We start from the raw sequence: 71,931 nt of genomic DNA on the forward strand, positions 1-71,931 counted from the left end.
GTCATGCGGCAGATTCGCGTCTTGCTCTATAATTCGGTCGCGAAACGACGATGCCGCGCGGGTAGATGATGGCCGACGTAGATCAGTTGGCTTGTTGTCGCTTAGCTGCACAAAACGCCAGGGGGGAAGAACTGGCGGGGGCGGCTGTAGAATGGAGTGCGATGAAGCATATGCCCTGAGTGCACACGTGGTGTGTGTAAGGCTTGACTTTAGGCGGCGAGCATCGCGTCGTTGCTGCACCAGCTCACCTAGTGTATTCAGCTGCGCATGTTCTTGGAGCGCCACGATCGGGGTAATGCGGGGAAGGCAAGTGATGACCCTCATTGCCTCTCGATTAACAGCTTCTAGACGATCCCATTGAGCCCTCGTCAAATGCTGGAATTGGGCTTGGTAAACGAGGCGCGGTTGCACAACCGCCCGCACCAACTATCGTGCAGCATGAGAGCGGGCTCCGCCTGTTTTAGGAACAATGCGTCTAATCAGACCCAACGCCTGAATTGCTTGCTTTTTAGCCAGAGAAATCCAAGCAGTACCGGTTCCTGACTCGTGTATTGTCAAGCCCAATATTTTTACGGTCGAACTTTCTTGAATTGGAGTTCCGGATAGATGGAGACGAATTGGTGTTGCAGCCATGCCTTCTATTCATACCTCGTTAATGGTGGAGAGGAGTTGAGGCAGTACAGCGGAACTTAAGTTCTTGTAAACCTCGTACGGAATGGTGTCCGGACCGGGCGCAGTCTTCCGACGGGCCTCGTCTATTGCTGCAAGCAACTCGGGCATTGAAAATGGGCTTGCAAGTCCCTCGGCGTCGGCTGTAGATGGGAGCTTATAGACATAAGCTGGAATGGCAGCCAAGGGGGCTCCTATGACCCTTGGAGGCAACACATCACACTTGGGAAAAACTTCCGCGCTGCCTCTCTGGCGAAATCATCCGGAGCTAAGATACCTGCGAAGCATGCTGTGGCCGCTGCGTCAGGACGACGGGAACCCTGTTCCATTGCACGAAACGTTCGCCAGAGAGCAGCATTCGATGACTTTGTCGAGAACTGCTAACACCACGCATGCCACTGCCGTCGCGAGAGATCGCGTTCATATCTGCGAGCCTTGGCAGTAAGGTAATTCATCCTTGTCCGTGCTTGCGCAGAAGTCGGGTCTCGGGACGCCGCCATCTCCGCTTGTCGGCGAGCAGCACAGAGGTTAAGCAGACCAACATCCGGCGCCGGGCGATTCACGTCCGTCCAGGTGACAGCAATAGCCTTATTCAGCGTTGTTTGTAAGCAGTCCACAAGTAGTGTAGATGATTTCAGAGAGAGGTCTTCGACGGCGGTGCGAAACTTGTCCCAATTGACCACAGAACACCTACGGCGTAATCGGCGGGCCCTTGATGGATGGAGACCGATGATGGTAGGATGGTAGTCACTACCCCAGCAGTCTGGCTCCAGGTGCCACGATGGAGTCCCGGGTTCTGACCACCACGTAAGATCCGGAGCATATGTTGGACTGTGAGCATGGCGCACAGTCCGCGTTGCTGAATCTTTTTTTGGTTGAGAAAAAGAAACAGCGCATCCGCGAATGCGTCCCGACAAGCCTACCACGGGGGCTTGAAGTGGAGTACCCCCAGTCCGAATGAGGGGCGTTAAAGTCACCACCGACTAAAACAGGCCACCCTGGGTGCTGTCGTCGTAGAGTTAGTAACCACCCCTGATTAATGCGGGAGGGAGCTCCACCGGCGGGTCTTACATAGTATGACAAGACCACAACAGTTGCCTTGGGAAGCTTCACAGCCACTGCGACTACCTCTTGATGTGAGGTGCACCAGTTTTCTAGAGAGAGGCGAACTTGAGGAAAACGCGCATCAACGTACACCGCCGCCTGTCCCGGAGGGGCAACAGTGTGCACACGACGGTCGTTCATTGAAGGAGACATGTATCCATTAAAGCCCGGAATGGATGGCAAGGCATTGGTCTCCTGCAGTAGCAGGGCCCACACCTGGAGCTTGTTCATGCGAAGACGGGATTTGAGCTCTCCCAGCTTTGTGGAGTGGCCTCTGCAGTTCCATTGGAGCACACTTGAACTACGTGTACTCGCCATTTTCGATTAGGCTTCCAAGCGTTGTAATAGAACTGATGTCAGGTTAGATAACTGGTTTACCATAAAGCTGAGGAGGGATGTTGTTGAGTTATCCTGCAGTGCTGCAGAAGACCTCGTAGAGTCAGCGAAAAACGCATGAGGGCTGGACGTAGTCGAAGGCGCTGCAGCATTGATTGGGGCAGAGTGGGATTCCGCTGGTTGTCTACGGCGAGCAATCAGTTCACGGCGTTGCCGTAGCTTACAGACCTCGGCTAAAAGGCGTGCAATTTGGTCGTCAACTGATGCCATGTCCTCACGCAGAGGTTCCAGTATGCTGTGCTTTTGTGTAGTTTGAAGGCGACGGCGATCCTTGCGCACTTTATCGCTGTACGACGGTTTGGCAGGGGCTGCAGGTGGATTGGGCTCAGAAAGCTCCGGCCAGTCGTCTTCATCCTACTGAAGAGCCGCAAACGTGTTGGATGTCTGTATCGGGGCTCTGTTTTCATTCGGAGGCACTTGCTCACGGATCCCACGCCGAACCTTCTCAGTTGCTTTCTGTATTGTTGGGCAAGTTTGAGAGGTGATCTCGTGGTCGTCAGTCTTGCAAAGTCCGCACCTGTAAGGCGGTGTGCCTTGTGGCCGAGCCTCATCTTTCGTTGCAAAAGGGCATGATCGGCGCATGTGGCCAGGTCTGAAACAGCTGTAGCAATAGACAGCACTCGGTTTGTAAGGGTGAGGCCGCAGAATACAGCCATAGTAGTAAGGTCGTTCTGGCAGAGTTGGTGGGCCCTGTAGTGTGACGATGCACGAGCGCCCCTTTCCCATATACAGCGCTTGGATGACACGGTGGGTTGGACAGCACAACTCAGGCTGGAGGGTCGTCTGGTCTTCGGCAACGTCGACGTTGTAAACAACACAGCGCTGTAGGTCTGAACCTCATACTACGTACACCTGGACCAGCACCGAGACCTCGCTTGTAATCGATATGCACTTGTGCGTTTGCAGACGCTCGACAGCAGCCAAAGTCGGGAGCCACACAGCGATGGTATTAGATTTAGTTCTAGACGTGAAGCCACGAAAACCTTTGGTCAAAAGACACTCGTCCAGGTTTGCCTGAAGAATTCTGTTCGGAATGTCGGTCAGGCTTTTGGCTGCCAGAACTTTAATGGCCACTTTATACGATACCGATCCCGATGTCGGCACAGTAACCTGGTTGGCATACGCTGGGCAGGAACGCTTGCCTTGTGAGCTGCAGTTGGCAGAAGACTAATCCTGCGCGGTATCCCCTGATGGGCGCTTTTGAGAACTGCGGGAAGCCGGTGGCACGGATGGAGGGGCTGAAGACAGGTCCATTGGAGAGCTCTCCTCCTCACGCTGCACGGTTGAAGCCCCATTCAGCAGTGGAGGCTGGGCAGCCATTGCCGAGTTCCGCCCAGAGGGCAGGTCGCTCACGGGCTGAGGGGCATTTGAAGAAGGAGGGATGTGCGCTGCCGCTGATGGACCGGGAGCAGGGACCGACGCCGGCGAAGCCACCTTTGCCAGTGCGTCACCGGTGGCACTAGGCCTAGCGCTGGAGCCCAGTCCAGCTGCCGGGATGACTGAAGGACATTTGCTTACTGCCACCCAGTCAGACGGCGCATGAGCCTCGGGAGCTTCTTCAGATGCTGCGAAGTCAGTTCTCTTGATATAAGGAACGTATTTATGCGGATGGCGAGATTTTTCACTGGAGCGATGTGCAGCCACCTTAGCAGGGACACTTCGTCTTCTTCACGTCCATCGAAATGGGAAGCAACGTGAAGCAAACTCTGGGGCAAGGGACGACATTTAGTTCGGTTACTGGAATGCCCGCCCAGACTTGAACAGCGCTGTAGGCCTGACCGAATTCGGAGTTGCTAGCAAGGCTAATATGCTTTCTTGACAGCGAGATGAGCGGAATAGCAGCATGAAGGAATTGCCGTGCATTCTACGCGTCTGTTGAGCATTCCATCGAGACACCTTCGAAAGGTGCAGCCGTGAGGTCCACACATGAAGCGTTACCCTGAGCCGTCCACGCAGTACAGCAAGCCGGAAGCGAGTGAGAGCCGAATCCGGAAGAATGGCCCATTTTTTCTTGTATTCAGTTGAGGTCATTAACCTGCGACTGATCGAAAATATTTATTTTCCTATGCTAAAGTCTGCAACAATAAGCGAAGGCCAACATGCTTTTTTTATGCTACTTCTTCGACTTTCAAGGCAATTCGCTTTTTTTTTGCTTGTATACGAACTTTGTTGAGACACGGTGATTTCAGTACTACTTGCCCACCACGCCTTCTCTGGCATGTGAGCGCGAGCAGAAGACGAGGAAGCCAGCAGCGCTCGCGTTCCACGCGCAGTAGCGCCCTGCTGGCCGCGAGCTAGGACGGTCGCTCAGGCCTTCGGCGACCGTGGCCGCCGCTTCCCCAGAGCCTTTCGCTGACAGCCTGCGGCTCCTTCCGGTCCCTGCCATGCCTCACCAGCGGCAGTGCGGCGATCAATGACTTCGAGACCTTAGGCTTCGTAGCCGCCCGCGCCTGTCCAGGCAGAGTCCTGTTGCTGGCCCGCCCGTGTGCCGACAGCACCAGCCGCGGTATCCCACCTGACTGCGCCATGGAGAGCGACCGGCCTGGGAACGACAGGGAAGACTCCAAGACGACGCCGAACGCAACGGAGGACGACACCGGTGAGCCGAAGGCAAAGCGAGGCCGGAAGGGGGCAGCAGGGCCCGCAGGGGAGGATGGCTCACCGACTCAACAACGTAGCACGCCCAGCGCGGGAGCTGAAGTGGAACGTACGGCTCCCCACCCGGTGGAAGTCGGCGTTCAGTCTGCGCCGACCCTGGAGAAGACAGGCGCCGCTGACCAGAGCCGTGCGCCAAAAAGGGCTGCCGACGTCCTAGGCAGTGCAGATCCCGGCCATCCAGCCTCTCCGAAGAAGGCCATGACAGCTCGCCGCATAACGGGCCCTTCCAGTACAGCTTCTCCATCGGCCATCACCGACAGGAGTGCGCGGAGAAGTGGAAGGCGCCGCCGAGCACGGAGCAGGTCTCTGGGCGCTGCTGGTGGAAGCGAATGCAAGAGATGCAGCCGTCGGCCGCGCCGCAGCGGGGCCAAAAAGCGTCGCTCAGAGTCACATGGGCGATCGGGTACGTCGTCAGGCCCTGTTGCCACCGGCAAGAAGCGGCGGCGGTCCGGCTTGACGTCCTCAAGGCGCACCGGCGGACGGAAGCGCGGCGGAAGACGCCACCACTGCTCCAAGACCCGGTCATCTGGGTGCAGCGCCCAAAAAGGCCGCGAAAAGGCCCGGCGAAAAAGGTCCGGCGGGAGGAAGCGCGGAAAGCGCTAGGCTGTGTGGGGTCTAGGATCTAGCTGGTGGAGGAAAAACTAAATTGGTTCATTAAATCGCAGAAATCCCAATAAATTGCTATTCTCCGCCGTACTACTTGTCTTGTTTCATTTCATTCTCATCACTGAGTTTTTTTGGTTGACATCAAAATTTGGTCATTTCCATCAATAGCTTCAAAAAACACGCCTTCCACCGACAAATCTTCCGAGTAATAAGATGCTCTTTTAACCGATACAAATGCGCGAGTGATAAACAACGCTTCTTAACTATGGCAATTCCTTTCTTGCATATGCTTAAGCGACTTTCTTTTTTTTCGCAGTGACAGATGCACGGGAAACAGCGAGTTTCGCGGCGTTTCGCAAATGGGCGTAACACAAATCCAATGTCATCCATAAGAAAGTTGCGCTCACCACAGCACAGTTGGGACGGCATGCGGCGTTATAAGAGACATTCAAAGCAGGCAGAGGGGTTAAATGCTTCTTTTTTCGCACAGGCCCTTCTTCGTAAATGTCGCCACGGGAGGAGTGTGAGGACCACGCAGCCCTAATGATAATTATTGGATTTCATTGATGCGTGGAGCGCTTGAGTAAAGACCGCCAAGCCTAAGATGTTTTGGGCCGCTCGAGATAAGATTTAAAAAAAAAACGTTTCTGCCAGCATTTTACCCCAGAAAAACTGAGCAGAAGGCCAGGGTAATGCTTGTACCTACTGTAAAACAGCCATTGCCCTCCTTTCAAGGATGGGGCATCGGACGACAGTAGCATATAATTATAGGAACTGTCGCTGATTTTTTTAATGTGGTGCTTATTGCCTCAAGGCATAAAAAGTAGAGAAGGGTGAGGGATTTCTTCCTAAACACGTCGAAGCAAATCTTTAGACAACTGTACGAAACGACAAGCGACTTTTCTTATGCCTATAAAATATAACTTTGAATAAATAATGCACAAAATGTACAATTTATGGCAACACCCACTCTGAAAATCGTGCATAGTTCCGTAATCGTTGTTTTCTTTGTGTTTTCTCCTTCAGAGCCTTCAATAAAGACTGTAACCGCAGAGTACCATATCTCTGTCAATATAGCGCGTTAAAAGAAGAAGAAGCACAATTCGCGCACGAAGAAAAGGAAGAAGGCAAGTGAAAAGCAAGGCTCTCTCTCTCTCTCTCTCTCTCTATATATATATATATATATATATATATATATATATATATATATATATATATATATATATATATATATATATATATATATATATATAAGAGGCAAAGCAATACCTTGAACGTATCGCTCAGCGGCTGACTTTATGTCGCTCAGCAGAGAACGTAACCTTTACACACACTCACCCCCAGCTCGGACTATGCTGAGGTCGACGTGTCGGAGCTGCTGACAATTGTTGCCTCAATGCCATCTGCTTCCCCAGCAGCTGATGGGGTTACTATTGGCATGTTGAAGATCTTAGCGCAGAACTTCACAATTTACGTACTGGATATTGTAAACGCGTCATTGGAAAAAGCGTGGATTCCTCACAGTTGGAAGATTGAGAAAATAATTTTGCTTTTGAAAAATTCACATAATTAGACAATATATGGCCAATCGCTTTAACCTCAAATTTAGTGAAGTTGATAGAAAGAGCAGTACACTGTCGCCTCACGAATCATGTTCATGACGTTAACGGCCTCAACTCCGCACAGACTGGCTTTCACCGTGGTTGTTCCATATATGGCCCGCGCATGTGCATCTAGAGAGTCGAATCTTAGTGCGCAATAGGAAAGTTTCGGCCTTGACGACACTTGATATTACTAATGCCTATGACAGCGTGGAGCATACGGTTCTTCTTAAAAACTTGCTCAGCCAAATCCATCGCACTATATTTATGCCTGGATTTGTGAATTTTCAAAAGACAGATTTTTCTTATGTGCAGGCGGGTCTTTCAGCTCTAATACCTATGTTCAGTCAAGAGGTGTACCGCAAGGATCCCTTCTGTTACCGCTGCTTTTTAACATATTTGTTCACGACATCTCCATTCATCCTCACATTACAGTTTTTGTATACGGAGATGATATAGCCTTTTTTTCGCCTCAGCGAAGCATATTCATGCGTTGTACGAGTAGTTGCAGGCATACCTGAATGCTATTGAAGTCTGGTTGGACCAAATCAATTTATCACTGAATGTCAGTAAATGTGGCGTGCTGGTATTTCCTCCCGACACTCTTTTATAGATCTTGCTTGTCTACCGCTCCACCCCAATTCCGCAGGAGGAGTCGGTTAAATATCTAGGTGTTGCTTATGACCAAAGTTTTGACAGGCGCCAGAACATTAAGAATAATTTTATTAAATGATAACGTGCTCTGGGCCGTTTGACACGATTAGGCAATAAAAACTTTGGCATGTGTCGCGACACGTTACTGTTTCTCTATAAGGCTTATGAGAGAACGATTCTGGAGTTTGATGGCGTCCTGATCTCTGGTACCACAGACTACAAGCTTCATCTCTTAGCCTTACTGGAACGGCGTGGCTTTCAAAAATCGGCTTCAAACGCTGCCTGGAAGCCCGTATCCCCGACCTCTATTCCCGCTCCCAACTTCTCACGGTGCGTACTTTCCTCTGGTCCTTTGACACGGCCCCCGGTGTTAATATTCCCATCTTTATATCTCAATCACACCAATTTTTCACAAATCATTGGCCATGGTATCAGCTTCTGCAAGTTAGGTTCACGCAGAACCTGTTAGCTCCGCTGCAGGTTGACCTGATCTTGCAACGAGTTGCTGATACGCAGGCTGACCCCGTCTTCTATTACAACCGTAATTTCGCGTCACATGCGAAACATATGCCCGCAGATATCCTAAATGGTCTTCTTCCTGAACACCTACAGAAGTTTCCTCATCATACTGTTTCCTCCACTGATGCCTCCGGCAGCTGTGAGAAGGCGGCGATTCGAATATATTGGCAAGTTCTGTCTTGGAGCTATCCCGTTCGTATCCCTGATTATACTCCTATATTCTTCGCAGAGCTTTTGGCTATTGGTTTGGCTCTTCTCAAAACAGTGAGTCATGTCGCACGGGTTCTAACCCTTGCAGACTACCTTTCAGTTTCAGTGTCTCTCCAAACTTCCCAAAAATCTCTATTGAGTCGTTCCCTCAAGTTTTTTGTTCCGCGCACAGCGAGTGAGGTCCGTTTTGTCTGTGTACCTGGTCACTCGGGCGTCTATTTTAGCGAGGTGGGTGATTTATTGGCAAGGTCAGTTTAAGTGCCCCTGTAATTTATCCGGTTCCTCACCTCATTCTATTGGAAACTTCACGTTTCCAGCGCTCTGGGCAAGTTTGTGGACGACTGTATGCCTGAGTTACAATGCTATCAGGGAAGCTCTTCAGCAGGACTAGGAACACCGAGATTCGATGTACCCCTATACACATTATTGCGCAACAATCTGTGTAAGCGTGATATTTTACATCGAAAGCTTTTGTAGCTTAGTTAAAGAGCTAAACATAGAGGGTACAACGGAGGATTCGATGTCACAGTTATGCGTAACGCGCGTTACATGTGGGAAGGAAGAAGCCTGGCGGCGGTAACAGAGTAGAGTTCTAGTCTTGTCTTATCTGCAGTCTAAAACTTTCGTTCGTTTTAAGAAATGGAAAAGCACATACCTGTCTCACTTTGTAGGTGGGCACTACGGCCACCTCACAGCGCGATTGAAGTGTCCACTGACCCAGTGAGTCGGTTTTTCCGAGTTTTTTTTGTCAAAACCAACGGAGACTTAGGACTGCGAATAAGACAACACTCGGAACTAGACTGTCTCGTTTGCTTCTTCCAAGCGGGCCCAGCAGTCATTGAAGAGTGCCGAGAACGCGATCGAACCGAAGACCGCAAGTGAAAGAAGGATGAGTACGCACGTGAGCCCAAATACGCCGAAAATTGCCTGTGGGACGGAGAAGCAGATAGTCGCCTGTCAAACGTCGAAACGAGCCTGCCACTCAAGGCCTCTTGGCCGCTGATGTCAATCACCTTTCACTAACTAATGCGCTAAGCCGGTAAGCTTAAGTCGACTAATTTTTGTCTTTTGATCTATTATCAGAATGTTACACAGATATATAATTTATATTAATGATTGTTCAAAATGATGTCCAGAGAATGTTTAATGAGGCTATGGGAGATGAAATGGCAGTGTTGTAACTATAGAGTATTGAGAAAAGGGACACTAGAGTTTGGACGAACCGCGCAGAATGCAAGGATTTGGCAAGTAGCCGTGCCATCTCGAAAACAAAGGGAAAAAATTAATTATTTTCTTGACTGGATATCCTGCAAAAAAGAAATGATGCATTGTATTCAGTGTAGTTCATCCGCATTCCACGGTGTCTCATCAGTAATGACGTAGAGCATCAACAAAAATTTCGGCGTCTTTTTGACCACACAGTCATGACAGACTCAATGGACGGGCTTTCGAGCCTGCCTCGGGTTGGTTTCTCACCTCTCCTCTGTACAAAAGGCCTTGAAATAATTTGTTCGTGTGCTTGTTTCAAGACAATTTATTGTTTTATTCGTAAGGATCACCACCTACCACTTGACTTCTCCCGTCTTTTTGCAGAGGCGGTCACTTCCAAAACTTTGTTCTTCGAGTTATGTTGCATTGTCGGTTTCCGTAGTCGCGGATATGAAAGAGCAGAATGGTGTGATACATGACACTTTATATTTATAAGGTCTCCCTCGCAATATATAAAAGAGCATACTCTCGCTACTCCATCAGCGGCACTCAAACGCTGCGCGCTTTGCATATCTGCACATTGGTTGTATTGCAATGGATAGAAAAAAAAACAGACTCCAAAGCATTCTGTTTCGACTTCGAAGAGCCGTATGAGAAAGGCTTCTGCACCAAGACGAACACTGTGAAGTGCATTTGCCAGTGTCCTGTACAATGCTTTACATTTATATACGGCCCCAGTGTAGGATTAGTGTGCAGTGTTGACAAGTGGAAAAACTTTGTAAGGCCCCATTCCGGTCGGCTTCTGGTAGCTGGTCTTGGTCCTACTCGAGGCCAAAGCCTTCGGCATTGGAGATCGCGATGGTGAGCTTCTCCCGAAGGATATCCTTGTTTTTGTACTTGGGCAGCACCAGCTGATTAAAGCAGGTATGAGACACGGGTAACCTGCGCACGAATACAGGCGGCACTGTTAGCGTGTGGTGAGTTTGGTTAAGCGCTGTTAGGCAGGAATCAAAACGCATAGAAAAAAACAGTGACGTTTGTATGATTCTTTGTGTGTGATTATTTTGTTCAACATGTTCGTTCCGATGGGTCCGCAGATCAGGTTTCTACATCGCGGTTAGTGTTTCCGCACTTTGTAGCTTGAAGAGGAGACAGGACCTCGAAAAGCAAAAAATAATTCAAAGTGGCTCAAAGTTCTACTTCAGGAAAATTGAGCGACTGACTGCTTTAAATTAATAATGCCGGTATTAATAATGAACTATGTGCATTACTAATACACCAAGCGAGGACACCAAAACACCGAATACGCCAAAACACCAAGCGAGAATGAACAAAAAAAGGAGAGAGAGGAGCAGAAGAGAAGATGGTTAGTTTAGTTTCTTTATGGGGGTTTAACGTCCCAAAGCTATGAGGGACGCCGTAGTGGAGGGCTCCGGAAATTTCGATCACCTGGGGTTCTTTAACGTGCACTGACATCGCACAGTACACGGGCCTCTAGAATTTCGCCTTCATCGAAATTCGACCGCCGCGGCCGGAATCGAACCCACGTCTTTCGAGTGAGCAGCAGAGCGTTATAACCACTTAGCCACTGCGGCGGCCGAGAAGAGAAGTCGATATTGCCGCCTCGTAATATATACTATGTGTAAGTAGTCCTAGTATAATTGGTGACGTATAAATTGCATCTTAAAAAAAAGGTGAAACAGAACTTGATGGAAAGACGAAATACGCCTTTTTTAATGTATTCCTTCTAATCTTTATGAAAGTTAAAAATGCGGACGCTTCACGAAAATTCTTGATCCAAACACTATGACAAGAAACCTCGGAGAGCAGTCCTTAGCTGGGCGCACGAAGTGCTCATTATGCCCTTGACTACAGCGCTACAGACCTAAATAAAGGACGTGTGTTTGTCTTTGTAGCCAAAATTAATCAAAATTAATTAGGCCGGGGGGAAATATAATGACATGTGTGTCCTGCTTACACAGCTGCCAGAAGTCCTCTCTGAAAATAGCCACAACTGCAAAAAATCGTGAAATTGAAAAGGTGTGGATGTTGCTTCTGCACTTATGGTAAGAAAAAATTCTGCTCTCTGCTGCTTGTTTACATCGATCATTCTTACCCAAGGTGCCACAATGCAACATAGCAGATGCTCCGACTTCACTGCTATACTCTTAATGATTCGGGGTTATCGTGTTATAATTGCTTAGGGGGCAGTGAACAAAAAATTACTCATAAAATTGTTTTCATATTCGTTGATTAAATGTGAAGCATATATTGGCAGGTACTGGCGCGGAAAGAATACTGTAAGCTTCTTAATTTTCTAAGTTCGCCTAGAAATCGCCTAAAAAAAGAAAACGGTCCAGACGTCGTTCATGTATTCAATATGTATTTTATGTATTTGATGCAAGTTAACGTGCTTAAGCGGAATTCAAAAACACTCAAAATCATTTATTTCCCAATAAAGGCATCTGTTCTGCACAGTTTCTTTGCAGCCTTCGAGTGGGCAATGCGGTTAAGCGAGCAGTGACGCGTCAGTGAGCTTAAGCAGGTTTGATGTTAGCCCAATATTGCGTACCTTGCTATTTGGCCTTGCTCCAGTGCCTGTTGCGCAAGAGCCGCATACCAGAACGAAACTGTCTCTCGCGAAAGAGGGGAGTATCAGAGGTGTGCCACTTATGCCACGCGATATTTTTTTTTGCCAGCGAAATATTCGTAAATCGAAAATTAAGTCTCATAGAACTCGTCCTTGGCGCACCCTGGAGGCGAACTCATTGCGGCTCTCATATAAGCGACTTCATGAAAACTTACAGGCTGAAAGACGCGGGGAGAGAGGGGGTCACCAGTTTGCGCTGGGCATAAGAGGTCTAATCAAGGACTGGGAATCCAGAGATGGAATAACGGAAGGACATGGTACATTGCGTTTAGGACTTGTGTATGCTCTCTTCGCACGTCAAAGTGCACTTTATTTCAAAGAAAATTAGAGAACGACTCTACGGGCAGGGCAAGTACCTCGAATAGTTAATCGCGAGTTTGCGATAAGCTGCTCAGAGGCTGTATATTATGAATGTGATCTAGTACGAATAATAACTTCTAAATATGAAATGCTGAAGCTTTCCGTGGCGACGACGCACATTTTTTTTTTCATAAAATCGCTACCTGTGTCTGAAAGACGGGAAAAATTTTTTTACAGTGGAAGATAGATCAGTGGGACATGGATTTTTCGCAGCTTGATACGCATGACAAGAAATGTCGTATGATCATAGTAGCGACTACATATTAATGCAGTGATCCAACCCTTCTTTCACGAAATGCAGTTTTTCTTGTGGACAGACCTAAAATTAACAACATGAAATAACACTTCATCATGCGATGAGTTCGCTTACATGTCTGTGTTGCTGTTTTGAGCCGATATCTTGAACGCCATTTCCCCCATGCCGCCGACGGGCACTCGATCGCTGCCCGTTGCAAAGCGGAGGAACTGCTTCTGCACGTCGGGGTTGAAAGACTTGAGTATGTCCCAGAAGTCCCTGAGCACAGGAAACAATCCACCGAAATAAGTTCACGCAAAAAAAACATTTAAAAACGGCCATTGAGGTCCTTATTAGAGCATTCGTCGTGCCTTGATAGGATACTGAGTACATGCGCGAACAGTTTAGCAAGTGTTTTTGAGGAAAAGCTTAAAGAGTTTTTTTCGATTTTAAGTATTTGTATTAAATAGCTACTTCACTCTTTACGTTTCGTTCACCCGAATGTTCGTTTCATCTGAAGTCTGCAGCGTACTGTCTGTTTACTGTGTAAATGCGTTTCTCGAGACACATTTTTCGCTTCTAAGAGGCACAAGGGGCTTTCGTTTCCATCAGCAAAGTGCAGCTGCTATGGACCACTGAAACCTCATTGAGCCAGGGAGCAAAAATTTTCGAATGTTGTGAAGCACTGATTGCTCGAAACTACCACGTGAGTGATCATAAACGCAGGAACATTTCTGGTCAAAAAAACTTGAACGGAAGAGCAACACTATCGCTCATTTCCTACACATTGTCTGGTATATCGTGGTACCTATTGCTTCTGACAACTTCAACGAAAAGGCACTGAGTGCTTGTAGTAAACTCAGGTTGATTTGTAATCAAAGAGCACACGTTTATTTGTTAGAGTGTATAGTATTAACAATAGCAATGTGTGTGCTTCATGAAAACAACTTGTTTTAAAAGCCTCCATTTCTTTTAGATGCACTATACGAAGCCCCTTTGCATGCATATTTGCTCATTTATCTTTTTGGTATTTTCCACTCAAATATTGTAATTTTTCTTCTTTCTCTTTATTTTTTATCTTGTTTTCCTTCATAAGCAAAAAAAAAGTAAGCGCTTCAGCTGAGTGTCGGATCAAGGGAGGTCCTTGTGTCATCATAGCAAGAATGTTAAAGCAGAGTCATGGTTCTTTTGCTTATCGCTGTCTCGCTACTTACGCACCGCCTGCTGCTTATAATAGGGAAACTTTAAAACATCCACTAGCGGCGCAATGAGCGTCGTGTCAGCTGTAGAGTTCGTGCATTACATCGCTCTGAGTGGCCACATGTCTGTTAAGGTCTGCACTAACGCGCTTCAAGTCGGCGACGTTCGTACACTCGTTCTCCGACCTTGTCGCTGACCTCAGAGCGCCAGCCGTCGCTGTATAAGGTGTCTAACCCAGCATATGATACCACGCCTTTCTGGAATAAACAGGTTCATGATGACCTTCGCTGTTGTGCCACATTGCGCGCTTAGCCTGGGCGCAGGGGCCTGTATAAATATGAAGGCTTATACCGCACCAATCTACATCTGCAGCAACCATCGCTTTGAAGCGCATAGGCTCCTTGGGTGGCAAATCGCCACAGCTTGACTCAAATGCGTATGTAGTTCATTCTAAGAGGGTGGCCAACTCAAACCGGTAGGTACAATACGCGCCATCCAGTATTGCGCGTAGCATTCACAGGGTAAATTGCTGGGCTAGTTGGTTCATAATGCGCAATGGTAGAGCCAGCGAAATGGACGCAGCATTCACAGGGTTCGCTTGTCTTACGTGTTTGACAGCGGCGGGTAGAGAAGGAGAGCTGCTTGTTACGGCTTCTGAATCGCTCCAAATTAAAAGCGAACTCAAACGACAGGAAAAATGTAAGACCAAGGTCATAAGAGGTTAGGCTTTCGTGTCTACTTTCACATTTTTTTTGCTCACGCAATCAGCAATAGTTTACTTGCCTGATAATTGGTTCGTCTTCTTCAAAGCTGTCGTACACTGTGACTTTTCGCAGTTCATCCAGGTCCAGTTTCGGACACCCGCAGACGAGCATTTCAACTTCTTCAGGGCGAAGCATCTGCCGGTCGAGAAAATAAAGCCACGCATCATGCATCATCATCTAAGTGGACCAAAATTTCATTTTTCGTTTCGCTTTTATGTCACTTACAATGAGCGCATTAGAAGCACAAACGCTGTGGAATCCTAGATAGAAGGCTTTAAAAGGCTGAGCGATGGCTTTGTTGAGAACCAGATCCACGTACAGGTCTACGTATTCTGCGCAAGAGGCAAAAAAAAACTGAGTGTTGTTTTCAAACAAGTTCTTTATCAACGTTCGAAGGCGCGTATATATACCAAATCATTTAGTTGTATGTCAGCTCGTTTACGTTTCTCAGTATACAACCCTCTAGCCGATTTTTGAGTTGTTTTCCATTCAACACATTATGGTGTTGTTTGCGTCTAGTGAATAGAGAGAGAGAGAGAAACAGAAGAACGGAAAGGCAGGGAGGTTAACCAGGCAATGCCCAGTAGGCTACCCTGCACATGGGGAGGGGAACACAGAGAAAAAAAGGGTAGAAAGAGCGGCAACTAAATGAATTTTGCACTGTCCATCGACCACTATGACAAGGGGACAAAGTGCGCACACTTAAAGCTTAAAGTTTGTAGCCGGGAACTCAACCCCAAGTCTTTTTAATGTTTTTGATATGGATATTATATAGTGAACGCAGCTGGGCTAGTTTGAGACAAATACCAGGGCTAGGAGACTGAGGACGGTCACAAACTCGTCTGCTTGTCCTCAGTCCTGGTATCATTGCGCTGATATCATGCCTCAGTTCGTTATGGAGCGCAGCTGTGACTTAAACAGGTCTCGACTGCACAGGACAAACATTTCACACAAAAAGGATACCTCATCGCATGGCATTCATTGCCTCCAATAATATCACGCGTGATCTTTTATGAGACACTTTTCTGCGCAATGTTCTGCTCACCTGCTCTGTTTTCGCTTGTAACTGGAATGTCCTCACCGCCGTACTTGAGTGTGTGAGTTTTTACTTCTCCGAACTCTTCGACAGATACCTTTTTTGAGCAAAAAATAAAAATAAATTGCGACCACATTGTTAAAAGTAGACGCAAACTAAGCAAAGTAAAACGTGTTCGGGATCTTCTAGTACCTGAAAATTCATGCAGAAGTCCTCTTCAACGTTTCCCTCGTACGCCAGCAGCTCGTTCAAGCCCACAGCAACGTCCTGCGCGCACAGAGTTACAAAGATAGAGGGAGGCGCATGCAGAAATGTACTTTTTTTTCGTTAGGTGATGGATACTGCGAAACAGGATCCCATGCTTAAACAAGATCATACATATTACAAGCAAGAAAAGTGGGGCGATGTTCACAAGACATCTGCGTAAGTGCAGTCCATGGTTGGCTGCAGTCTTTTTAGTTGCTTCTCACTGTTGGTCAGCGCTCGTGCAACGACCAATCACGGGGACGTGCTCTTACGTGCGGGAAATTTTGTGAATAGCGGCCCGTGATAAACTGCACCAAAAGAAAAAAAAACATTGCTGTTACCTGATTTCAGCAAGGACAGGTTTGGTAATTGAGGGATCACGCTGTCTATTACGATTAACTGCACTTGACATTTAAAAGCGCAGCACTTCCGAGGTCAGTCTTGCCGCGTTCACTCTTTCTTCAGTTGTATATCAAAGTAAAAAATACATTAAACGCGAAGCGTGCCGTATAGGTTGTCCAAGCTCTTCATTCGAAACCTGTGCGCCGCTGTCTTCCAGAGGAGACCAGTACGAGAGGAAGATCCAGAGAAAAAAAACGCTCTCACTCCGAAAAATCTCTTCCGAGATGTATTTAAGACACTAAAAGGCTACGCAGACGTCGACTAGCCGCCATTTGTACACCAGAATCTGCGCGGAGGCACATAATAAAAAATAAACAGAGCGCCCAGGCCCGACGAAGACGCACACTGCGGAATGGAGGAGAAGGGCGCTGTACAAGCAGCATACATGTATGGCTTATTTTTTCTCCGCTCTACCTTTTAAACACATTTTTCTTTCGTCAAGCGCTTGTCAAGCAATATCTATCGGTTTCTGCTTCACATTTTCGGTAAAGTAGATTTTTAAAGTTTTTCATCACAAGAAAAAGATTACACACCTAAGATTCTATGCTGGCTGAAATTATGTGAAGAACATTCTAATTCATTGTAAGTCTTCAGCACTGTCACTCTTATGTTCTTCCGCGCTTGGCCGTCTGTGCTTCGGGCGCCGTCTGTCACCACCTCTGCCGCTTCCTCGACAGGGGAAGAGAACTACCTCCTAAGCCCTATATTCCCCATTTGTGGCGCGTTTGATTCATGAAATATCCCCTTATTGGCTCATAGCCCACAGAATATTGGGTTGCGCAAACGGTGTGGCTGGGCCCTCAAGTTAGCACAGAAACATCTTACACCCACCTGTGAAAAAATAGCGCCATACGCACCGTAAAACAAACTAAACTGGTTGCCGGGTTGAACTGAAACATATGGAGTGTGAGAAAGCGTGACCGTTAGGGAAAGGCCGAAGGCAAGAGCTCCGGACTGGCACTTTTCCCTCGAGGCGGTATGCAGTTCGCCGTTCAGCAGACAGTGAACTCTCTTCATGAAAGGAACTGTTCCCAGAAATGGTACAGACAAAAACGCAAATGTGTGCGTGCGTGCGTGCGTGCGTGCGTGCGTGCGTGCGTGCGTGCGTGCGTGCGTGCGTGCGTGCGTGCGTGTGTGTGTGTGTGTGTGTGTGTGTGTGTGTGTGTGTGTGTGTGTGTGTGTGTGTGTGTGTGTGTGTGTGTGTGTGTGTGTGTGTGTGTGTGTGTGTGTGTGTGTGTGTGTGTGTGTGTGTGTGTGTGTGTGTGTGTGTGTGTGTGTGTGTGTGTGTGTGTGTGTGTGTGTGTGTGTGTGTGTGTGTGTGTGTGTGTGTGTGTGTGTGTGTGTGTGTGTGTGTGTGTGTGTGTGTGTGTGTGTGTGTGTGTGTGTGTGTGTGTGTGCGCGTGTGTGTGTGTGTGTGTGTGTGTGTGTGTGTGTGTGTGTGTGTGTGTGTGTGTGTGTGTGTGTGTGTGTGTGTGTGTGTGTGTGTGTGTGTGTGTGTGTGTGTGTGTGTGTGTGTGTGTGTGTGTGTGTGTGTGTGTGTGTGTCATATAATAGTATAATAGTAGGCGGCAATCTCTATAGAATCATAAGGTTAACATATACTATTATATGACACGTCAAGAAAAAAGACGATGGACAATTAAATGTGTAATTATCATGCTAGGCTAGCGCTGAAGAATAAGCCACTCATCAGACGAGAGCGTCCTTAAAAATTAAACCACAAGCAAGAAGAACATTAACAATTGAGGATAATTCTGTCAAATTTCTATTTATTTGGTAAGCCCTCTACCGTATCGAACCCGGTAAGAATTTAAAGTCATGGCTTATCCAGTGAGTGCCTGTAATTGTTAACGGGAGTAATCCCGAGCTAACATATCGCAGCTCGAATAGTGAAAGTGAAAAAAAATTCATAGAAGGCCATTAAAAGGTCTAAAGATCTTATGGTATCTTCTGCTGCATATTACTTCGAGTAACTTCGATACTCATATCGGAGCAACAAACCATAAAAAAACCTCACTGCTAACTGCAAAGCTTGGCTCGTCTCATATTGAGCGTACGTGGGAAAATTTGTATTTACGGAGTAAAATTTGAACAAATTAACGCTATAGGTCTGGAATAAATGTGTGACAAATATTAACTTCCCGATTGGTACGAGAGCGCATAAAAATGGTGTAGCATTTCGAAAGGCTGTTTGTCCTAGAAGAGCATGCCACGAAGGTCTTCTTGAATTCAAGCACATGATCGCATAGCATATGTAGCTTGTCAAAGCTAAAATCAATGTTAGCAGCTATTAAGAACATCTAAAGACACAATCTTGCGCTTTCATATAGTTTACAGAGGACAACGCCTGGTGGAGTTTGGCTTTCATCGTATCTTTGTAATTTGGATAACGCCTTATCAAGGTCAGCTTCTCGGGACCTGATCATCATATTCTTGTATGGGCCATGAAACACAAACTTACATGACCAAGATAACACAAGCAGACATTCGTTGTATCGATGAGGTGGAAGGATTTGGCAGATCCTGCAGAGAGGCATCCTGCCGACTACCTTACTATACTGAAACAAAATCCTCTGGCAGTCAACTACTGCGACTATCGGGGAAAACGTACAGCAAATGATTATTATTCAGAAGAATGGTGACCAACTTCTTCCTCGTCTTTCTTGACGTTACCGAGGTCAGGTAGTGGAAGCGCATGTGGTACATCAGCAGGATGACCCTTTAGGAACACGACCGGGAGCTCGGTGCCAAGTGCTTCGTCTTCTTTGAAGCAGCCGCTGCCAGATGGCGGAAGCGCACGCGATGCATCAACACGATTACCCTTCTGGAGGATGGCTGGGAGCTCGCCGCCAAGTGCTCCGTCTTTGATGCCACCGCTGCCAAATGGCGGAAGAGCACGCGATGCATCACCATGATGACCCTTCTGGAGGATGGCTGGGAGCTCGCCGCCAAGTACTCTGTCTTTGACGCCACCGCTGCCAGATGGTGGAAGAGCACGCGATGCATCAACATGATGACCCTTCTGGAGGATGGCTGGGAGCTCACCGCCAAGTACTCCGTCTTTGACGCCACCGCTGCCAGATGGCGGAAGAGCACAGGATGCATCAACATGATGACCCTTCCTAAAGATGGCTCGAAGCTCGGTGCCAAGTACTTCGTCTTTCTTGAAGCTATCGAGGTCACATGGTGGAAGCGCGCTCGTTAAGTCAGCAGGACGGCCCTTCAAGTAGACAGCCTGCAGTTGGCCACCGCGCACCTCTTCGCCTTCTTTGGCAGTACCGACACCAGATGGCGAAGGCTCATGCGATGTACCGACAAGATCACCCTTCTTGAAGGCGGCTGCGAACTTGGTGCCAACTACTTCGTCTTCCTTGACGCCACCGTGACCAGATAGCGCAAGCGAACGCGGTTCATCATCCCACAGCCTCCTAAAAAATACAGGAGGCTATGATCATCCACAGGATAACTCTTCTCGAAAAAAGCCGGTAGCTGTTGTTGCGTCAAAAGCGATGGCAGCTCATCGCGAAGTTCTTCCTCGTCTTCCTTGATGTCATCAAGGCCAGATGGCGGTTGACATAGTTGGGCACTGCAAGGAGGTAATTCTTAAGAATTTTTCGACGAAGTACCTGGGCGTGGAGAGACTGTAGAATGCGCTTGTCCTCACCGAAGAAGAAAGAAATGCCCGCTGCTGTTGTTTGTAGGAAGAACGTTTCGGTATAGGCAGCCAGTCTCTCGATCTCCATCAACCGGGCATGAAGTTCAAGGTGGTGGCTCCAAGGCGATCGTTATTGCAGCTCAAAACTGCGCGGCTGGCCTTGCGCCATCGGAACAGGGAATAGGGTATCAGGTTCCAGTAGACAAGAAACGCTCCCCTCGTGGGCGAAACTTCGGGCTCGTGCGCTCCGCTTGGTTCCAGATTGAAGAACTCGAGCTATACCAAGCGTCGACGTCCTCTCCGAAGGCCACCTGCGTCATCACTTTTCGTTGAACAGGGTAGAGAAGCGTGACTGCACTGAGCTGGACTGAGCTGCACTGAGAAGCGAGGGTGGAGTTATGGCTTCGTTAGGGGTCTTTGATGTGTGAAGCTGACAGACTCAAGCCTTGAAAGTTCACTAAAGAATTTTTGGCGACCACTTCTCGTTCGCTGGGCGATAGGAGCCGAGGACAGCTCGCAAACGCACGTGCCCCGTGGTTGTTGTTGTTGCTGTTGTCATTGTAAGGCCGTGGTTGCACGAGGGTGCAAACCTCTTTTTTTTTTTATCGCCGGGCTGTCCGACGTTGAGGCTGTTGGCGTGGCGTGCCCCCTTTTTTTATCTATTTTCATCAGCGGAAACCACTGCATGCTTTAATTTACAAAATAACCGTTCTGTTCTATGCGGTGTGCTTGAAGCATCACAGAATGGACCACTTGAGAAAATGGCTAGTGTTATGGAACAGAACTTGCACGCGTGGCTGTGGAGCTTGCGTATAGGCAGCACGTTATTTTGAGCAAAGGACGCTGTCCGGGCTGATGTGTTGCATATACTAAACAGGCGTTTCTTTAGGCATGTGTACAGATGCTAGACAGAAATCATAGCAGTTGTTTATAAACGCGCTTTGTCGAAAAACGAAAGTAAAAAATCCTGCCACAAAATACAACGCCATTTTGTGGTCCTGTACTCTTCCGAGTGCGTCGTCTTGGCTTCCACCTTGTTGTGCACAGAGGGCAAACCATGCAACTTTCTTTAAAACCTCATGCTGTGCCCAAATATTCAAGTGTTTGGCGGAGTGCTCGATTGAAGTTGGGCGTGGGGCAATCTTCACGAGATAGTCGCACATTTATGGCGGTGTCTGAGCCGTATTTAGGCCACTATCTGCGCCACCCGCCTTCATTGTGAACATAAAATCCGCACTGGCTCCGAAACTCCCTTTTTTTAATTCTAACTTTGACGATGGTCTGATTTTCATCGCTGTTGTTCCCAAATATTGTGCCTGTTGGCATTAGATTTGTGCCGGCCGTGCCGTTGCCTCCGTTATTGTAAGATTTAGAGCGATGTTCCACAAGGTTCTAACGTTTTGTGTTTGTTTGTTTGTTTGTATATTTGTTTGTTTGTTTGCTTGCTTGATTGTTTGTTTGTTTGTTTGTTTGTTTGTTTTCATAAAAAAAACAGCACTGAAAAGAAATCAGAGAGCCGAATCAGCCGTACCGGCATCACTTCGGCCAGGTCGTCCGTCGTGAACTTGCAGATTCCCACGTACGCATTCTCAATGTTGTGCGGAACGACGGGAGGGTTGAGCAGTTTCTTGTAGCACGCAGTGGGAAAGTGAAGGTCCAGAATGATAGAGTTATAGACAGCGAGCCCCATTAGGTGTGAAATGTAAGGAATACACCACGTTCGCTGTACACCCGCTGCAGTTTCATTTCTGAAAGCCAATTGCTCGCGACAACATACACTTGTGTCAGGCAGCACACGGTACAGGGAAATGGATTCCGCGTAAGGAACGTTCACAAGGTAAGTAATACGATACCAGCGCTGTACTCGATATCAACCGTCTCGTTATACTCGATGTGAACCAATTTTCTCGACAATTCATCCTGCAGAACACGCAGTAAAGGATATAACGCCTATAAGGTTGTACTCTCGTAGATTTCCGAGCTGAGTAGTGCTGAACCAGTAGCACCTTGCTTTGTTGTGGTATACAAACATGCCTGCAAATATCCGTTAAACAACGACTGGTCAGTGAGCAACAAGCACTTCTAGTTTTGATTCCGCAAGATCAATCACCCACCGTAGTCAGGGCTGAATATCTGCCTGATTAGCAGCAGGAACCACTCCTTTGTGAGGCCTCCCATGTCCAGCCCTGGTTCGCCCACGAAGGTAACTTTGAGCTTCTTCTTCAGATCACTCTGTTTCCGGGCAATCTGATGCAACGAAGAAATGAGTGTTATTTAATCCCTCTCAGCTGTTCCATACTGTGCTGAGTCGCTCGCATGAAAAACAGGCACCGCGGCCGATTGCTTACCTCGTTGAGGGAGTCTGACACGAGATGAGACCGTCTAACGTTGAGGTTGAGAAAGAAAACATCAATATCCGGCGCCTGATGGTGAAGCGCGCGGTTTAGCAGGCTCCTCTGCGGAAAGATATATATCGGCGAAAATTCAGAAGCGTCTTCTTAATAATATTAATAAAACAACTCCCATACTCTCTGCCCTTCTCTGCCACCCTTTCTCTCTTTTTGATTAGAGCGCCCACTCCAAAGGCTACCTGCCTAGCATTCTTTTTAAGCGCAAGTCATGCGATAGTTTTGCGGAGATAGTCCTCTGCAGGCCTCCTCCACCTCGCGCCGTCGTGAAGAAGCGAAGGCTCTGGCGTCCGTATAGTGTATATCAGCAAGCCTCCACCTACATGAATGTATAGCACCACGTGGTACCTTCAGCTTAAGTGAACGCTGTGGGAAAGGAACATGGAGCGAACTACACGCGCACAGTCTAAAGCAGGCCAGTAAGTTTCTGTCTAAATTCTGTGCAGCTGTCACGGTGCAAGAGTACGCGGTGTTCCAAAGCAATCAATGTCCTTACCCTCGCGTTTAATATCATCTGCTGTTCCGAGTCTCGCTGCAAGATGGATTTCTTGGCCACGATGCTCAGAATAAAAGGGTACTGGCAGTACGAAAACCTGCACGAAAATATCAACGTGTCAAGTGCAATCGTAGCGCATCTGCACTACTCTAAAATTCAACTGAACCCAGAATAGTTATAAGCCTGGCGACATTGTTAAAATTTTACTTCGATACATTCACATCATCAATAGCACGCGAAACATTCTTACTGCATTGTTGCAGCTCACAGTGAACAAACTGATTCCTTTTTAGCCGTCAGTCTTCACAAAGCAGAATTTGTGCATTTATTTAAGAAGTACAGAATATTTAGTGGAGGGAAAAGTTAAAGTGAGTGGTTTAATCTGGTTCCGAATAGCAGTGGCGTTATATCTATATCGTCGTGCTCATATTGCCTTTGGTCTCAAAGCGCCTTACGAACTCAGGTAAGGTATAATGGTATTAACAAAGTGATTTTATATGTCTACAAATAACAGAAATTATTTACTTAGTGTGCTTGCCAGGAGACTGCCATCGGTAGTATTCGGACATCAGGTCGATGTGATCTAAGGCACTGTTGTAGAATTCGGTGTAGGTCAAAATGTTGGGATTTTTCTTGTTGTTTGCAGCGTCTGAAAAGTCAAAAGAGTTATTAAATTGTGTCGCAAAGACCAACTCGACACAGACATGCAGCGGTGTTCGTCCTTCAAAAAAAAGCAGTCCATTACATAGCCAATGCTGACTATAATACCCCCCACCAATCACGCATTTTTCACATTACCAGACTATTTCAGTTCATAGCTTGGGTGATTATTATTTATCAACCAGATATAAATATGCTCCGCAATATGATTACCGAAGGTTTCTAAACTTAACTTCCCTCACACAAACTACGCCAGCCTATACGCTCCGGAACACCGAAAAATGGTTAATTGTTTTTTGCAGCACCAGCGACGTAAATTATATGCTACGGTTTAGAATGTCCCATTTGCTAAATTATCTGCTATCTTTAAATACAGATTTTGGAAAAACAGTTTTCGAGCAATTTGTGCCGCCTTGATGTGAAAGGAAACGTCGATGTAACATTGTTTAACTATACTTTTGTGCGTATATAACAGACACTGCATGTATGCGTGTAAAAAGTGCTATATACGATATGTCTAACCTTTTGATACCTGCGACTTTACTAATATACTGTACACTTTTTTTCCTGTTGTATGCCTCGTAAAGGGAAGAGGGGGGGTCCTGGGGTCCCTCAAGTGATTTCAGATTCCTTTTTACCCGGACCCATCCACATATATGATGTAAATAAACGACTTGACTTTAGTTTTGTTTTGTTAGCTGTGCACTTCTGCCGCACAGTTTCCTCCGTTGCCACATTACTCAGAGAATGAAGTGATAGGTGGTCACCGCTTGCGAGCGATAGCCGAGACACGGCTGCGAAAGCTGTATCAAATTGCGTGGTTTTTCTCGGCATGTGAGCAGTGCACTTGGTACGAACGCAGCTGCTTATATATTGAATTAGCAGAAATAAAAGGAGGCTTCTTCGGGTTGTTACGGCTGCATCTGTTTTTCTTACGATCATGGCAACCTCGGGAAAAAATGCGGCATGTCTCATCGTTACTGAAATATTTTTGGGTATTTATTAATTGCTTTCGCCGTTAAAGAGTTGGCTATTCGCTGGAAATATTCTGTTTAGTCACACCTTTAAACAATTCGAACCACATGGCAGGTATGTCTTAGTTCTTATATTAACCACTTGTTTTGAATGAGATCTAATCATTAAAGGTTTTCAAGTTGCAGGAGAACTGTCTGCTTGATTTAGTTGTGTATATCACGTGCAACCGATCTAGTGCTCTGTTCGGTGTACGCGTCCTTTCCGACCATTGTTTACGCTTTTTTAGGCTTTCGCCGCCTTTTACTTTTCTTGACAAGACGTGCATATACAATCGGACTCGCTATTTTGAAACAACTCGAGCGAAATCGATTAACGTGCGTGAAAGCGACAGCGCTCCCCTAGCGTTTTAAAGTCGGCATCTTCTTGCGCACGAAAGTATGAAACAAAACGCGCTTTACAGGCATACAGTAAGCTGGGTTTTGTTTGCATCAGGATCGCCATTAAAAGTTAAGAACACAGGCACATAATTGTGCTTATATTTCTACTAATAATGTGTGAAGATGCGTCCACTGGTCCAAAGCATCACCTGCATGTATCTTTGTCAAATTTAGTGTACCATGTGGCTGCGTGCCATTATTTTTGTTCACGACAGGCAAGCCTGAACGCATTCAAGCAAGAACATTGCCAGAAAAGAAAATATGGGAGGGAAACAATTGAGTCGAGCTTTTAATAGCAAATAAGAGCAGTCTTGTATCTGTCTAATATAAATTTGGGTCATAGTTGCAGTTTTTCTTAAAAGCAGTGTTTCCTTGCGTTCAATGAGAAAGGTCGGCAGGCCAGAATCGCGGCGCTGCCAAAAATAAACACGTCGTGTATTAAACGACACCTACTGATCAAAGCCAGCACTCTGGTTGCGCATGGAATCCACCATCGGCTCTTACTAATGGAGGGCAGTTTGTGCCCATTTGCGGGGGGAAATTCTCTGATGGTGATGAACTGCAAAAGCCGCTTGACTAAAGCCCGAAGTCTCTCAGGTGAGGAGCTGAAAGACAGGAGAACGCAACAGCAAAAATAAGAATGGGTGAGCGATTCTCAATACGCTCAGTGCTTTCAGTCAAGCTATACAGCTTCTTCGAATGGAAAGTCTTCACAGGTCCGATGTTGTAACCTTACGAGCATAAGTAAATTAATAATACTCCTGAAGATATTATCTCCTATAATTAGTTTTCTCACAGAGTGTCGTAGAATCCGCGCCCTCAACGTTCGGAGGAAAAGAAGGAGAATAGGTGAAAGTAACCTTGACAACGCGTTCTGCAAACGAAAAGAGCTGTGCGATCAGGCCGGAATGAAACGCGAATATGCATATGCCGTTCATTTCCATTTTGCAGCGGTTCATTCCTTTATAATCGGCTTATGAATACACTGTAGCTGAACACACCCTTTGCACAGAAACAAGAATCATAATTATTGCTTACTGCGACTCAAAACAAAAAAAGGTAAAATGTTTTGTTTTGTTCACGGTCATTGTTCGCGCTTGATTCCGGCCTGACTGTACGTATTGAGTTCCCAACAGTTTAGTAAGGCATGTCTCCTTTGCTTCTGCAGGGTCTCATTATTGTGAGCTTGTTTTGTCAATACTGAGTAACAGTTAACCTTAACATTATTCAGAAATGTTCAATAAAATTTTATTTAAGGGCCTACAAATGACATCAGTCATCGTCACATATTCTGATAATTAGTGTACTATCGGACACAAAAGTTTACGGGACGCATGCTCTCGGAAAAAGGTACTTGTAGCACTACCTCGCGACCCAGCCGCCAGGTAACATTACCAGCTGATAGAGCATGCAGTACGTTCCCACACGTCTTCATACATGTCGCGAAATTGGCTTGGGTGACTGCGTAGAAATAATTTTTTTCCTCAAGCCCGCATCTCGTGAACTTTTGTGGCTGTACATTGTACGTGGCTGGGCGGATTAGTATGGGGAGTTGGTTGGTATCTCGTCCCGTTTTTTTAACTGTTTTTTTCCTTCGCGATACATTATAATTATGTTATCATCTTTTGTTTTTGATATCTCCTCTATGAAGGGCCTATTAAATGAGAAACCTAAAACGCTGTGCCTTGACGGAATTTATTACGAATACAGTACCGCGTGATAGAAACATTCAAGTCTTTCCAGAGACAAGTACTCCTGAGAAACACAAAGGTACAAAATCAAATATTTGTAGATTCATTTCGCTGATTCAGGTAAGGCTCATAATTTGAACACGTTTATGTGAACACACGCCGAAAGCATGGCGAAATGCTACTAACTTTGAAAACCAGTGAATGAGCAGTTGGTGATCCGAACTTTTTAAGGACACCACTTTACGCAGAAGGTGGGCGAATACTGTGTACGACGCTTGGCTACTGAAAATGGGATTCTGAAATGACAGTAAAAAGTACCTTACTTCGCTGTACCGTCAACGCTATGAGGAGATATGAGTTGTATAACCGGGGTTGCAACAAATCAAAAGTAAACACTACCTGAAGCAGCATATATACAGCACGCGTGTCATCTTTTGACTTCAACCTGAAAATAAATGAGCACAAATTAAGATATGCTAATTTGGCTTGAGCATGGACTCAGTGTTTAGCCAATTATTTTCATGTGCGCATTGAACAGACGCATCTGATGCAATTACCTGATGTCGGTGGCAAGTAAAGAATTAATTATTCCTTTCAAAACCGCTTTGCTGATGTATGATGGCTGTAAGCAAAAAAGACACAAAGTGAGAATTTCCGCTGCCAACTGCAAAAATCTTGGCAACGTGACACGGGTTGAAAGGCTCACCAATTCTTCCAACATGTCATAAACAGCGTGCAGCAAGTCTGTTTTAATTTCAGGATCATCAAGCTTTGCATTGTCCTGGTTTGGGTTTTCCTAGAAAAGTAAAGAGTAATGTACACGAAAGAAAATGTCACCAAAAGCTCGCTAGAAAAAACGCACAGCAGAAAAACTGAGCAGCAGTAAACACCCACAACCGTACAATATAGTAAACAAGATAACGAACTTTCACATTTCCTAATTATTATCGCAGTAAAAGAAAGTCTGCAAAGGACCGCTCTTTACTGCCCTTTAAAGAATATATCAGCCTTAATCATTTGCACATGCCATCTGGACGACATCGTAGGGGTTGAAAATTGAAAATTAGTTTTTGAGGAAAGCAAATGGCGCAGCAACTTCCTCAGATATCGGTGGACACCTCAACCGCGCCGTGTGGGAAAAGAGGAAAAAAACGAAGTGAAATAGAGAAACAGGTGCCTTCTTTGCCTAAATTTTAGTTTGTATGCCCCCCTAACCTCCTGCAACCTCCTCGGCTACGAAAACTGTGCGATCCAAATTTTGGTAGGTCATCCCATGCTTGCCACATGCAACTGGTCATTTAAATAGTCACCGCCTGGTTATGGCCAATCCCCCTTGTGGGTATGTGCCATTGTGTGAGGTCAACAACAACAACAACAACAAGAAACAGGTGCCGTATTGCAGGCCTCTGGAATAATTTTGGACATCTGGAGATCTCAAACCTGCACTGACAACGCACAACACACGGGCGCATTTTGCGTTTCGCCTCCCCGAAAAGCGGCCACCGCGGTCTGGCTCGAACCCGGGTACTCCGGCTCAGTAGCCAAGCGCCCCAACCACTGAGCCACGGGGGCAGGTCGTGGAGGTTGTGCAATATTCGTTTTTGCACAACGCCTTTGCGACATACACAGAACAATGCTGTTAATGCTCCATGTAGCTCACCTTAAAAAGCGCGTTCAGCTCGACCAATGAACTGAACGTTTGTTCGTAGAACTCTTGCACTTTGGAATAGCAGCTTGACGCTCGGCCCTCTTCAACAAGTTCTCTGCATGTATGGTTGGTAAACGAGCATTTTAGTACTTATCGAAATTTTTCGTGAATAAGAGAACTATTACATTGCTATTACACAGTGTCTTCTCAATGGTAAATATCTATAGCATATCCTAAAGGTTTTAGGCAAAGAAAAATTTGGAAAATTTGGCGCTCAGAAGACATTACACATTCTGTTCAATGTGACGACCTTTCAGTGCATTTTCGCCGTTCCTGATGAACACACCTCGGCAACGCTTGCGTACCGTGAAGGCAAGGCCGTCGAGTACTAGAATGTTCAGTTCGCACAAGTCGAGCAGTTCCTTCCGGTACGCCAGCAACTTAAACTGAGAAGGAGAAAAAATTCATGGCGGTAAACGCAGGCAGCCGATTAGCTTTTGAGTGGCCTTGTTCGCCAAGCCAGCCACGTGCAGCTCGTGCGTAATGGCAAGCGCCCCGTCGTGTTAAAGTTACTATAGCAACAAAAGATTACGGGACACGACTGTGCGGCAAAAAAAAATATATTTTGCCCCAGTCGAAAAACCTAATCGCCGTAAATGTCTCAAGGTATGAGAGGAAGGCATGCTCTGTCCGCTGGTAGTAATACCACGCCGCGACTGGGTCGCAAGGCAGAGCTAGGATATAACTTTTCTTTTCGAGAACACGCGTCCCGTAAACTTATGCTGCTGATTGCAACGGGGTGAGAAATAGCCCTGTATATTTTAAAAACAAACACTATCGCCACTTCCTCCAACACCTCAAGGCAGCACTCCCATAAGGTTCCGCAAATTAATACGGATGCAATTATCCCACAGACCCACGCCACACCAAGTCGATGGCCTGCCAAAGAATATCCCCTAACCTGTACCATCTGTAACCTGTACCACCTGCGGCTTTAAATTAAATTTCTAATCTCCCTTCCTTGATGCCTGCCTTCATGCGACAACAGCAATGACGCTAGACGTCCACCGAAAATGTCCGAAGCACACTGTCTTCGGCATAGCCCTCAAAGATCGCCAATTTGAACAGAGTCTGTGGCTTGTTTGCTGGGTACCACATCTTTCAATTTGCAAAGATTTTTTGGACTCTACCGTAAGGCTACTCGCTCAACAGACGAAACTGTGTGAACGCAGTAAATTTGTGCAATACTTGTTATTGTCTACGAACACGCGCGCTTACTCACACGAACGAGCACACTTTCAAACTCATGCACGCACAGGTACAGGTGCAGACGTTATTACTCCTCCCTGTGCACGGTACGAACCATCCGCCTAATAAGCAAATGGAACTAGATTCCGTAGCCTGATTGCTCTGGCGTCTGAAGCATTAAAATTTTGAGATTGATGCATGATCGCGCATAAATATAATACATAGACGCCATAAATTTCCACAGTATGCCGATGAAATTTCACGGCGGTGTGGGTCGGGGCTGTTCCAAGTCGGAACCGTGTTCTATTTATTTATGACGCGACGTGTACATACATGAAGCCTCGTGCTTGCAGATGCTATACCGTTAACTGAATTGAATACGTTTTCAGGCTTTAAAACCAACTGAAAGTGAACAAATATTGAAGAATTTCATGGTTAGCAATGAAAATGCTCGACGAGAAGGCGGACAGGGGAAGGGGTGTTTACGAATTCGCCTTCAGGAATGAAGCAACATGAAATTCCTCCATTCGGCTAACCAGCTGCCAACAAGAAGTTTCCGCAATGACTAAATAACAGAAAAGCATTCAGTAGCGAGTGGTCAATTCCTCCCACTTGGGCAGCGAGCTATAGGCATACCACTATAAGAAAGAATGGCTTACTATAATTGCTATAACTATAGCGACTACTATGTACGTATAAAAATAATCGTAACTGTAATTCACTCATGATTAATGATGAACGGCAACCAAACGCTAGCCGAGCGCATATTATATGGCAAGCAAAGCGCACAGAATGCGTCTGCATTCGCATTGTGCATGCTGCTTTCGGTATGTTCTTGTCCAGAACCATCTCTGCGCAACACTTCCCGTGCAGTTTGGTCGCGTGACACCGCTTTAAATGCAGTTTTTTGTTATTTTTTTAGTCTTCGCACCCTCATTCGCACGGCTGAGATACTATCCTTCAGTCAACAGCATACGAGCACTCAAATCGGATGCGAGTACCGATCAAGCGCTCAGTCGTTTGTTTTTTTTTTTCATTACGAGAGAGAGAGAAAAAAGATGGATTCGAATTCAGCCCGAAATAAACAGAGGTTCATCAGCAAACCTGAGTATCCGATGTTCCTTAGGTCGCATGTTCTTTGTCTCTCCCTTTTTGTTGCACTATATGTGCTGACGCTTCTGATATTCTTTTGCTAGTTTACATGACTGTTTACTTGACTCATTTGCTTGTCTGTCTCAGAGCTGTCTGAAGCTGTCTAAACTGTCATATATGCACTTTTGCGCGGCGCAGCGGATGTTGCACCACAAGGCACAGTAGTACTGCTTAGGAGCTAGCTGTAATCCTGTGCAGATTATTTGATTAGGCTGCTTAGATCTAATAAAGCCAGATTTATTTGCTTGTTTGTTTGTTTGTGTGTTTGTTTGCTTGCTTGTTTGCTTGCTTGTTTGTTTGTTCCTTTATTTCTTTCTTCCTTTCTTTCTATTTTTTATTTTTTTCTTTGATTGATTGATTGATTGATTGATTGATTGATTGATTGATTGATTGATTGATTGATTGATTGATTGATTGATTGATTGATTGATTGATTGATTGATTGATTGATTGATTGATTGATTGATTGATTGATTGATTGACGGGGTTCTGATAACGTTTTTCCTTGATTCATTCGTAGTGAGCTTGAGAGAGACGCTTGGGAAGAAACCGGAGGAAGTTGCGAAGCTTGTTCCTTGCGGCAGCGTGTTCTGGGTGTGCAAGTTCACGCCGTCGACTCAACCCCCCCCCCCCCCCCCCCCCCCCCCCGTAAACAGCGGACACACCACTTGCCTGATCTCGCGGACGTCCCTGCGGCGCAGCGGGTACTCGGGCAGCAGCTGCTCGCGGCCGTAGACCGACCCAGTGTCCTTGGCGGGCTCCGGCGGCGACCCGGCGCTCTGGGTGCAGAGGCGGCGCTCGGCGTCCTGCTGCACGGGAGGCAGCGACGAGTAGAGGGCGCCGGGGGACGGAGGCCGCAGGATGAGCCCCGTAATGTACGCGTGGATGGCGCCCAGGCTGTCCGTGATGAGCGGCCCGAATCCGGTGACGCGCACCAGAGAACGCTGGGAGTCCTGCGCAGGGAGAGTATTGGCAGTTATGCGCAGCCAGCACATGCACCGCGCAATTAAATAGGATGAAGCAGCGTATTCTAAGGCCCTCCTCGATGACAGCTGACTCCGGTCAGTGAGGAGGGTCTTCAAGCGAAGGCAGGCTGAATGTTGCTTTCTGAACCGTAAGACCCGTTCATCTGTCAGAAGGAGCAAGTAATCTGATGGCAAGGTTTTGCCTAACCTAGACATGCGCGCAGTTAAAAGCAAATAACTGCCCTGGCCGCGCTTCATTACCCGCCCTCTGTTTCAGTAAACTTAACATCGGCACGCCATGCAGCCAGTGCACTGAATCAGTGGGGCGACTGCTCACAGTATCAGTTCGATAGAGCGTGAAGACTTACTTACGCGACCCATTCTCAAGACCGTTTGCTTGTATGAGCACAATGCCCGCGAAAACTACCCGCCCGCTGAAAAAAAAAAGGCGTCTTTTGGGGGACTGGCGTATGATGCCTCCATATATCGTGCAAATATATAGCGGTGCAGCTAACTCTCCATGAGGTTCTTTTGTTTCAAGCGGTGGAGCACAAGGCAGTTTCAAGAGAAATCGGCGGACTAAATGTGGCATGTTCGGGGTGGCTGCAGTGCATATACCGTGACTACGCAAGCTGCCGTGACTGGTGCAGACCTTGACGTGCAACCCCGCGCAGGGCTCCAAAGGTCGCAAGGTCTTTTTTTGTTGTTGTTTAGCTCATGACGCGAACAACATTCCAGAAAGAAAGAAAAGAGATCATGCCGACGCTCAGCAGTGGAAAGCAAATGGCGAGCCTTTCATGCTTGCATTTCATGTTTGCATTTTTGCCACCCCTCTAAGTAATACCTACGTAGTGAGGGCCTTTAGGGGTTTCCGGAAATAAACAAAAATAAATAAATACGGGAACATAGGCAAGCCTCAACCTTCTCTGTTTGCGAAAGCAGAGCGTATTTCTTCTGTTCTGTCGGTCTTAATCTTAAAAGTTAAGATTACACAACCCAACACGATTTCGCTTTCATTTAAACCGACGCTTCATTTCATTGTAGTGCTTGAAGTCTTGATCATCGTACGAAATACCTTGCACAAAGTTTGAAGTTTTCTAAATTCTACGCGTCCACGCGTAATGTTTTTCTAACTGCCTTCCTCACTTCCTTGATCCACAGTGAAATTGGCAGAATTACTGGCCGATTCTAACAACAGCAGTTACATGGCCTCACACGAATGCGTAGTTCACGCAAACAGTGAAAAACTTTTAGCAGAAGAAAAATAAGCATACTATACCAAGAAGCAGAGCTGAAATGTACACCTTTGCAACACTCGACGACCACCCACAAATATCGTGTGTCTTACTCTAAAACTTACTCACAGCTTCAAATAGTTAACGTACGATTACAAATTCGGAAAAACTGCAGGTGGGAACCGCGGACCTATCCGCGTCGGTTGGTTTGCCTAGGTTGGTTTGCGCCATTTCCTTTCCCCAAAAACCAATTATTATTATTAAACTCTCCCGCATGGTGTCACTAGCAGATGAAATTCCCGAAACTCGCCACATACTGGTACCGTTTTTCCAAAAGTAACCGGACAGAGGGGTGGTTAGTTTATTAGGGATGCAGTGAAGCACTTGTGGCACCCCTTAAGCTATAAACCCGTCTAAGGGAAGGATGACCTTGTCTTCACATTTCGAAACATTGTTCTTTAGGAGTGCCGTAACGGCTCCACTACACGAATGAGAACCAAACCTCGCTGTCTGGTTACTTTTGGCAGAAACGGTACGGCCAAAGTACCGGAAGGTCACGCCTCCGTTTTCACGTATGCATGGTTGGTCGCGCGCGCTGACCCGTTCACCGGGTGCTGTTCATGGTAATTAGTTGAATGTGTTTTTTTTAATGGTTCACCTAGGTTTTACGACCGAACTGCAGAGTGCCGAAACACTTTTTTGAGTGTGGTATTGGGTCTGCACCTTTGTGCCTGCCAAGCACGCCAGATTATTTCCATAGCTCATGTTCACGAAGTTGAAAGTCTAATCTTATCGTCTTAATAACCGTCTCTAGCGCAGCACCTTGGATAAAATTTGATGAAGAATTATTTTAGAACAGATGACGGACACCGTTAATTGAACAAGCAGGTTATAATTAGATAGGCCGACGTTCGCGCATGTTATTGTAAATTGTAAATTGTGGGTTCAAAGGGACGCATGCGCTATGAGGGACACCATAGTGCAGATCTCCAGATTAATGTAGACCTGCTGAGGTTATTTAACGTGCGCTGACATCGCACAGCAAACGGGTGCTTTTGTACTTCACCTCTATCGAAACACGACCGCCGCTGCCCGGATCGAACTCGCGACCTTGGTATAAGCAACTGAACGCTAAAGCCACTGAGCCACCGCGGCGGGTCGTGCATGGTAATGAATTTAGCAGTTTCTAAACGGAACAAAAAAAATCGCGCTTATTCGAAGCTGATGAGTTGTCTTAATTCAGAACTTAATATTTCATTTTATATTTTTATAAACGGCTAAGGGACTGGGCTGAGGACGCACCTTAAGTGCACGTAGCACGAAAGATCTAGAGCGTGACATGAGTAAAAAAAATCGCAGACCACATGATTTTTTTTTCGGCCGTCCTTTCGAGTGCGTTTCTTGCGGTTTCTGCATTTCGTTATTGGACTGCCATACCTCATCACTGAAACAAGAGGGGTGCCAGCAACCTGAATTACTTAGACTTAGCGCCATTACTTTTCTCCACAACTTAAGAGAATCGTCTTCTATTCAAAGTTCTTTTTCTTTCCTTTTTTTTCGCGCGAGGAAAACTCGCACACTTTCCTAGACGGGCACTTAATGCCACAGTTATGCGATCTGTCACTGATGTTATATGATCAAAAAAAATCCATAACTCACGTTCGTGTATAGCTGCTCCAGCCCAAGTTAAGCCCATATCTTTCTTAGCGTAATTAGGTAGTATTATCTCACCCGAATGTCTCGGTTACAGCTGGAAGAAAAGGTCAAATGGAAGCGCTACATCGTCCTGTCACTCCCTTACGGCGCACGTGACGACGTCAAGCAGTTTCCACATGTCAGCTATAGCGTGTCAGCACGAGCGGGGAGCTTTTCAACCTCATCCGTCTCCCTCTTCTCGCCCCTCTGCTGCCTTTTTTACGGGGAAGCGCTGCCACAATGACTCGCTGCTTTTTTTATTATTCTTCCCTGCCCACCCTTCCCTTCCCCCCCCCCCCCCCCCCCCCCCCCACACACACACACACCGTGTCAGCATGCACGCTTCAAGTGGAAGCGTATTTTTATACCTTACTGGACAACGCAGCGATATAGACGTTCCGTCCGCCGAACAAGCGTGACATTGATTGTGCAGTTCTCTTTTATTTTTTCCTTATTTTTTCCCCTCACCTGCGTCGATCTTGTTTACGCAGTGGTCGTCTAGGAGACTGGGCCAATCGAATGCGCGGCATTCGAACCGATGGCTCTGGAATGACCTCCTTCTCTTTATTTTTTTTTTTCGTCTCGCACATGCGTGCTGCGTAGCTGCTAGCAGGCCTCTCTCATTTCCTTTCGTTTCTCCCGCGTAGGCGCACGTGCCCATGCCAATGAGCGGTGGCGAATCAGATATGCAGAGGTCACTCGATTCGACGCGAGCCACGCGAAACAGCACAGAACGTGCGCTCCCCGCACGACGTACAAATGAGGAGGGGCAATCGGCACGATGTAGCTGTGCACACGCCCTGTAGGACACATATGCACGTATACGTTGCACGGCCACCAACGTGACATCCGCGGGGGACTCCCTCCTGTGACAGTTATTGGTGACAGGGGCTGAAATATCGCCCATTTTTATTCGCGATCCTTGTTATCACGTCGCTTTGGTCCGCTTCTCTTTGCTCTGGCTATTCGGCATTAGCATGCTGGATGCGAAAGTTTGACTTGGAGTCCGTGCGCTATACGTTCGCAAGTGCGAACGTAGAGCACGTCTACGCAGACGGCACAAACACGAAGGGAAACAAGATACATATAGATTTGATCTGAAAGAGCGAAATTGATGGCTTGTAGTGGGAAGCTTGAAATAGGCAACTTTTCTAGGTTTTTTTTTCTTCTGTTTTCCAGTGGGTCTTTGTTGTGTGTGAGCTTTTAATGTGTTCTTTCTGTCTGATAAAAGGACAAACGAATAAAATAATGAACTCAACGAATGGTCAGAGTTGTTTACTGCTGCTTGAGCTGCGGGCATTTTGAGAAGCTTTAATAACTATGATACGCAAAAGTCTGTGCGTAGGCGCCGAGCTGTGTGCAACGAAAGCAACCCAATCCGAACCCCTCGGTCTAACCTCAGTGCAGTTTTATTCGCTTATTAATTTTTTTTGTGGGGGGGGGGGGGGGACTTATCACTGGGCTCGCGGTTTGAATTTCAGTTTCAGGAGTTACATACTTAATTGTGTTCTTTTTCGCAGAATTTGTATGCATTTGCAAAGCGCTGTGTATCATAGCAGAAACTGCAATCTTGGCATATCTCTGCAGGTGACACGTTACTCCTATGCAACAATCGAAACGCCAAGATCGTTGAGTCCAAATTCCTGAGCAATTGTTGCAATTCTTAAGCAGTTCTTGAACTACTGGCTGAATCTTGACGAATCCCGCCATCTGCTAAGTGCTGTTACCCGCCCACTACTGGTCCAGCCACGCTGGCGCCTCCTGTTGTGGTCACCTACAAGAGGCAAGAGGCTCAAAATTTTTTTCTTGGTCTTTCTATGTTTTTCGTCATGAAGTCGCATTCAAACCTAGATGCCTGCTTATCAGCACACACAACATAATGAGATGACTGAATTTCTACAACTGTGCAACATCCGAACCCATCCTTTTTTTTTCTTTATTGCCTGGCTTTGACACAGCAAATTGCACATAACAAACAATCAACAAAAGAAAAACGCTATGTACACCCGACATCCGTGTCATAATAATTTGAACCCGAGTATGCTGCTGTTAACCTGGACCTTCTTCCTCCTCCGTTTTTTGAAATCATGTGTCCTTGTCATGTCGCTGTCGTGATTCGTGCCCAGCAGCATAATGCCACGGTCTGAATTAACAGCAGGTAACGGTTTCAAGTAATTCATCAGGCATGAAACGGGCCAAATAGGTCGAAAATTCGTGCATATGTCAGCCATTTGGGAGGCCCACCTATTGCGTCGCTTTGATACACAACAGACCAGCTCGCTGACCTCTCCTGTCGTCATAACACAACGGTTGTCACGTGCCTGCAGCGCCACTCACATCTATAATTATTAACGAACTGAACTCAGCGGTAGCTTCCGGCTTCCGAAGGAAAGTTGGGCGACATTTGAGTGACACTTGCGCTGTAGCACGAGCTTTCTTTTTTCTTTCGGAACGCTAGTCCACGCTTTGTTTCTTTGCGCCTATTTAAGTGTGTTCTTCTCCGTCGCGCAGTACCATGCAGATAAATAGGTAACGGTGAGACGTGGCAGGTATTCTGCGGTGATCACGAATAGCCTTTCGACTCAGAAGTGAGTGAATGCCTGGGTCATCTGTCAAACAGGGCCGGAAGTAACACTGCGCTATTCGGAACCAGCCCTTTGCATAAGTTACGATGTGCGGAGTCCAGGATCGTTCTTACCTAATTGTGCTTCTGGCGACAGGGTCAAAAAAATATCGCATTCAGAACGTAACGTCTCTTCTCGCGTACATTAAGCCCTTTGTCAGACGTAAGCGCGCTTGGCGTACTGACTAGCGTGTAGAGACCCCACTTTTGCTACCGATATCACCGTTAGAAGAGTCCTGAATTTATCATCGATTTAAAATGTGCGGCAGTGAGCGTTGTCAACATTAGAAGCTACGACTCAGATTAGAACAACATTAGAAGCTAAAGCACAGGATTGGCTCTGTTCCGCACATTTCTCACTTTCAGCACCTGTCACATCACTCCTTTTCATCAGTACCACGCGAACTTTTTGTACATTTTGTTTGGGGCAACAAGCAAAACAAAGTATCGAGCACCGTACGGCGTCGACGTCATAACTCTCGGTCACGGCCGTTAGTGGAGATCTCATAGTGTTTCAAAATGGCACGTGTGAAAGTGACTTTTTAGCCGGACAGACAAAGGGTGACAATCCTCTTGAAAATAACTTATTTAGAAGACGTTAACAACCCCAACAGTATTGCATTTTTGTTTTGTTGATATCCAAGCCGCACTTTTTAGTGCGTTCTCGATGCTGACCAGTGGCTCCTCGCCTGCTCATAGATCCGCTCAAACTTGCAGGCTCCTGAGATCCCTTCGTCTTTTCCGTCACTCAACAACGTTGTTGATCTTGACTCTACCATCATCAGTCTCCATCGTCCTCATGAATCCATCATCATCGGCCACCGCAGTGCAAAGGCCGCTCTCCCACCCACCTCCACTTATCTCAGTCTTGCTCCAGTTACGGTCGCCCTATCCTCGCAAAATCCATAATCTTACGGCAATCGGTTATCTGCTCTCATCGTTACATGCTTTGCGAATGTCCATTTCCTCTTCTTGATTTAAACTAAAATATTATTAGCTCGCGATTGTTCTCTCACACACTCTGCTCTCTTCTTGTCCCTTAACGCTACCTCTACACTTGGCCTTTCATGGCTCGCTGCGTTGTCCTCAGTCTTGTTTCAAGCCTATTCGTTAGCCTCCAAGTTTCTGCACAATATGTTAGTACTGGAAAAAAAATACGTAGATACCGAATAGTTTCCTCTTGAGGGATACTACTAGGCTTCTATTCATGACCTGGGAGCACCTATCCAATGCGATCATTTTGACTTTGACCTAACACTTCCTATTTGTTGTGGCCTGGCCATTCATGGCATACTACCTCGCCAGATAATAGAACGTCACTGCATGACGTCGCCGCATGTTTAGGGTGATAATTTCGTTGCCCGTGACGTCGTCAGTTCAAGCGCAGCGCTTTTGGCACCTGGGAACCCCGATATAATATGCTAGAACGTTCAGATAAACCTAAGGCCAGCCAGAGTGGTACCAATAAACAGTACTTCTCTCCCAGTCCTCGCCGTCTAAGCGTATACTCCAAAGGGCGGAGCTCTGGCACAACTGGGAATATCCAGACTGCACCGATGGTGACGCTCTACCAATACGAGCACGTTTCGAAAATGGTGCAACAGCTGAGAAATTGCCATTAATTCTCACTGATGCTGCATTTACAGAGGTAGAGCTTACTAAGGAATCACATATCAGCCTGTTGCTTTTCGTGAAGGAAGTTTGGAGTCTCCTGATTCCTCTCCGCTATGAGTTATTGCATTTCGCATTTCAGGAACATTTCTCAAGGCAGGGCCACTTCAAACGACATTCGCCTTTTGACAGAAAAAAAAAGAGCGCTGTTACAGCGGCTACATTCACAAAGGTGTTCGTACTTATATCGGATGATGAGTCGCTGTCTTCACGTTAGCCAATTTGGTTGAACAGCGTATGGGTCCACCCATAAACAAAGCCAGTTTACGCACGAACTGCTTTCTGGTTCGAAACCCAGGAAGTTTTGAACATGTAATTTGTTCAGGCTCCTTTATTCTGATTAAGGATAAGGCAAGACATGGAGCAAACTGGTTTCTGATAATGAAACTTTGCAGGCAGACAAGCAGATGACCTGGTCATTTCTTTCTTTTTTTTTGGCGCTGCGAAGCTTTGTCATAATCTATCCGACCTCGCTGCAAAAACACAGGCGTGCATATATGCTCGCAGCGTTATAGATGGCTTTTTCTGGGGATAACAACAGAGTAAGCACACACCACACGTTACCGGTACGTACAGCCTTTGTCAAAAGTAAAAATCCGAAGGTGTTTGTTTCTCAGCCGTGTAGTGCAGCATCCGTGGGCGAGAGTTCCTCATATCTTCGGCTACGAACGCTGGTCGTGCATAACGGCCCACACAGCACGGCCCAGAAGCAAGCTCCTTCGGCTCTGTCATCTTGACAAAGGCTGAACGTGTCTTACTTGTTCGAAATGTACGTTACGTATTGTTAGCGGACTTTCTTCCGTAACGAGACGTAACGTTAATCGTCAAAGAAGGCAGGAGATAAAACAGATGTAGACGCGTCCGCACCTGCACCCTTCACATTGTGTGCAGTGGGCTCATTAATCGCGATTAATCGCGATTAATGAGCACACTGATTTTAAGTAGCTAGAGCTCAGGATCATCAGTGGTTTTCTCGAAACGTCGCGCACATTGTGTCTTGAGGAACAAAGCGCGTTTTCAGGGCACTGTACTGGCACTCATACCGCTGCTGACGTGGCATGCAGAACCAAGACCGCAAGGTATGCGTGCAATCACTGTGCGATCGACATAGCAAACAGGCGACCAGTAAAGCTTGTCTAAAACTCAACATCTGCATAAAACGTATACATTTGGGGCTACTTCGAAGGGAATGCTGGACGTAACAGCGGTGCAGGTATTTGGGGGAAAAGATTGTTTTTGTTACTGTGTCAGTAGCGCATTTGTTTAGTACTATTTTCTAGATCAAGCGCGCGAGCGTAGCCCCGTTTTAGACGCAACGTAACCTTCCCGTACCTTTAACCAGCAGGCTATAGTTTCCACAACTTAAATATCGCTTCACGTCTGGTAATGCAGTGCGCACTGAAGCGTGCCAGTGGTGTAAACACAGCCCTCTGCCAAGACCTGACGGGACGCCCTGTCGCTAGCTTGAGAGGAGCAGGAGTGGTTGGGCGACCAGAGCATAACGGTGCATAAAGCAAAGCTGGGAATAAGCCAATGAAACATCTCCTGCCAGCCGACTTTCGTCTGTGGTGGCGATGCATGCACGTGTCTTGAATCGCGCGCTGTCCTACGACTCACTATGTGCGGCAGGCTGTCTCCGGGCGCCGTCCTCCTGCGCAGTGACGTGTTGGAGTTCGCGTCCCGGTTATAGAAGGAGCCGCAGAACGGGCACATGGCACGTGCCCGCGACGACACTGCCGAGATCCGGCAGGCCGGGCAGGTGAGCGACACGGCCGACTCCCGGCCGCCCGCCCCGTACGCGTCCATCGCGCGTCTGCGGCAGCCGCGGCCACCGCCTCCGCTGTTGCTAGTAACGGCCGTAGCCATGGCGACTAGCGCCTCCAGGGCAGCCCGGGCCTTCCCGCGCCGCCACCATAACGATGTCCGCTCCGTACCAGGAACGGCCTCCAGCGGCTCGTTCACTGACTGCCGTCGACTGTCGCCGAAAAACCAGCATCGCGTGCCAGTTCTATTGCATCCTGAAATGCGCGGGTGCTGCAGTGCCACGCCATGGAAGCGCAGGAACTATTATTGGACAATATGTGTCATGTACCTTCGCGCTTACTGACATTCTGTAGACATTCTGCTTAGTTCAGTCGACATTTTATCTGTAGTCTATTAATAAAGTGTCGACCGACGCGAAGCACCGTAAAAATAGAGCTCAGCAACTGTGCCAGAAGTTTCATCTCTCGAGCTGTATATAGCGTCAAAAAAGGAAAACAGGCGGACCAGCCCATGCGGAACCCGCCGCGGTGGCTCATTGGTTATAATGTTCGGCTGCTGAGCATGAGGACGCGTGATCGATTCCCGGCAGCGGCAGCTGCTTTTCGGTGAAGGTGAAATGCAAAAGACGCATGTATGCTAAGCGATGTCTGTGCACGTCAAAAACATCAGGGGGTCTAAATCAATCCAGAGCCCTCCAGTGCATCACCTCTTTTTCTCTTTCTTTCACTCCCACCTTTCACCCCATCCTTCACCGCGCGGTTGAGATGGAACTGTTATTGCGCCTTTCTTTTCCTCATGACCAATTTCCTTTTCTCATGAGAAGAGGAAATTGCGCCTGCTTACTCACGGTAGCCCTTTCCAGGACATGCTGTGTGACTCGGTGCCGCTCAGATGTTCATTGTGAAAGCAAAAGCTCAGAAAAGGCATGCCGGCGAATCTTGTTCGAACAGACAAATTGATCACATATCTAGCGTTTTACCGTGACAGAGACGTATAGTATAAACATAAACCGGATTACCGGACGCCTGCGAGCAGTGGCAGGGGCGGTGCCAGGCGAGGCCACTGCGCGTGCGCAGCCGGCGTCCGGTAAACCTGTATGCGTCTACGTCACTACGTCTCCGCTACACTAAAAGCATCTACTACCTAATGTTAAATGCAAAATCAAACAAGCCTCTGCCTAGCTGACGATAACTAGGAATGTTCTGCCTGGACAATTTGAAGAAACTATACAGCTTGTGGCATATCGCGAACTCTGCACGGAACGCTTCCTGAAAGCTGCGCTCTTCGCTCGCATATTCGGCAATGCGAAAAGCTTGCTTCAAAGCGCAGCGGAAAGGGCCACTGTTGAGCGTGTGTTCATACTCCGATAAAGGTATGTGGTCGAAAACGCCTCACCCACACGAAGAGCGAGAGCAGTGTACTATGAGCTGGGGAAGAGGGGAGGGGGGAAATTTTCTGCTGCCTTCGTTACGTCGCGCTCTCTCATGCGCCCTTCATCGTGCAAAGCCAGCAAAGCCTGTAGTCTTCCGCTAAAATTTCTCCTTAGCGCTTAGCGCCGCGTGTCAGCGCTTGTCGGTCATTGAAATAATAGTTATAGCAGATTCATTTAGGAGCGACAGTATGGCAATACCCCAGAAAGGAGAAGCAGCACAGGACAACATAACCGAAAGGAGGCTAGATTTGAACTATCTCAACTCAAAAAAGGCGGAAGCAAAGATTCCTAAATGCACAACAGAGGGGATAAACGAAAATTCAGTCAACCTAATTAATGAATTTGGTCCAAGCAGGAAGGAACCGTTTTAAAAGAATTGGAAACAGCTATGTCTTGTAAGAAAATTCCGTTCGCTGGCGACAAAGCAGAATGAATTTGATCTATATGGGAAAGGCGATACGACCAATTCAAAATTCTTGAGACCGATTGCGGTAACGTCAGTTACTTATAGACTAGCAATGCCAACAGTAAAATTAAAATTCAGACACGGATAGGAAGTAATAAGGTACTGGAAGAACTTCCGAAACGGTTCAGCAGCGGTGGGCGTTTTGCTTATAGCCTGTTCGAGCTTACACAATGTATATAAATAGCTAGGATTATGAACGGACCTTCATGGGAGCTGCTGCGGAGCATATTCAGAGATGAAGGTATAATAGGATTGCTAAAGGAAATTTACCAAGATAATGAAGTTCAAATTGCATCGCAAGGGGTAAGAAGTGGGACAACAGTTTATTTATTTATTTATTTATTTATTTATTTATTTATTTATTTATTTATTTATTTATTTATTTCCAGTACCTAAAAGACCCCATGGAGCGGCGTTTTACATGAAGGGTGGGCTAGACAAAATTAACAGAACATTTGTTCGATGTCGGTTTGGAGTGGCGAGAATTAGAGTGAAGAATGACGTCTGTGGGAAGATAATTCCAGTCGATGGTAGCCCTTACAAAAAAAAAAGGAGTTGACATGGGTCTTTTTGGGTGGTAAGGCTGGAGGTTCGGTGAATTGGCATGAAGACTGCTGTGCTAGGTAATAAGGCATGATAGAATTTATGAAACAAGCAGCAGCCTAGATATTTTTTTAATATTGAAGTAAAATAAATAGATAAAATGCAGTTTTGGGCTTGAGGGCAAACGTTTCGTTGGGGCCAGAAATAAACCAGAGCTACTGACAGCTTAGCATTAAGTAACTCACGGCAAAAACCACAAATGAGGCAGTACTAGGGGACATGGGCTGGGCATCGTTTGAAGCGCGGGAAGCAACAGAGTAAAATATTGTATGAAGAACGCCTGGGGAAACTGGACGAAAACAGATGGACAGCTAAAGTATTTAAGTATTTGTACAGAAACAGCGTTGGCAGAAAATGACTAGAAATTCCAGCAAGTATGCAGAAAACCAGAAGTACATTCAAATTAATTCGATGGAAAGAAAAAATCCAAGTGCAGACCTCAATAGAAAATGGAAAAGGCAAATCAGGAATTACCCGCCGCGGGGGGCTCAGTGCAGGTTAGGGCGCTTGACTACTGAGCCAGAGTACCCGGGTTCAAACCCTACCGCGGCGGCAGGTTTCGATGGAGGCGAAACGCAAAAGGTGCCCGTATGCTGTGCGATGCCAGTGCACGCTGAAGATCCCCAGGTGGTCGAAATTATTCCGGAGACCTCCATTACAGCACCTCTTTCTTCTTTTCTTCTTTCACTTCCTCCTTTATTCCTTCCCTTACGGCGCGGTTCAGGTGTCCACAGAAATAAGTGAGATATTTACTGCGTCATTTCCTTTCCTCAAAAACCAGTTTAATTATTCCGGAGCCCTCCACTACGGCACCTCTTTCTTCCTTTCTTATTTCACTCCCTCCTTTATGCCTTCCCTTACGCCGCGGTTCAGGTGTCCAACGGTATATGAGACAGATACTGCTCCATTTCCTTTCCCCAAAAACCAATTACTATTATTTTTCTTAAACCAGGAAGTAGTCGATCTATGATAACTCAAGAGGCAGCACTAAACTATTTGTAGCGAGTTTTGGGTGTCTTAGAACGCGAAGCTACAAAAACAAGTTTGATGTCAAATGCGTAATAATAATAATAATAATAATTGGTTTTGGGGGAAAGGAAATGGCGCAGTATCTGTCATATATCGTTGGACACCTGAACCGCGCCGTAAGGGAAGGGATAAAGGAGTGTGTGAAAGAAGAAATGAAGAGGTGCCGTAGTGGAGGACTCCAGTGAGTGGTAAATCTGTACAAAGAATTAAGAATATTTTGTAGAACGTGGCAATATCCATCCAGATGTAGACGCAGGCACAGTAAATATCATTAGGGTCCTAGGTGTTAGAGACATGGAGGAAGGAGTTTTCCTTCCTCCATGGGTTAGAGACAACGAAGGTAATGAGAATGTGATCTGAGGTATACATTAGTAAAAACCAGTTAAACAATTGGTGTCAGGGCTATGACCAGGAGATGCAAGTTCAGGATTCAACATTGGTATAGCATAGAAGTCAGTAGAGTGTGTATTTGAAAAAAGGAAAAATGTTTGGTTAGAGAAATATAAAAGAAAAATATACCCAGCATGGTGGCACACGCCACCACCACGTTTAAAAGTGAACGCTCCTTACATACATACATACATACATACATACATACATACATACATACATACATACATACATACATACATACATACATACATACATACATACATACATACATACATACACATACATACATACATACATACATACATACATACATACATACATACATACATACATACATACATACATACATACATGCATGCATGCATGCATGCATGCATGCATGCATGCATGCATGCATACATACATACATACATACATACATACATACATACATACATACATACATACATACATACATACATACATACATACATACATACATACATACATACATACATACATACATACACACACACACACACATACATACATACATACATACATACATACATACATACATACATACATACATACATACATACATACATACATACATACACATACATGCATACATACATACATACATACATACATACATACATACATACATACATACATACATACATACATACATACATACATACATACATACATACATACATACATACATATTATTGCGCTCAATATGGCACGAGCGCGTGGTCGCAGCGCTTTTCGGACGCACGGTGGTGCCAACAAGCGGCATGACTGAAAACAATGTGGAAAGGATTCTGGTGTTCCACCAGTCAGCTGCATCCCCCGCGCCGTCTGCTGTACACAATCTGAGATCAACTGCGACATGCGCGTTGCATTGTCACACAAATGTCGCCGCGTTAGCGATGCGATAACGCTGTGACCAGAAGGCACAGGGGTGAAGGGTCACTGCTGGAACAGCAAAATCCTTTCCCTTTTGTTTTCAAGCGCGCCGCTTGCCGGCCAGACCATGCTTCCGGTAAGCGCTCCGGCCACGCGACCGGGCGTTGAAAGTCATTGAGCGCGATAGTATACATACATACATACATACATACATACATACATACATACATACATACATACATACATACATACATACATACATACATACATACATACATACATACATACATACATACATACATACATACATACATACATACATACATACATACATACATACATACATACATACATACATACATACATTCGACATGGCTGGCCTTAGTGCCAACGGTGTCCCGACATTTTAACGCAATAGCATTAAAGGGGTCAATGCACAATTTTCAGACTCAAGCTGTTTATTACTGCACAAAATATGAGCTCATTTGGTGCAGCGAATAATTTTTAATTGAAATTTTAAAGGTGTCAAGGTATGGTCTCCCACTAAATCGCGCTTTTACGTTGAGGCTACTACCCGCGACGTTATCATGCGTACTTAAAAAGGAAGTCGACTTATTCGCGCGGATGTGAGCTAGAAATTGTATTTGAAGTTATCGGCTCTAAGGCCTTCCCCCTGGCAGCGACGGCCATTTTATCTTGCAGCCTCTTACCCAGAAACGCTATCTCATTCTTGTAAAGCCCAACCGAAGAGTTCCTGATGCAATCGTGCCCCCTTTTCTTCATAAAGTACGCTTCCATCAGTTCCTGTGCCACAGTATTACGGCTCTTGACTAGAAAATCAAAATTCTTTTTCAGATGTGGCCGACACTTATTGCAGGCCCGGCAATGTACAGACACATAAGAACCTTTCTCTGTCAACAAGGATAGCTCATGCCCCCGTGCGTGATCATTTATGCAGCGTCCAGTCTGGCCATACGTAGTACATTTTCCCACCTGCTACTGCTATTTCGCAGCAACTTCAGCAGCGCATTCCACAGAGGACCTGGCGTGATGTTTGACGCAACCACTTTTCTTGGTTTTTACTTCGGTGATACAGGGACATTGTTGCGCAAGTTTGAATGGTGCTGTAAACACCATAGACACCTCTTTCAACAACCCGAAGATGGTGACGGACAAGTACAACGTGCCTATGGCGTTTACGGCACCATCCAAACTAGCGAAACTATGCCTCCGTATCACGAGAGAAAAGCACAGGCAGCACGTTTAGAAATTGAGAAAAGAGCTTCGACCGCATTCCTTTCACGGGTCAGTAAAACTATTATTAAACTGTTCACGCAGTATCATGAAGTCAAAATAACTTCGCTCATTTGTTGGGGCGTTTAACGCACGATTTAAGAAGGACCTTTTTGCAGGGCCGCCGCGGTGGCTGAGTGGTTATGGCGCTCGGCTGCCGGCCCGGAAGACGCGGGTTCGATCCCGGCCGCGGCGGTCGAATTTCGATTGAGGCGAAATTCTAGAGGCCCGTGTGCTGTGCGATGTCAGTGCACGTTAAAGAACCCCAGGTGGTCGAAATTTCCGGAGCCCTTCACTACGGCGTCTCTCATAGCCTGAGTCGCTTTGGGACGTTAAACCCACATACACCACCACCACCTTTTTGCACGCACAGCACGAAGCAGTGTAAAAGTGCGTGCACCCCACGCGTTCAGCATCGAAATGGTAAAGTGCGTGCTGCAGCACGTGACACACAGCTACGACGCCAGAGTGGGATCTCGGCGGCCCACTGCCGCGTCGCACCGTGCTCGGCTTGACCTTGCTGGTTGCGCGGCCTCCTAGCTACGCCAACACGGCGGCAGTGGTGCGCGACGAAGCGAGGTGGCATGCGCCGGCGCCGCCGGATGCGTAAAACATGAACGCCGGTACGTATCGACCGCGTTGGCGTGATAAGCCTGCCGATGGGCGCCTTTTGGTCCAGCTCTGGACGGACGCCCAGTGGCCGGCACTGGGATGTGCGGCATTTGGTTCCGCGAGAGCAACAGCATTGCATATCCGTGACGCGACCCATATGGGGCAGCAGCGTTCGACCGTCAGTGCCGTACAGGTCGGCTGTGCGCCCCTCCGCTCAAGAAGTCGTCGATTTGTTCGGGAATTGATAGCTCGCCTCGGCAGCGCATACACATTTTGTAAAGTGTGCGCAGCGACAGCCTGTGCACTCGCGGCGTTTAAAAGCCGTTCGCTTCCCTAGCTTCAAGACTGAGGAGAAGCGTTTATTCGCAACGACGGCGGCGGCTTCGATCAAGCAACCACTATTCACGAACTATATTATATTTATCTTAATTGCAAATGCCTCTTCTTGGCGTTGAAGGGGAGTTCAGCGTTTATAGGTGCGAGAAGACAAAGGAATCAGCGGGCGTCACTACACAGCTTCGTGTGCAAATTTTATACCTTAAATCAGTCGTACAGGTCACGTGCTACAAATATGTCACAGGGGTGTAAGGGAGAGCTCGATGAGCCCTAAATTCTTTTTTTCCGGAGTTGTGGCCGTTATTGATATATGTGGACCCAGCTCGCGACAGAAACATGATTGACTTCATTCGCCGCCTATCCCTTTTTTCTTACTTTATTTCTCCTGGAGGGCCCAATGTGTGTCTATATATATTGCCGAAAGGATAAACTAGAAAATAGTTCTTGCAGTTTCGCATCTTCTATTTACACATTACAAGAAGGATGGTTGAATGTCTCGTGAAACAAGTAAATCCGTCAGCTTTCTGTGCTTTTATATTGAATTAGTGGTTTTTGAGGAAAGGATCGAAATGTCGCAGTGTCTCTCACTTCTCTGTGGACACCTCAACTTCACCGTAAGGGAGGAAGGTGGGAGTGGAAGAAGATAGAGACAAAGAGGTGCCGTAGTGGAGGGCTGTGTAATAATTTCGACCACCTGGGGATCTTTAACGTGCACTAACATCTCGTAGCGCATGGGTGCCTCTGCCTCTTGCGTTTCACCTCCATCGTAACGCGGCCGCCGTGGTCGGATTCGGACCCGGATACTCCGGCCCCAATTACACACCGCAGCGGTGGCCAAGTGGTTTGAGCATCCGCCTCGCATACGGGAGGTGCGGGGTTCGATCCCCAGTGCCGCCGGGCACCCACCGGTAACTCAATGGGTACAAGCTTTCCCCTGCATGGTGCTCGGCTTATTTAGGGTGAAGGGCTTGTGAAATGGGTCTTTGACCCCACCCTGAGAAGTCAAAAATACCTTGTGCCATGGCGCTCTTTGGCCATTGATGCCCTTGCGCCATAAAAATGCATCATCATCATGAACTAACCCATACAAAAACGTCCTATGGGCGTCTTTGGAAAAAGCTATGTCCGTCTATGGCCTTTTATGAACGTCTATAAGCACCTACAGAGGTGCTTATTGCCAGCTATTGAAAAATCTGAGCCACTAAAGCTATAGCTTTGGAGCCATACAACTGTCTTCAGCTCGCTATAGAAAAATATATCAGCCTGTATATGCAGCTATAGACAGAAATAGGAAAGGTTTATAGCTATTTGGGCCAAATGTCTATAGCCGGTCATATGACATTTTTGTGTGGGATCGCATATATGCAAGGGTTAGCAGCCGCAGGCTTTCTCGTGTTGAATGCGATGTCCGTGCTTTGACAACACATGACTAGTTGCCGGTCTGGACGCGGCGTTGCGAGCGCGCTCTTCTCCAGTCCGACTTAAAGCCCCTTGATAACTTATCTGCAGCAACTTTAGTCCGACTAGTGGCGTTTCGATGCACATGCGCCTTGCATTTAGGCACCCTAAGCACCCTATGTCCAGCCGTTTTCACACCTTCCTTCATAAAAGTTGGTAATGAGGAAGGTAAAGGCGCAGCTGTCTCACTCTCAGTGGGCACCTCAACGTGCACTGACACAGTACATCACACGAGTGTCTTTCGCATTTCACCTCCATTGAAACGCGGATGTGCCTGCAATAAATGTAGAATACGGTAAAAACGCCAAAGTCATGTCGTTGTCTTTCGCTCTGCGCTGAATGCACGGTTTTGTCAACATTTTTGTTCTGGCAACACTGAGATATAGCCCCAGTACCCTTCCTGTTTGAAGAATAATAATAATAATAATTGGTTTTTGGGGAAAGGAAGTGGCGCAGTATCTGTCTCATATCTTTGGACACCTGAACCGCGTCGTAGGGGAAGGGATAAAGGAGGGAGTGAAAGAAGAAAGGAAGAATAGGTGCCGTAGTGGAGGGCTCCGGAATAATTTCGACCACCTGGAGATCTTTAACGTGCACTGACATCGCACAGCACACGGGAGCCTTAACGTTTTTTCTCCATAAAAACGCAGCCGACGTGTGCGCTTTTCGAGGAAAAAGAGAGGCATCGAAAGCTGGCGCGTTACCTGCACCGGCGCCTTATCAAACGCTGCGCGAAATGCTTCGCTTGCCACGCTTCTTTATCAATACCAGCGCGACATGCGTCGTATGCGTGAGCAGTTTTCAACCTCTGCGCGACATACGTCGTCTACACCGGCGCGTACCTTTTCAAATGCCGCGCCATTGATACAGGATCATCATCAGCAGCTATGATTGTTCACCAACGTCAGAACCATGTTTTGAGTGGTAATATAGTCGATATTTTTGGCGAGCACCGCGCTTCCCGTGCGGTCAAAAACCTCAACATAGTACTTCGCCTTCCCTTTCATCATATCCAATGATGAATTTCTAGCGTCTACCTATATAGTGCAACATTTACTCCTTAGATGACGCGACAACTTGTCGCAAAGCATAAAGCTTTAAATTAAAATTTCTTCAAAATTCATGTGTAAAAACATGTTACAATTACTAAAGCATTTCAGCAAATTTTAATGTTTTAACGTTGCAATTCTTCTAAAAATGGTTTATTTTACAAAACTCACTAGGCGACGCCACCAAACGCCGCAGGCGAATCCATTGAAACGGCAATCCGATCCTCGAGTCGAGATGCAAATTACAAGACGCGGACGCCCACGACGCGGTCGACGCGGCACTCTGAAACGGTGTGATAGTGTTTTACAGTGAGTGCTCGTTACGTGTTGTATCATCTCCTACTGTTCGAAACGTCCCGACAGCGGTGTCCCTGACATTCTGTAGCTTCAGTTACACTCCCGAGCGTCACACGCAGCCTTCATTGAACCATGGGTGACCGGGCGATTGTGATGAAGTACTTCCGAATTGCGGGCGTTGTCAGTGCATACTGGTTAATATCAATATCACTCGTTTTTATCAACAACACCCTGTTGTCGGACAAGAAGCGGAAGCTCGACGCCCCGCTATTCATCACGTTCTTCCAGTGCTTCGTGTCCTATGTTCTGTGCATTATCCTGAGCTTCCTGAGCGAAAAGCTTCCGTGCTTATTTCAGTTTCCGAAGGTTAGCCACGACTTCAGCACACTGAAAGCGCTGATGCCTCTTTCTGGTTTCTTCGTTGCCATGGTTACCTTCAACAACCTCTGCCTGAAGCACGTTGGTGTTGCCTTTTACACTGTCAGCCGATCTCTCACAACCGTTTTCAACGTGATGTTCACCTACCTTGTGCTGCGCCAGACGACATCAGTGCCCGCCGTCACCTGCTGCGGCGTCATCGTGGCCGGTTTTCTTCTGGGTGTGAACCAGGAAGGTCAGATGGGATCTTTGTCTGTGTTTGGTGTGACGTGTGGTGTACTCGCCAGTGCAACGTTGTCAATGTACAGTATCTACACGAAGAAAATGCTGCCGCTAGTTGGAGACAGCGTATCGCTTCTCACTTTCTACAACAATGTAAACGCGGTTATACTTTTCTTTCCCCTAGTCATACTTTTTGGTGAAGTGCCTGTAATCTACAACTTTCCCTTTTTAACCGACCCCGTGTTCTGGAGTCTTATGCTTGTTAGCGGAGTCTTTGGCTTTATGATTGGCTATGTAACTATGTTGCAAATTCATGTTACATCCCCTCTTACCCACAACGTTAGCGGCACTGCAAAGGCTTGCACGCAGACAGTGCTGGCGGTTGTCTGGTTCTCCGAACTGAAGTCTGTCCTGTGGTGGGTTAGCAATGGGTTGGTTCTCCTGGGCTCAGCAGCGTACACACGTGTGCGCCAGCTTGAAATGGTGAAGCACCACATTCATACTACAAAGCAAGAGGACAAAGCTGACACCAAGGGGCCAGTCATAAAGGTCTGAAGCGGTCTGCTCCTGCACATGTGTTGAAAGAAACTGGTTCAGATTCTCTCCGAAGCAAATTGCTCAATTCTGTTGCTGAAGCAGTTGTGGCCTATTTACATAACATGATTGTTATTCTTCGGGACAGTACTGTGCAGTGTATGTGAAAAAAAAATTGTGTCAGGCAGGAGATCAAGTAATTAAAAGTTGCATGTTTATGTAAGCAAAGATGAACATCCCCGTTTTTGTTGTCTCTTGGACTTTAAGATTCCCATAAAGAGGAATATGTTGTGCTGGTTTTTTTTTCTTGACTTTGAGTCATTAAGTTCTCTGTGATTCATATGTGTGTGTGTTTTTTTGCCTAATTTCTGTAGCACTTCAGGTGCAGTGAGTGAAGGTTGGCAAGCAGTTGAAAGGTATACTTCATAAATTTCTAGCCTTAGTTTAACGGGCACAGGTATTGGAGTGAGCTTGTTATCATAAGCATTTCGAATTTCGACTTATCTTTCTAAAGAGTTACTGATGTCACAGAACCAAAGTAACATTATACATCCTCTTCCTTATGTGTGGGTGTGGTATCAGTGTAGCTCTAGTTTTGTTATTGTTTTATAGAGAGTGCAAGTCATTATTCTGGCTGCTCCTCGACCAACCTGATTGGCCTGGTTAAATTTGAGCCTCAATGTTTTCCTTTCACAACACATATTGTTCACCAAAAACACTTTCATTGCATAGTGTTGCCGCTGCGTAATCTCATCATTTTTGCAACCCAAGTGGTGGTCATTATCTTTGGAGCACTTGACGTTCTCCTACTGCCAACCGTTACTAGGCATGCTGACAGCTATATATTATAAACACTGGCAGAAGTGTGCAGAAAGGTTTTATTGGCAAATGAGAAACTGTAGAGAGCCGTACTGTAGAACAAGCCATCGTGTTGGAATTCATGTGTGGAATAAACCAGGATGTCATCTGGTTTGTATTCAGTAACGGCCAGTTGTTCTCACTGCTGGTGAGCATGTAAACAACTCTTAAAATGAGAATGTTCTGTAGCTGTTGCAGAGTTGCAGTTTGAATTCAAAGTGCTTGAACCTTATTTTTCTATGTACACATTTGTAGTAATTATTCTTGCACAGTGGATGAGCAGATTTTCCATGTTTCCTCTTTTGATTTTCTTTCTACACTTATCCCAGCTGCACAATTTACTGTTGTCATTAATGCACACTGTTATGTAAAGTTGCCTCATCTAGTCAAGTGTATTGAACCCTTCGTCAGTGTTTTTTGATATGATATAAACATTGCACCTTTGTCTTTGACTTACCTTTTAATCTTTTATTTCATGCTCTGAACCAGTATTTACACTGTCACTGCTACTTGTTTTTTTCTTAGTAGAGGACATGAAGGGTGGGTGTGGATATTTTTGAGATTTTGTCCTTTTTTTTCTTTTTGAGTATCAAATTGTGTATTATAAAGCAGGTAGGCTATGGGCATTTTGTCATTCAAGGGCAGAAAAAATGATGGTCTAAATGTTGTGCTAGAAATGGCTGTAGGAGATGGCGTAGATAACTACAGATATTCAAATCATAATTTGGGAAAAGTGCAGCAAGTCAGCTTATCATCTTTGATCCTAGTTATGTAGAAAGGGATATTTGCAGTGCTGTTAGTTGGATGAAAAGCTGTGGTATAGTGCAATCAAAAAATATTGCAAGAAATTAATTCTCTCATTGTATGTATGTTTATCTCTGCAACCCACATTCCTTATGGTTTTCTGTTGACCAGAAATCCTTGCAGACTTTTTCTTTTCTGTAGTTCCTTTCATACAGTTTGAGTAACATTGTAAAATAAACCAGTTGCTGAATTTAACAGTGCTTACTTGGTTTTAGGGGCACTAAGCAGTGATTTTGGATAAATTAGCACCAAAGTGCTCATTACTATTTAACTGTCAAGTCAAATGCCATTCCTGTTTACAGTCCTCCTCAGTACTGGTGGGGCCCCTCGCATTTGGAAAATAATTAATTCACAATGCTTGCACTGTGTCATGTAATGCACTAAACTGTGCATGCTATATAGGTTTTGGCAGCTTCATGTAACATTTGCAAATGCCACCTCTGCTAGAATCAAGGCTACACAACCTCATCACAACCTACAAATAGATGCCATCTTCTATGATTTTTATAATGCCTTTGGCCATGCCCTGCATCGTCATCTACTTGCTAATACACGTGGAATACTTCGTAAAAGGCTGCATGCGGTTCATATCCATAACAAGTGTAGTTCACTGTTAACTGGTGTAGCACCAGGTGAACCCTTACGGCATAAGCTTATCACCCCGATATGTCCTACCATAAAGATACCTGATACCTTCTGCCAACTAATGCAAAAACAGAATTTCAACCCTTCAAGGAGAACTGCGTCATTTAAATCCCCCATTCATAGCCTGGAGAAGCCACTAAGCTACAAAATTTGGTTTTATGGTTTTTTGGGGTTTAACAAAGTCCAAAAGCAACTCGGGCTATGAGGGGCGGTGTTGTGGAGGGCTCTGGTAAATTTCAACCACCTGGGGTTCTTTAATCTGCACTGACATTGCACAGTACATGTGCCTCTAGCATTTTGCCACCATCAAAATGCGACCGCGGCAGCCCAGATCGAGTCCATGTCTTTCTGGTCGACATCCAAGCACCATAACCCCTGAGCCACTGCGGCGGGTTTTAAGCTACAAAATAATAACAGCAATATCATGGAATGGTGTGAAAAATGGCACATGCCAGTGAACCTCGGGAAATGACTGAATAGCACTAACAGACGGCAACATGCATGAACCAGCCCGACTAAGCCCTCTTGCTGAACCTCGGGATGTTTCAGGTTGTGTCACTTTCTTTTAAATAAACCTCTGTTTACTGTGTATTCCACATAAACTCAACACACACTTCATCTTATAAACGTCCTAATATCCTCTCGATGTGTCTATTATCATGAGCTACTCACATTGAAATGATATGCTCACACCTTGCACACTTGTTATCTGACGCATGACCTAAAATCAGCACCTCTTGACATTGGAGTTCTCATTTATTTGACTTAGTGCACCCAAAACTTGGAAATGCGTCATCCATTTGGTCACCGCCGCGAATATATCTCTCTGACAGACTAAAAATCATTCAAAACCCAAGCCACGTAATTTATCATGTCACAGTCATGGCACAGAGAAACTAGCATCACTGCACAGAGCAAAGCCTCTTGCTTTGACGTTTTCAATCACCCTGCATCATCATACCTCTGCCTCCTGAATTCCTTTTTCTACCACCTACAAGCCAGGTAGCCTCTAGTACATCCTCCACTAAGAATATCGTCGTGTAAACCTGGTCATTTGACAGCCCACATTCTTGGATGGATGTCAATAATGAAAAGCTCTTTTTTTCTAGATGCCCAACAGAATGCCCTTCCTAACAACATCGCTTTGTGCACAAGCAATACAACTTTCCGCAACGATAGCATAAGGTGCCTTAACGGTTTAACGCATTTGGTTTATGGCTTTCACATCGTTCTGTACCATCTCATATTAATTTTTTAAGTGCTTCAATTTCTTTTTCCCTGTTCCTTTCTTTTCTCTTTTTTATTCAACTGGCATCAAGATAATTTTTGGCCTTGTCTGTTGCCCCAGGGCCCTCCCAAAGCTTTAAAAAGTTAACAAAATTAAATAATGAGTGCTCGTTTAGAATCCCTGTGTAAGGTATTAACAGGCTAGCTTGAAATTATGTGTGCTTTTGTTGTGATTATGTGCTGCAGAGTATTATACTATCCTTGTTTGCAAGCAGCGTGATGTCAAAGGGTGCGTGGGCAAAAATGCCCATTCCAGATCCTTATTCTAAGGGAATTGATATAAGCCAGTTTCACTGCCTTTGTTCGTGTAATTAGAACAGCCCCAAGTATCTGTTGCACAAGGCTGACAGCAGCCAAATATTTTGCCCACTACAACAGTTCCACATGTGCCGGTGATGCAGGCTGTGGGAGGTCTATTTGTCAAAGGCTTGTACCTTTCATAACCTTGCATCTTGGAATACCATTTGAGAAGATAGAATATAATAAGCATCCTAAATCATTGTACATGTTACATAATACTTTGGTTTCGGCTAGTTGGTCCATATCAAACAGCATGGTGCAACAAGTGAAAAGCACCAGACAGGCACCGGTCCTATGTTTTCTCTGCTATTCTGTGCCCTTGTTTCCTGTTGCACTGTGCTTTTTTTCATGTACAGCCTTTGTCAGAAATATAAAGCCCAAATGAATTGCTTCTAAGCCATGTAGTGGGGTGCTCTGCACGCCTAGATGTCCTATGCGTCGTAGAGGTGAGGATGAGTGTTCTCAACTTCGAAAGGCTTAGAATATTGAAAATGCAAAATAAGCCACACTTCACAGCCCAGAAAGAAACCTGATGGGCTGTATATTTTTGACAAAGGCTGTACATGTTGTACATACTATGCTTATAAGTGTAAATGAGAGTGTTGAATTGCATCAGAACCGGAGTCTGTCTGGACATAGATTTCACTCTTGGTGCTTTAAATAGCTAAAAGCTCGAGGAAAACAGATGTGATGAAAGTTCTTAAACACATGGGCTGCAAAACTTTCTGTGGCCCATGAAGCAGGTAGTGCAAGATCATTTTGGTGGCCCAGCTTGAAAATTAGGACACAGGCACAGAGAGACAAAGAAAACATGTAGCTGACTTTCAACTTCAATGAAGGCAGGCCTTCGCTTAAGTTTAAAGTCAGCAATGTGTCCTGTTTGCCTCGCTATGCCCGTGTCCCATTGTTCAAGCTGGCCCATCCAAAAAGAATCGCTGTGACTAGCCCGGGAACATACCATAGTGCAAGAGTACATGCATATAATTATAAAATGCATAGTATTACATGGCTATGTGTCCAATGCTGCATGGAAGAATTTCTCTTGACTCTTGTGGAAGTTCCTTTGCACAATTAAAGGTGAAAAATTATTTGTCATCTTTCGACCAGTCTATTTAGGCTGATATATGGATTTCTGTATCCATGTTTACGGTGAATATAGACAAACTATAATGGCATTTCTTTGCGTTAATTGAGGAAAGCAGTTTCCTAGCATACCATTATAATTACCGAGAATATACATAAATCATGGTAATTTGTATTGTGCAAATAATTGCTGCAAAGCATATAAATCCAGCCATCATAGCATTTATGAAGGCTGCGAGTATTAACCAAAAGGACATCCTGGTGAAGGAAGGGGTTTATCATATTAATGAGTGTAGCTCACACTACTTGTTTTTATTTACACATTTTGTCGGAAAGTAACTCATGCAACTTTGCCTTCACATGTCACTGGTCATCATATTACCATCGTATGAAATGCAACAGTGTCAAGAATTATTTTAATTGATGTTCATTTTCTTCTAATCCTATGGTGGTGAAGGCGACTGCTTCTGACATTCTAAAAGCAAATAAGCCTCATTCACTAACATACCCCATTTACTCGCGTAATTTGCTCACTTTCTTTCTTTAAATTAAGGCTTCAAAAATGGGGCGCGCAAATTACGCGAAAATTTTGCGAGCACTTCCTAAAAACCTACAAAAGTCATAACCCTCAATATATACTGTATATTGCCACCTATACATCGACCCCCCCTCCCAACACGCACCCCTCGCTGAGCAAGAAAAAAGTTTACTCCAAATATGAAACGCGTACCACCTCCCACTCCCCCGTCTCACACTATGTAGTTCCCCACGGCATGGCATATGACGGTGCGTGCATAGCTCAAAGCAGTAAACGCGCAAAGGTGCAATCGCAGAGGTAAAAGGCGATAAAACGGTCCCCTCCTGTGCGGCCCAGCTGACTAGCAGCAAACCGAGCAGCAAAGGGTTCCGTAGTTTCGGATTCTGGCACGCGCCGGTGGTTACTGGATACTTAAGATACTTCGATGAAGTTGGATACTGGAGTGGGGGGGATGAAGAAATTATGGTGTCTCCTCTAGATGAGGGGAATTTACTTGATGGTTGCTCTCGCTACTGTTCGTTCAGAAAAGCGATCGCCAGCCTAGCGAGCTTGGTAAACAGCGTGCAATTCATCCCATCACTCCCACCTTTCGCAGCTGCACACAGCGACGCGACCGCGCCGATCTACCCAAGCCCAGCTGCCTTGCGCGCACTCACATGCACAGCGGGGAGCGTGCAATATGCGAGCAAAAGTTTATATATATATATATATATATATATATATATATATATATATATATATATATATATATATATATATATATATATATATATATATATATATATATATATATATATATATATATATATATATATATATATATATATATATATATATAACCCTGGTAATAAAGTAGGGGTGAACAAAATTACGCGAGGGTGCAAATTACTGGAGTAAATGCGGTATGTTTCCCTTTTGTTACCAACTTGCATTGTGCATGACCAGGAAATCATTCAGTACTTGGCAGTTGTTCTTCCATATGTAATTACTTTTTTGTATGGTACCACTCAAGATATTATTTTTGATTATTAGATATATGAAAAACAATGGATGTAGTCCTTTTCACTGTTATATTATGAGATCCCAAGTAGCATTAGATATCTCAAGTGACTATCATGCTGTGTGTGTACCATTGCCAATGGCTGGTTGTCAGCCAAGCTACGAAAATGCTTGCTTAATGAATCAAAAGAAGGAAAGAAAAGCATCGTTGGATGTGAGCTAGCAACAGAAAACTGCATTAACTGCAAGTCTATACAGTGATGCAGAATTAAGGCAGAATGGAATTAAAGTAGACTTTCTGTGGAAATGAAATGCAGTTGACTAACCACACAGAGAAAGTACAGCTAATTTTAGTGATAGGAGATGAACTGACTCAAGTGGCTGAAGTTGTTAGTGTAGTATGCAAACTCAGTATATTTTCTTTTTATGTAGGCAAGTTTGCTAACTTTTGTTGTATTTTCGGTCACCATAATCTAACTACTCAATAAAATTCTTTATATTGTGATCATGGACGTATGTGTAACCAACAGTGTCTTTGCATTCAATGGCATTCATAGAGTGCATTAAATCAAAATGAAGTCATGGAATCCGACCGCATTCAACATAATGCTGTTTGCTTGACCAGACTTGTATAACCTTTGCTCATAAAATGCAGTTAGGATAATGTTTCTTAGCTTATGTTTCATACAGCGAGTTCATGAATAATGCTGTTAACATTGGTTCTTCAAACATGTACTCCTGATGAATTTTCTCAAGCAGAGCCATCTATCTTGCCATATATCTATATCATCTAAGCTTGTATCCTGTAAGCATGCAATTTCGTTCATTTTTATAGCTAGTGAACAATTACGAGCAGCTCATGATCTGTGAACATTTGACAGCGGTAAATGTAAATTCTGATATTATTGGTTTTTAAGTCGAAAAATGGTAGTCTGGGTGTATCTTGGGTTGCGACCTTACTTTCTAAAGCAAGAGTGCACGCACATCCCTCATATGTGATGATGTAGCAAATTCACTTTTTACTGTATTGTGCTTTCGGCATGTGTACACTTGTGCTACCTACAGTTGCACATGCATTACTTGCAATTCCTTCACACTTTTCCTCATGTATTTGTACGTGAGATTCTTAGCACACATTTGCTGGAAGCTTGACTCATGAAATCATACAATAGTGTAGATGGGAGAGGTGTGCTGTGAGAGCGATTGCCACACTGTAGCAGATTATGACCTGTTTACAACAAATGCCAAGAGGGCAACCAGCAGTAAGATTGAAGCACTGGTAATGGAGGCACCCGAGCCACATGGTGTGTAGTCGAAGTTCTCGCAGTTCCATTTCTGGGTCTTCCGAGAGAAATGGGCCAGTGTTTCATGGCTGACGTCTTCACAAGGTTTTGCATTGTGCAGGTTCGTGATGCACTGGTTTGCCCTCATCAGTGCACTGAAACGTAGAAAACGGAAAGAAGCCAAGTTTTTTATGTCGTGTTTATGCACTTGCGCATTCAGAAAGAAGCAATGATGTCCAGAACTGATAAATACATGCTTCAATTAGCTCTTGCAGAAAGTGCGCCCCCAAAGTATGCCTTACTGCTGGATGGGGACTTTATTTTTGCAGAATGGGCGCTGATGCCTCTGAGACCATGGGTAAACTGCATTTGTGCTGAAGTCTTCGGGTATCTTTTGTAACTAAGTGGCATATGACTTTTAAGATTCATTGTCTGTTCACTTTATTTCACGACATAGCATGGGCAAAGCCTCAAATCATTTCGGCACTGCTTCCACATACCTGTATTTTAGGCAATCTTAATCTACGAGCATATTGTAGCTGGCCAAACAATATCCACCAAACACACATATGAACCAAGAAAATTTGAAAGGCTGCATGCACTAAAGCGCTGTGGTTCTCATTCTTCAGTTATGATGCTGTTTGCAAGCAATACAGTATACAGGTCATGACTTCCCTATCCCATAATTCAGTTGCTTGTTGGGCTGCTGAGTGCTCATTTTTTTAGCGCAAAAGGGCTGCTTCACTAGCAAAGGGGGAAAACCCGAGGTATCTGGGAAGCCTCAACCTCTGATTTTGGTGAGCCAGTGGCAGAGGCCTTTCCAGCTGCTCCGTCAATGCGCCTCTTCGCCTTGCATTGATGGTGCGCTCCGCCGTCCCCGTTCCCGACGCGTGAGAGCCATCGACGCCGGAGTCACGTGAGCAACCGCGCTGCTCGTGTCGTGTCTTTTCATGCGGTTGCCTTTGAGGCGGTATTGCCTCAAGTGCTTTCGCATGTCCTACTCAGTTTAACTACGTCAAAATCCTACCTTTTCTTTTAAACTGACAGTTTAGTTGCAATCATGCTTTTGCATAGAATTTCCTGGCCTTTTTTTATTTCCATGTGCAAAAGTTGGTTTCAGTCTTAAATTAATTAATATACTTAATTTTTCGATCCCCATAGGGTTCACCATTTCTGATGATTAGTGTGCCTAACTACTGAAAACCACTGGAAGTGTTTGCAACTATATCTGACACGAGGACAGCAAGACCCAGTTTTGTTCAGAACATCTTTCAGTCTGAGGTTTGATAACGGTGCTTATATACTGAGGACTTAGGGCAAGCATTTATCTTCTAAATATTGATGGTCTGCCTAATATAGGCAGGAGGACCATTCTATTCCTGCCAGTCTGGAGAGCAAACTTTGCGCCAGTTGTTATGGCTGCAGAAGTGATGAAAACTTTCTAAGTTGAAATTCCTTAATTACACCAGAAATGATGCTAATGAATTCGCTAGACAAGCGGGTTAGCTCAGTCGCTTGCAATCAGGTGCACCTAACAATACTCTCCAGGCTGTCGTCGCGAAACGTGCACCGGCAGAGCTGTCGGAGTATGTCCTCTGAGATCAAAGCTAAAGGGGGATTGGGGGTGTGCTGCTGTAAGAGTTACATGTGCCTTCTCCCGGAAAAAGCTTATCGGACATTATTTGCTGCTTCAATGTGTGTATTACCTGTGTCGTAGCAAATATGTCAAGTATGCGCACAGCTTCTTAATCCTGCACAGTATTGTGTTTGATCATGTGCCACTCCTTTATTGCACAAGCTTTCAGAGCGCAATGCAGATACATTCGATAAATGTTTTCTAGACAGTATATAACTGCAGTTTCCCTTGGAGTAGTGTTCGTGATTTCAGCTTGAGTGCGCCAACCCAGGGAAGCGAATCGCAGTTTCTGTCAGCAATTAAATCGGCAACCGAATATGCTGGCAATACTCTAGCTTTTGCAATCATTTTGCAACTTGCCACGAATTCGCTGCCCTGGCGTGCGATTTGTAATACAGAAGTGATGTACCACTCCCTCCTATTCAATTTTTTAGGCCTCTTTATCGTTGAAGCGCCATCGTTTTCAGCTTAGTTGTGATGATTACAAGTGGAATGTCGCTAATTCGAACTTCCGGTTAATGCGAAGAGAAGCTGTCGCTGCGGCCGTGCCAAAATTTCATATCTTTGTACGATAGAAAACGATACCGGTGCCTGCGCACGGGCGCTCGCGCGCGCGTCGGAAGCGGGGCCCAGTTTGCAACAATCGAAGGACCGCGCGCGGGGCTCTCGGTGACTCTTTTCATCATGGCTGGTGGCTTTTCCAGGTTCCCTCAACTTTTCTTGGAATCCTTTCAGCTCCCCGACCATCTTTGGTTCATGGCTTGATATTATTTCAGTCCGCTCGAGAGGGAAGCGATCCAGCGCCAGGAGCATGGAGATGCAAGTGTGCCTCAAGTTGTGCTTTCGCAACTGGGACTACTGGGAGTCTTTGGCCGATGGCGTAGCCAGTAGTTACGTTGGGATACAGTGCTCCGCCCTCTGTCAGCAACGCCGCACATCATTCCTCCACAACACAAGAGTAGTCCGTTGTTAAAACTCTTCTTGAACCAGATGCTGATCACAAGAAAAAAAAAATTATAAGCTCTAGAATTTTGATGCCTGTCTTGTTTAATATGTAGTCAAATACTAAGAGATGATTCCATTTACTGTTTTGATTGGCCATGGGAGTAATACAGGATTCCGCGGACCGTGACCCAGTGGTACCAACTGCTGTTTTTTTTTTTATGTTGTATTCTCTATATATAGTAGGATACAACTTAAAAAAAAAACAGCGGTTCAAAAAATGTGACGTATCGGCTTCCCCTAAATTCTTTCCTTCCTCGGTGGTACTCACCGCTCCTCGCTACTCTAGCCGAGGCGGAAAGGAGAATGTCACGGGGCATGTGCGCCATAGTGAAGCGGTTTGATAGACGTCGCGACGTCGCTGAGCGGGCACCGCAGGCGCGCGGTTTTCGAATTGCGCGAGAAGTGGCCACAATTTGTTGAGCCTCAGCATCGAGGGTAGTCACGTTTTCGCAATTCTATAAACTGATATGGCTGTTGCTAATGGCCATCTTCAAATCTCTAATTGCAACCAAGCGCCTATCTGTAACAGTTTAAATGTTAACTATTAGAATTTAGTTAATAACTTGACTAGCTAACATGATTCGCCTCCTTTCTGGTGTCCGCCAACAATAGTATTACTATGCCGCAAAAAGCGTCTATTTACCTTAAAAAACACTTTTTTTAATTAGTAGCGGGGTTCCCTGAAACACCTGGTGAACAGTTATCACGGTGCCGCTGGTTTCGTTTGCCCGCGCGGCTCCCAAATGCAGCCACCGTACGCCGCTTGTCGCCAGTTGTGTTCCCACTGCCTGGTGTGCCCCACGCAGGCTGCCCTGTTTCCGTTATTCTTCGCTCCCTACCCTTTTCCTTCACCCTTTCTTTTGCCGCGCACCCGATGTGGCGGGGAACCGGTTTATTTCGTCGGAGGCCATACCGATCTATCACTTCTGCTGAGTGGCCGGATGCTCCCGAAAAGGCCCACCGTGCATCAGCCACTCGTTCCGAAATAGTTCCCTTAAGTTCGAACTCCGCGCAATGCCAACAAATATGCATCTCCTTCGATTTGAATTATCGAAATTCGACCGTAGTTGGCTCCACATAATCGATGAAGAGAACTCGCAGGTCAATGACAGACGCCCGGAAAGACGGCAGCGCAACGTGACGAATTTAGCTTCTTTCGTTTTGCTGAAAAACGTATGTCCAAGCCCTCTATCCAGTGCTTCTGTCACGAGCACAGTTCTACGTTCGATCCTTTTTCTACCCTCTGATGGCCGATATATTACGGCAATTTAAAAGTACTGCCCACAGTAAGTACACAGACACCGCTGACAAAATGGGGTTAAAGCGACCATCATCTGTTTGCAATTAGAGATTTGCAGTGGCGATTAGAATTAGCCATACCAGCAAATGCTCCTAATTGGGCAAGTTGATTGATCGTTCGAGGTGTCTTGACTAGCGCATTCAAACGAGGGCAAGACAAGGATCGTCTTTCCTGTCTTTATACTCTCTTATTCTCGTCTGAACGCGCTAGTCCAGATGGTCAATTAAGATACCTAGAACTGGCCATATCAGTCTCTAGAATTTCGAAAATGCGGTTACCCTCGGCCACGGAGCAAGACTATATAGGAGGTGAAACTCCCGTCACCGCTGCGAGCGCAGGCGATCAGATGAAGGCACAATTGTATGCGCCGACGGGGTCGCATGCAGTGGCGGCGCCATGCGGCGCCTCGTAGAAGCAGCAGGGAAAAAAAATAAAAAAAATGCAGCGCCCAGGCAGGCGGCTTCGGCGGCGCGCGCTCAAAGCAGACGACACGGGTTTCTGCTTCAGCGGGCACGCCGTGACGTTGTATTTCAGTAGTTTCTTTCCAGGCCGCCAGCGTGTTAGTGGCGCCGCGGGCTTGTGACCTTTTCTGGTCGCCGCAGACGGGGGAGTTTCCGCTCCTATATTGCCTTCCTCCGTGCCCTCGGCTCTGTGGGCCGACAAATTTTGGCCATTTCTCGCGAAAGTCGAAAACCGCACCCACTGGTACCGGCTATTAGATATGCATATGCATAACTAATTAGTAGCGCCAATACGTTGCTTCATTTTCCTTCCGTCAACTTGTTCGTTTTTCATCCCTTGCACAATTTGCGTGACGTATGTTCTGCACAACGTGAGAGAGCAGCAAGAAATGAATGGAGCAGAAGAGAGCCTCGGGCGAAGGGGAAAAACTGGAGCTCACCAGCAGGCGACCTCCCGACTTCTGGCAGGGTCGTGGTGTTCATCGTAACTCCTGCGAATCTCCCTCTCGAACTGGTGCTCGCACTCTTGCTTGGTTCGAAAGTATTCGAGATCGTGGCATGCGACCGCAATGCCAGCAGCGGCTTGAAAGGAACAGAAAAGCAAGAAATTAAAGTCTCACCACAAACTCACGAGCGCAAGGACTCCCAACACTCGGTGCTTCGATACAACACTGTGGCTTCAGAATGAAACTAGTCGAGCGCTACATTGATCTCTTTCTGAGGCTCCGCGAAACAAAGCGGTAGACACGATGCCTCCCTCAAAATTAAAATTTTTCAATGGTGGTGGCTTTTTTTGTGAGTACAGCCATGGACAAAAGTTTGCGGGATGCGGATTCACGGGGGGGGGGGGGGGGGGGGGGGGGGGGCGGGATTATTTTTGTGTTGCCTCGCTAGATAGTCAGCTGGCATTTGTTCTGTCAGACGAAACACGCATGTCCCCTCATGGTTCTATGCATTTCCTTGACCTGCGTTGCCTGGAGGTGCAGAAATAATTTTTTTTCGCAAACCCGCATCCCGCAAACATTTGTCCATGACAGTACTGCAGTGATTCGAGCCCATTTCATATTGCACGTGAGACGTTTAATATTAACTCTGTATACTTACTGAAGCTTAGATATTTATTACAGAGCAACAAATACAACTGTGTGCTTGTTGCCTTGTGCTAAAGATCAAATCGAAGCTTCCGCCGCAGAAGCTCCAGGCTTCCCCGAGAGGGAAGCGTAGAGCCCTTGCTCGTGAAACAGCTTCGTTTATCGTCCAATTTCAGACAGTCGCCAGTAAGCTGAGAAGACCGCTATTTGGCTGATTTTCGTTGTGCGATGACATTATGGAGCAGGAAAATCCCAGCCTAGCGGTCTCCTGCGGGTTCTACAGGTTAGGATCGAGGTACCACAACATTATTATTGTCGAGAGTTTTGCCCTTATATAAAACAAACTTTTGTCTGAGCTTTCGGCACGTAAAAACGACAGTGATGGGGAGCTGGTCCACCACAACCATTTTTCCTACCCCACTCCTTCGCCGTATTCAGTTCATTCTGATGCTCTTTGGATATGCTGCGTAGAATGAAAAAAAAAAAATCGAACACTTTCTAGACGTTTTGCAGACGCTTGAAACTAAAACACATGAGTTTTCGTCCCTTAAACAGTGTGGTGTTGGTCCGCGCTTCTTTTTACTCATGCCAGAAAGATAAAAGTAAATAATTTGTGACATTATATCCCTGGGAAAAGATGCCTGGTTTATCCTCCCCCACAAAGTTTTAGGCCGCGGATGCGTGAACATCAAAAAAAAAAATCGAGAGGAAACCTGAGAGCAAATTTTGCGGGACCACTGCGCACACGAAACTAAGATAAGTCTGGCTCGTTTTTAGGCAACAACTTGACGTCTCCTTAAAATTTTACCTACATACTGCTCTTCGCAATAAAAAAAAAACCGCTTATGACATCAGGGCTCTCTTAGAGGGCTATCTGACAACCCTAACAACACTATACTACGCTTTCATTCCTAGTCATCTTAATTATTGCATCACAACATGGAGTCTCACGTATCATTCGTACAACATCTCAAAACCGCGACAACACTTACAAAACGAGCCCTACGCATCATTACTTTCAGTCCATACGATGTCAGCGCATCTGCATTTTTTTTCAGTAACCTAATATTCTTCCCATTTCCGACGCAGTCATGTATATAACTAAGAAGTTTCCGCGTATTGTTTTGTTAACGATCGTAATATCCTTCAGTTCATTGTTGACAAGATCTTGCTAACTGAATGTTACAAGGTTAAGTCTCATCAAGAAGTAGCCCCGAAAGTCCCCGCTAAGTATTGCATCATCACATTTATCCGTGACTCGCATAAATTTAAATATGGAACAATAGAGCTCTGGATATTAAATCTAGTTCATCGCTGCATTTGTTAAATAATAATAATAATAATAATAATTGGTTCTTGGTGGAAAGGAAATGGCGCAGTGTCTGTCTCATATATCGTTGGACACCTGAACCACGCCGTAAGGGAAGGGATAAAGGAGGGAGTGAAAGAAGAAAGCGCTCATATCAACCTTTTATTCTTCTGTCGTCTAACTTTGCCACTTAATGAAATATTTCATAAACATCGTTAAAAGCCAATGTAGAAGCTTGTGCCTTTAAAAATTTAATACAGCGCACGTAAACAGCAATTCTGGAGAAGCACATTTTCCAAAGGGAAGTTGTTCCTGAACGCAATTTTTCCGCAAATCCTTAGATTGCACCATAACAATCAGTATATCCGCAGAACCTTCCTCGGGACGCTTGTAGTTTTCTGCTATTTATTGTCAGAAACGCACCCCACTGGTTTCCTAAGGCAGTCTTAACTGCTCGGTGCGAGCGAAGGAAAAACTTTCAGAGCAAGATTTTGCTTGCACCGAAAGGTTAGACCATCCCTATCAATATGTTTATAGCAATATCTTACGATATTCCACATTTGCATCAAAATTAACGTTATATCCAAGAAAGCTGGACTTGTTCTTGCATTGCTTTTATTCACAACTGTTTGTTTCATTTTCGCAGTTCCTCTATTTGTCATTGTTTTGTTCAATATTATTTCGATTTCTGTTAGTTTTCTCCTGTTTTTATTCATTATTCACCATCTTGCGTTATTTTATCTGTTTTAATACATTGCATTGTAATCAGTACTACGCACATATAATATTTTATCACTGTTGCTATTTTACACATCATTTTACTTAATTCAAGATGTTCCGGTACAGTGCATCACTGTGGGACATCTTTCTGTACTTATTTAACATAAATGTACTAATCTTTGACCACCCGCAGCGGTGGATCAGTGGCTGTGGTGTTCGGCTGCTGATCCCGCGGTCGATGGATCCAATCCCGGAGGCGGCGGCCGCATTTCGATGGAGGCGCAATGCAAAAACACCCGTGTGCTGCGCGATGTCGGCGCACGTTGACAGAACCCCTTGCTGTCTAAATTAATCCGGAGCCCTTCACAACGGCGTCCCTCATAGGGCGTGTGTCGCTTCGGAACAGTAAACTGCACAATTTACTATTACAATCTTATGTGACCAATAAACTTGAACATTTAGGAGAAGAGATTAAAAAAATGAAAGGAAGGCACACAGGATGAGTGAGCTACATATATGACGGAACAATTTCTTGAGCTTCGCTAAGTTTCTTCTGGCACAGGAGAAGCCACGAGCTTCTTGAGAAAAATGTTCGCAGGAAAAATTCGAACAGCGGCAATACATGCGTTACCACAACCACGAACAGCAGTGCGCACCTGACTGGCCGTACAAAGTTGGCGCAGAGTACCGCAGTGACGGCAGACATAATGCTTACCTAGCAGCACCACTCCGGTGGCCACCAGCAGGCTACTGCAAGAGAGCATCCGGACGGGCCGCGCCATGGCGCCTCGGCCTTCGCTCACGGTTCCCTCGGCTGGAGCCAACCTGCGGACAGCGCCCATCTCTGTCAGCCACTTTTCGAAGGCACCGATCGAGGCACTCGTTGCTGCGCATGCGTGTTGCTTCAGCCGAACGAAACACTCGCATTCCTTTCCAGTGTTATACGCAGCTGCTCCCAGCCAGAAGGCGATGCACCGGCGCAGAAGGCAAGAGCCGCTGGCACTGGCTGCAGCGACCTCTCCGCATTTTATTTCTAGGAAAGGAATAAATTAGGCAGGAGGGGGATTTTAAATCTCTCGTTTGCGCTGCCAGTTCATTTCCCGGAACACATGACACATGCTATATAACCATCCTGTTCAACTATGTTGCCGCTCGCGTTCCCACGGTACCTCTTCACCTGCTTCGTCGAGCTCCAAAGCCTAGGAAAAAAAACCCTATGACAGCAGCAGTTCGAGCACTGTAGAGTGCTCTAGGCAAGCCAAATCGGCATCGCATCGCCGGGATTTCAGGCTCATGTGACACTCAAGTGGGAGCATTTTGACGGAGGAGCCTTCTGTCTGGTAACGGTAGACGTATCGGGCGCCGCGGAAGCATTGTTCCTCGCCTCTATACAGCTGTGCGTGCGGGAGTGCGAGAAACGCACGGGGGAGGAGTCGTCGCGCAGAGCTGTCGTCATCGTGAAAAAAAAAAAAAAGACCGAGCGAAAGGGCGCCTTCCAGCTGTCGCGAAACTACAGACGTGGCTGTATACCGTGCTGCCTTCCTGCTTTTTGGAAAAAAAGAAAAAGCAGTAATTTGCAATGTTTGCGTGTGTTGCGTAAATCGCCAAATTCAGCGAGCGCCAGCGTAAGCGTCAGATTTTTAAATCTCTACTCCTTTATCCCCTTCGTCAATTCCTTCCCTCGTGGTGCGGCGTGCACCCTACATGTTCAACCCACCACATGGTTGCAGGCTGTCGCCTCCCGGCAACGTGCAGCGTCCGAGAGGCGTTTCCAAGCGTTTGGCGGCGTCTTTCGACTGCGCGTCTCACCGGATGATAACAAATGTTGCACGAAGCGCGAGGCCCGGTATGCGCGCAGGGGGTGGTCACGAGATACCACAGGTGAGCGCGCGCCCCACGCGAAAGCGACGTAGAGCAAGGCCAACACTACCTATATAGACTAGCTAATATAGACTTACAGCTAGGCATCCGTCCCCTCGTCCCGAGGTTTATACTTTACCCGCGATTCAATGAACAGCAAGAGTAAAGGGATAGCTATACGCGTGGCCGCTAGCGGAAGATGTCCCATAAAGTTAAATATCAACAAGTCCGTTGTACCTTAGGCGGTGGAGGCTGGGCAATATTATATTTGTTTCTTTTTGTCTGCCCACACAACTTTGTGTAAAAATCAACAAGAACAGCGCGCTTGCGCTCTCTCTTCTCATTTCTTAATGTTTTATTACTCGGGTTCACGTGAATCGCGCACTAAAGCACCCTCGCTGAGACACTAACAAAAGCAGCCACAAGCGTTAAACTTGCTCAAACCGGCTTGCGTTGACAGTGGCTATATGACAAGATACATGAATGACAGTGCGATATATGGGCCGCAGCGCTATACGAAACGCGCAGCCGGATGCGAGTAGCCATTGATCCCGCTTATATGCGGCTTCTCAACGTGCAGAATGCGTATACCGCTAGCACAAGCTCGCACTCCTGAATCTTCTAGGCGCCGCATCGGTAAACGGGAAAAAGGAATTGTTCGGTGTTAGATAAGCTGGGACAACAGCGTCTGTAGAATCCGGAAGGGGGGCGTCGTTAAGCAGTTAATCACAGCCTATATGGTGAGGGAAGAGCAAATTCCCCAACCGAACGGCGGCGACGTCGTCACTTCATACCTACATGCGCGTGCGCCTCCGTGCACTGGCGCGAGACCGCGACCGATCGGCGTGGGCTTTCCTTCGCATCTGCGACCTCGCGCGACGGTGACCGCCCGCTGGGCGCCCGTCGCCAAGGCAACGTAGTCGAGTCGTGCGTGCGTGGGTGCCGCGGCATGTTTTGGTGGCTATGCGTTCGACGCCAGAATGCCATGCATCAGGGACGTAGGGGCCCGCGGCACGTCGCATCGCTTCAACTCGTTCGCGGATGTTGCGCAGTTCCGTTTATGCGGGTGTTGACCTGGCACAGCGCTATAGCTTGCATCGCGCGGCGTCGCACTTGCGCGCGAAAATGTGCGTTCCCGCAGTCGCGCACGCGCAATGCATTTGAGATATCCCGGAAAAATTTCCTTCCTTATCTGGCAGCCTGTTTATTTGCGTTTGTTTCAGTCGAACGGCGTGCCACCCGTAGTCGTATGCACACCGGTGCTACAAGGCAGCCCATACGTAAGGAAGAGGCTCTTTTCCGTGCAAACAAACAACGCTATTTTTACAGGTGGCAGCACCTACCAGCAGTCCTGACAGGTGTTTTCACTTGCAAAGACAAGTTAACGCGGGCAAACGCCACGGCCTCGTCCCGATCACTTCGTTTCGCGTACCGTGCCTTTCAAGTCCCGGCGAAATGCTTTTTGCAACGGCTGCAAAAACGTTCTGTATAGTTCATTTCTGATCCCGCAATCGGACGAAATAACCCAGCGAAACAACCCTGTTCAGTGTTGGCAAGCGCGTGCTCATACGCGCGCATGGTGGGGACTGTTAATAGGCTCAGCTGCAGCGACCGTCTTTGAGAATTCATGGCCTCTTGCCAAAGTCGCTTGTTGCATCGTGACAAGTGTCGATTATCCAGGGCTGAATGCCAGCCTTGTCACGGACGCGGTTAACTGAGCGATACTTCAACCCTGCACTTAACGTCGGCGTATAACTGAACAGCGTGATCGTCAGATAGCTATCTTTTCACACGGCGTCGTGCTATGTAGTATAGCTTCGTTATGGATGCGAAGTGGTTTCAGCGTATTAAGCTGTTCTTTTTCCTTTATCCGCGACTGTCTAAAGGTTATACTTATATATATATATATATATATATATATATATATATATATATATATATATATATATATATATATATATATATATATATATATATATATATATATATATATATATATATTAGCAGACAAGGCAAATGAAGTGAGGGGCTCGTTTGACAAACATATTAAGGAAGCTAACAGTCACCGAAAGCAAGGTGCATAGGGGAATGTTTTTTTTTAATATCTAGTGCCAATCAATTATTTTTTTTTTACGGAAAACATAAATACCCACGAAAGCAGCAGATTGGACAGCCGTCGCCGTAGCTCAGTTGGTAAGAGCACCGGACGCGATATTCTGAGGTCGTGGGTTCGGATCTCACCGGCAGCATGGTTGTTTTTTCTGCTGCTTTATAAGTAATTTTCTTTAAAAAACTAATTGATTGGCACTAGATATTTAAAAAAAAACATTCCCGTATGCACCTTGCTTTCGGTGACTGTTAGTTTCCTTAATATATATATATATATATATATATATATATATATATATATATATATATATATATATATATATATATATATATATATATATATATATCGGAATATATCGCAAATGTAGCCGGTGGATAGTCTATATATATATATATATATATATATATATATATATATATATATATATATATATATATATATATATATATATATATATATATATATATATATATATATATATATATATATATATATATATATATATTAGCCATCCACCGGCTACATTTGCGATATATTCTGATATATGTGCTTAAAGTAGTTCCATGTGCGCTGGCAGGATGTCGGAGGGCATAGAAATGGTTGCAAACACAAAGCTTCATAAGACTCGAGAAGCACAATCAAACGAACACGTATACAACAAGCAGCATCGCGTGACAAAACTGGAATAGGTCTTTGGGAAACGCAGTATTTCGCTATTGCCGCACTGATTTACAGGCATCCATATTTTCTGGGATTCACAGTGCGTTCTTTGCATCCAGATTTGCTATTACGAAATATATTTGC

At 45.9% G+C, this 71,931-nt stretch overlaps 3 protein-coding genes across 7 annotated transcripts in view; 1 reads left to right on the top strand and 2 right to left on the bottom strand.

Moving 5' to 3' along the window:
- Positions 1-10,100: 10,100 nt before the first annotated feature.
- Positions 10,101-40,884, bottom strand: LOC144135641 (putative E3 ubiquitin-protein ligase HECTD2). Its single transcript, XM_077668206.1, has 20 exons — positions 40,696-40,884; positions 31,562-31,842; positions 28,502-28,604; positions 27,548-27,637; positions 27,399-27,463; positions 27,241-27,286; positions 27,028-27,137; positions 25,604-25,755; positions 23,604-23,727; positions 23,079-23,175; positions 22,523-22,630; positions 22,289-22,421; positions 22,120-22,208; positions 21,706-21,867; positions 16,064-16,138; positions 15,881-15,968; positions 15,061-15,167; positions 14,855-14,970; positions 13,007-13,150; positions 10,101-10,568 (listed from the first exon to the last, which is right to left on the bottom strand). The coding sequence occupies exons 1-20, from the start codon at positions 40,882-40,884 to the stop codon at positions 10,448-10,450; spliced, it is 2,400 nt and encodes a 799-aa protein (XP_077524332.1). The 3' UTR covers positions 10,101-10,447.
- A 9,733-nt stretch (positions 40,885-50,617) lies between these two features.
- Positions 50,618-56,827, top strand: nac (GDP-fucose transporter nac). Its single transcript, XM_077646742.1, has one exon. The coding sequence runs from the start codon at positions 50,837-50,839 to the stop codon at positions 51,857-51,859; it is 1,023 nt and encodes a 340-aa protein (XP_077502868.1). The 5' UTR covers positions 50,618-50,836; the 3' UTR covers positions 51,860-56,827.
- A 2,741-nt stretch (positions 56,828-59,568) lies between these two features.
- Positions 59,569-71,931, bottom strand: part of LOC144113585 (uncharacterized) — a 23,945-nt gene continuing 11,582 nt past the window's right edge. For 3 of the 5 annotated variants that reach the window (XM_077646745.1, XM_077646746.1, XM_077646744.1), the window contains exons 2-4: positions 67,873-67,982; positions 64,478-64,619; positions 59,569-59,790 (exon numbers count right to left, since the gene is read on the bottom strand). In XM_077646745.1, the coding sequence (XP_077502871.1) occupies positions 59,574-59,790; positions 64,478-64,619; positions 67,873-67,939 (426 nt within the window). In that variant the 5' untranslated portion in view covers positions 67,940-67,982 and the 3' untranslated portion in view covers positions 59,569-59,573. Of the gene's footprint in view, positions 59,791-64,477; positions 64,620-67,872; positions 67,983-68,326; positions 68,435-69,815; positions 69,908-71,931 lie in introns of those variants that run through there. The other 2 variants (XM_077646743.1, XM_077646747.1) reach the window with 2 other exon arrangements.

The sequence above is a fragment of the Amblyomma americanum genome, chromosome 1 (genome assembly GCF_052857255.1).
Source record: "Amblyomma americanum isolate KBUSLIRL-KWMA chromosome 1, ASM5285725v1, whole genome shotgun sequence".
In the NCBI taxonomy this organism is placed as follows: Eukaryota; Metazoa; Arthropoda; class Arachnida; order Ixodida; family Ixodidae; genus Amblyomma; species Amblyomma americanum.

Coding starts and splice junctions, on each gene's coding strand:
- LOC144135641 (XM_077668206.1), bottom strand. CDS start 40,884: ATGGACGCGTACGGGGCGGGCGGCCGGGAGTCGGCCGTGTCGCTCACC. Junction 15,969..16,063: donor ACTTCTGCATGAATTTTCAG/GTACTAGAAGAT, acceptor TGCTCAAAAAAG/GTATCTGTCGAAGAGTTCGG. Junction 14,971..15,060: donor GTGCTTCTAATGCGCTCATT/GTAAGTGACATA, acceptor CTCGACCGGCAG/ATGCTTCGCCCTGAAGAAGT.
- nac (XM_077646742.1), top strand. CDS start 50,837: ATGGGTGACCGGGCGATTGTGATGAAGTACTTCCGAATTGCGGGCGTT.